The sequence below is a fragment of the Megalopta genalis genome, chromosome 10, assembly GCF_051020955.1.
Source record: "Megalopta genalis isolate 19385.01 chromosome 10, iyMegGena1_principal, whole genome shotgun sequence".
In the NCBI taxonomy this organism is placed as follows: Eukaryota; Metazoa; Arthropoda; class Insecta; order Hymenoptera; family Halictidae; genus Megalopta; species Megalopta genalis.
The window spans coordinates 3,699,770-3,769,784 of NC_135022.1; positions in this window are offsets into that span (position 1 = coordinate 3,699,770).

Below are 70,015 nucleotides of genomic sequence, written 5' to 3' on the forward strand. Positions count from 1 at the left end.
ACATGAGTGGTCCCCGGATCTTGAGGTCGCGCCGGAGGAGATGGCCGGGGTCGTCAAATGGCTCCGGGGCAAGAATACCGCCCCGGGGCCGGACGGTATCCCCGGCCGGGTCTGGTTGCTCGCCGCGAGCGTCCTGGGGGAGAGGCTGAGGAGCCTCTACTCTGGGCTCCTGAGGTCGGGGACGTTCCCCGACCTATGGAGATAAAGTCGGATGGTCCTCTTGAGGAAGGATAGGAGACCGGGGGATTCTCCCTCCGCGTACCGGCCCATTTGTCTCCTGGATGAGGCGGGCAAGATCTTCGAGAAGATCATTGTTGCCCGCCTCTCCAGACACCTGTCCCGCGACGGCCCAGATCTGGCGGACTGCCAGTTTGGCTTCCGGGAGGGGCGATCGACGGTCGACGCTATCGACCGTCTCAAGTCCCTCTCGGACAATGCCGTGGCAAGGGGCGGGGTGTGCTTGGCGGTGTCCATTGACATCGTCAATGCGTTCAACACCCTGCCCTGGTCCGCCATCAGGGAGGCCCTCGTCGATCACCAGGTGCCTCCCTATCTGAGGCGGGTGATCGGGGCCTACCTGCGGGACAGGTGGGTTGAATACCCGGGCCGGTGCGGGATGATACGGAGGGAAGTGGACCGCGGGGTCCCGCAGGGGTCCGTTTTAGGACCGCTCCTGTGGGACCTGGGTTACAACGCGGTCCTGGAAAAGGCCTCCCTGCCCGACGGTGCCACCCTCGTCTGCTACGCGGACGACACGTTGGTGGTCGCCGTCGGGAGTACCTTCGAGAGGACCATCCGACGAGCAGAGGTTGCGGTGGCAGCCGTCGTCGCGAGGATCCGCGATCTGGGGCTGAAAATAGCCCCGGAGAAGGCCGAGGCTGTCTGGTTTCACGGACGGCCTCGGTCTCGGCCACCGGCCAGATCGTGGATCCGGGTTGGAGAAGCCTGCGTCGAGGTGAAGTCCGAGTTGAAATATCTCGGACTGATCCTCGACAGCCGCTGGAGCTTCGATGCGCACCTCGACCGTCTTGTCCCCCGAGTCGAAAATGCGGCGGCCTCTTTGGGCCGCCTGCTGCCCAACCTCGGGGGACCGGGAGATTTGGTGCGCCGCCTATACCTGGGCGTGGTGCGGTCTATGGCCTTATACGGTGCCCCAATATGGGCGCCGTACGTGATGACCAACAGGCGCAACACGCTGTTGTTGCGCCGGCTGCAGAGGCGGATGGCCATCCGCCTCATAAGAGGTTACCGCACCACGTCTACCGTGGCGGCGCTTGCTCTGGCGGGAGAACTTCCCTTCGAGCTTCAGGCGGCGGTGCGCGCCTATGTTTACAGGCGCACTAGCATCGCCAGCCGTGCTCGGGGGTCCCCGCTGGAGCGAGAGACGGTCGAGGGCTTCGAGCTCCAGGCCCGGCGACTAGCGCTCGCCAGATGGCGTGCCGAGCTTTGCTCCCACGCCGGCGAGCGTGTCCCCGGGGCTCTCCTGCCGCACTTCACCTCGTGGCGGGAGAGACGGCATGGCAGGCTCTCCTACCGAGCGACGCAGGTGTTCACCGGGCATGGCTGCTTCGGTGTCTACCTGTGTCGCATCGGGCGAGAAGCGACGACGGTGTGCCACCACTGTGGCGCGGTGGAAGACTCGGCGCAGCACACGCTGGAGGAATGTCCCGCCTTTTCAGCGCTGCGCCGAGTCCTAAAACGAGAAGTCGGCCGCGACCTCGCACTCTCCAGCCTAGTTGGGGCCATGCTGGAGAGCCCGGGGAAGTGGGCGGCAGCAATCTCTTTCTGCGAGGATGTTATGTCGCGGAAGGAGGCTGCCGAGCGGGATCGGGAGCTAACCGATCCCGCCCGACGTGCCCGGGGACGGCATGCGCGCCCACGCAGAGAAACCCCGGGCAGCTGAGAGTAGGCGGGCGGCAGGTGTACCAGAACATGCTGGTTTCATTGCCCGCCGCCCGCCAACAGAGGAGGACCTCCCCTGTTGTGAGTGGGGGATGGCGAGTCGTCTGAAGGAGGCGAGGTTTAACTGTGATCCTCCTCCAATATACTCGTCGTCCCCCCGGCGGCCGCTGTGATCAGGGCGGGGGCCCTGGTCACCTATCGCGCGGTCGCCGTGTCGGGGCGGTGCGGGGTGCGACCCCTCGCGCCGCCGAATTTAATTGGATTTTAGGGGGGAGGATTTATTTTATTTCCCCCCGGGACGCGGCCGGCCATCGTTACCATCTTGATGGCCGGCCAGGCGAGGGGGAGCCGCGGTAGTGTTCTTCAAGAGTTCCCGTGGCTCCCCCGTTGAATCGCCAGCGATCGGTCCTGCGTCCTCAGGTCGCCGTGGAGGTTTTAGTGGGTCAAACCCCACACTACCCTCGTCCCGCTCCCCCGGGCGGGGCGGGGGTGTCTGGCGAGCAGATTTCCTCCACGTAAAATAAAAAAAAAAAAGGTTATGTCAAGGTTCGGGCCTTGGTCCCCCCCGAGTCCGCTACCTTGTCGTGGTGGGGGGGCTTCGTGCCCTAATGATCCTCAAGGCTGTGCCGGCGGGGAATTTATTCCCTGGCAGGTTCTACCATGCCGGAGTGGCTTGTGGTGAGGGGCCAACTAAAGTCGGACACATACCGTAAACCTGTGGTCATGTTTTACAGGAACGGGGGTCTTGCCTTAACCGGCCGGGCCGCGAGGATGACAACCTCTCTAAAAAATCCCTAGCCCCAAGCAGTGTTGCGCGGTGAAGAGGGCGTAGCTGGAGTAAGCGCCAGCTATGGTTGGTGGGTGCACCAATCGTTAGCGGACAACCCCGGGGTACCTGGCGACCCCCCGGGCGTATTAGCCTTCCCCGGGTATGGCGGCTCTACCCGGGGTGACCTCCTTTCCGACCACACTCGTGGGATTAAGTATGGAGTCTACTTTTTCACAAACAACCGGGGAGGGGGGAAACGAGCGTGTGGGGGAGGTGCGCGGGCCTATCGTGCGCCTCAAAAGATGCACAGAGCCGGTGTCGCGGAGGCATTCGGCGACACGCGGCAAAAAGAGGACCGCAGCGGGCCTTGGTGAGTGCGATGAGGGGGAGGAGTCAGATTTCTCTGTCTCCTCCCACCACTCATCGCAGAGTGTCCCGGGCTCGTCGTCAACGAGGAAGAGAGGACGGCCGCCGACGACCGGCCAATATGTTGGCCTCGCAGAGGCCAAACTTAGGCTGGCCGAGGCTTCGCAGCTGGAGGCCGAGGCAAGGGAGGTGGCGGCGATATTCGACCCGGGTGCCCCCGTGCCGAGACCATCGCGGTCGAGCGTCCCGCTCCCGGACGAGACGGATATCGCGGAAAATTTCCGCAACCGTCCGACGCGGGATGTCGCGGCCGCTATATTGGAGAGCCTGGATGAGGTGGCCAGGATCTCCGGCGTTTCGAAGGGGCTGAAGGGCAACTTGGCCCGCGCCCTGAGGGTGGCCGCTTTAAACGGCCGGGTGGGGGTGTCCGAGCTTGCGGTTAGGTCAGCAACCGACGCCACGCGTGTCCTGGAGGCCGAGAATGCCGTCCTCAGGGGGCAAATGACGGAGCTGCAGGCGGAGGTGGCCCGGCTCCGGCAGGTGGTGGAGGCGAGAACGGCTGCTGCTGCAATGCCTCCGCCGCCACGCCCGGGAGAGGGCTCAGTATCGCCGCCGATCGTCGGCGCCCGGGATTGCCATCGCTCCGGGCAAGAAAAGTCCTCGCCACCACCTGCGGCTGCGCCCGCAGACTTTCTGGCGCAAATAGGCGCCCTGATAGACGCCAAATTGGCGTCATTCAGGAGGGAGCTCGCGCCGCGAACGGACTCGGCCCTGCGATCGGTGGCCCCTGGGCCGTCCGTCCCCACACAGTCTTCGGACAGGGTGGGGCGGAGGGCGAAGAAGAAAAAGAAAGGTGGGAAGTCTGGGGCGGCTATAGCGGCCCAGACGGAGCCCGCTCGACCGCGAGAAGAATCGGCGCTACCCTCTGCCGCGCCACCACCCCAGGAGGCGTGGTCCCAGGTGGTTGGCCGGAAGGCGAAAAAGGCGGCTGCCAAGGCCACTGCGGCCGCGAATAAAAAAGGACGGGTGGTCCCGGCGGCCCCCAGGAAGACACCCCTGCCTCCTCGACCGCCACGCACAGCAGCGGTTACCATAACGGTTCCGTCTGGCGTGGACATTACTTACGCGCAGGCGATGGCCACTGCCAGGTCCAAGGTGGACCTGGCAGAAATTGGCATCGCCTCGCTGAGGCCGCGAAGGGCGGTGACTGGGGGGTTAATTTTGGAGGTCCCTGGTACCGATGGGGCCGCCAAGGCCACCGTCCTCGCCACAAAAGTGGTGGAAGCACTGGCGGGCACCGGCGTAAAGGTCGCGCGTCCGGTCAAAAAAGCTGACCTTAGGGTGCGCGGCCTGGTCGATTCGACCACGCCGGCGGAGGTCGCGGCGGCTGTTGCCCGCGTGGGCGGGTGCAGCGAGGGGGACATCAATACCGGCGAAATCCGGTCTTCCCCCTCGGGATTGGGCACCCTCTGGGTCCGATGTCCTGCCGCGGCCGCTCGCAAGGTTGCTGTCGCGGGCCGGATAACCGTCGGCTGGACCCAGGCAGCCGTGGAGGCCCTGAGTGCCCGGCCTCTGCAGTGTTACCGTTGCCTTGGTGTTGGCCACACCAGTCAGCGGTGCACTTCTGCCGAGGATAGGTCCGACTGCTGCTATAGATGCGGCAGTCGGGACCATAAGGCGGCAGCCTGTACGGCCACGCCCAATTGTCCGCTTTGTGCGGGCGCGGGCGAGCCGTCTGGTCACCGCCTCGGCAGCCGGGCTTGCCCTGCCAGTGCGGGGCGGGGCAGGGGAGGCGGCCAAAGGCCGTCTGCCAGGTATAATAAAAAGGGGAGGGAAACCACGATGGCCAAGGCAGCGAACACCGTGGCCAGCAACGAAAAGGTAGCATCGCCTGATGCTACCGCCGCGCCCGCGTGGGCGGATGGGGCCACTAAAGTCCCAGACGCCACCGCATGCGCGGCCGTGACGGCGATGGACACGGCTGTGTAATGGGGCTCCCGGGCCCGATAATACAAGTGAACCTCAACTGTTCGGCCAGAGCGCAGGATCTCCTGTTTCAATGCCTGGCCGAGCGGGGTGCCGGGTTGGCAGTCGTGGCGGAGCCGCACAACGTCCCCAAACATCCACACTGGATGGGGGACTCGAATGGCTCCGCCGCGGTTATTTGGGCTGGGAGGCCGGGGTCCCCGCCGCGCTCGGTTATCGAGCGCGGCCTGGGATACGTGGCCGTTGATTGGGGCGGCACCGCGGTTGTGGCGATATACGCACCTCCAAGGTGGTCCCTCGAAGAGTTTGAGCAGTATCTGGACGGGGTAGGGAGATGCGTCTCCCGCTGCCATCCCCGTCCGGTGCTGGTCCTGGGGGACTTCAATGCCAAGGCCACGGCTTGGGGTTCCCCCGGGACTGACTCGAGGGGCCGGGAGGTTCTGGATTGGGCGGCGGGACTGGAGCTCCGTCTCCTGAACACGGGCTCGGTCCATACGTGCGTGCGGCATAACGGGGGGTCCATCGTTGACCTTTCGTGGGCAACGCCCCAGGCCGCGCGCCGTATTACGGGGTGGAGGGTGGCGGAAGGGGTCGAGACGTTGTCTGACCACAGATACATAGTTCTCGACCTCTCCGCCGCCCCACCATCGACACTCCGTCGTCGCCCCGCCGATGAAGGTTCGCCTCGACCGCGGTGGGCGCTGAAGCGCCTCGACCAGGACGCTCTGATGGCGGCGGCCCACGTCGTGGCCTGGCCAGCAACACCGGCCGGGCCATTCGACGGGAATGGGGAGGCCCATTGGTTCCGGGGCGCAATGACGTCCATTTGCGACGTAGCCATGCCCCGGGCCAGGGTCTTCCCGAGGAAGGCGGTGTACTGGTGGTCGCGCGAAATAGCGGAATTACGCACCGAGTGCGTCCACGCGCGGCGCCAGTACGCTCGCGCCCGTCGACGACGACGTACGGACGACGTGCTGGCTGCCCAGCTGTACGGGCGATATCGGGAGAAGGTGGTCGCCCTGCAGCTGGCCATCAGGCGAGCGAAGGACCGGGCCTGGCGCGATCTCCTCGGCTCTCTGAATCGAGATCCGTGGGGGCGCCCATACAAGATGGCATTGGGACGATTACGTCCCTGGGCGCCCCCCGTGACGGGGAGCCTGGATCCGGGGCTGCTCGGGCGGGTCGTGGACGCTTTATTCCCCGTTAGCGGGGAGGCGTCCCGGCCCGTCCCTGAGCCAGAGGAACATGAGTGGTCCCCGGATCTTGAGGTCGCGCCGGAGGAGATGGCCGGGGTCGTCAAATGGCTCCGGGGCAAGAATACCGCCCCGGGGCCGGACGGTATCCCCGGCCGGGTCTGGTTGCTCGCCGCGAGCGTCCTGAGGGAGAGGCTGAGGAGCCTCTACTCTGGGCTCCTGAGGTCGGGGACGTTCCCCGACCTATGGAGAGAAAGTCGGATGGTCCTCTTGAGGAAGGATGGGAGGCCGGGGGATTCTCCCTCCGCGTACCGGCCCATTTGTCTCCTGGATGAGGCGGGCAAGATCTTCGAGAAGATCATTGTTGCCCGTCTCTCCAGGCACCTGACCCGCGACGGCCCAGATCTGGCGGACTGCCAGTTTGGCTTCCGGGAGGGGCGATCGACGGTCGACGCTATCGACCGTCTCAAGTCCCTCTCGGACAATGCCGTGGCAAGGGGCGGGGTGTGCTTGGCGGTGTCCATTGACATCGTCAATGCGTTCAACACCCTGCCCTGGTCCGCCAACACACTGCCCTGGTCCGCCCCGCTTACAGATCCCGCCCGACGTGCCCGGGGGCGGCGTGCGCGCCCACGCCGAGAAACCCCGGGCAGCTGAGAGTAGGCGGGCGGCGGGTGTACCAGAATATGCTGGTTTCATTGCCCGCCGCCCGCCAACAGAGGAGGACGTCCACTGTTGGGGATGGGGGATGACGGGTCGCCTGAGGGAGGCGAGGACTAATTGTGATCCTCCTCCGGTATACTCGTCGTCCCCCCGGCGTCCGCTGTGATCAGGGCGGGGGCCCTGGTCACCTATCGCGCGGTCGCCGTGTCGGGGCGGTGCGGAGTGCGACCCCTCGCGCCGCCGAATTTAAATGGATTTTAGGGGGGAGGATTTATCTCCCCCCGGGACGCGGCCGGCCATCGTTACCATCTTGATGGCCGGCCAGGCGAGGGGGAGCCGCGGTAGTGTTCTTCAAGAGTTCCCGTGGCTCCCCCGTTGAATCGCCAGCGATCGGTCCTGCGTCCTCAGGTCGCCGTGGAGGTTTTAGTGGGTCAAACCCCACACTACCCTCGTCCCGCTCCCCCGGGCGGGGCGGGGGTGTCTGGCGAGCAGATTTCCTCCACGTAAAATAAAAAAAAAAAAGGTTATGTCAAGGTTCGGGCCTTGGTCCCCCCCGAGTCCGCTACCTTGTCGTGGTGGGGGGGCTTCGTGCCCTAATGATCCTCAAGGCTGTGCCGGCGGGGAATTTATTCCCTGGCAGGTTCTACCATGCCGGAGTGGCTTGTGGTGAGGGGCCAACTAAAGTCGGACACATACCGTAAACCTGTGGTCATGTTTTACAGGAACGGGGGTCTTGCCTTAACCGGCCGGGCCGCGAGGATGACAACCTCTCTAAAAAATCCCTAGCCCCAAGCAGTGTTGCGCGGTGAAGAGGGCGTAGCTGGAGTAAGCGCCAGCTATGGTTGGTGGGTGCACCAATCGTTAGCGGACAACCCCGGGGTACCTGGCGACCCCCCGGGCGTATTAGCCTTCCCCGGGTATGGCGGCTCTACCCGGGGTGACCTCCTTTCCGACCACACTCGTGGGATTAAGTATGGAGTCTACTTTTTCACAAACAACCGGGGAGGGGGGAAACGAGCGTGAGGTGGGGGTGCGCGGGCCTATCGTGCGCCTCAAAAGATGCACAGAGCCGGTGTCGCGGAGGCATTCGGCGACACGCGGCAAAAAGAGGACCGCAGCGGGCCTTGGTGAGTGCGATGAGGGGGAGGAGTCAGATTTCTCTGTCTCCTCCCACCACTCATCGCAGAGTGTCCCGGGCTCGTCGTCAGCGAGGAAAAGAGGACGGCCGCCGACGACCGGCGAATATGTTGGCCTCGCAGAGGCCAAACTTAGGCTGGCCGAGGCTTCGCAGCTGGAGGCCGAGGCAAGGGAGGTGGCGGCGATATTCGACCCGGGAGCCCCCGTGCCGAGACCATCGCGGTCGAGCGTCCCGCTCCCGGACGAGACGGATATAGCGGAAAATTTCCGCAACCGTCCAACGCGGGATGTCGCGGCCGCTATATTGGAGAGCCTGGATGAAGTGGCGAGGATCTCCGGCGTGTCAAAGGGGCTGAAGGGCAATTTGGCCCGCGCCCTAAGGGTGGCCGCCTTAAACGGCAGGATGGGGGTGTCCGAGCTGGCAGTGAGGTCAGCAACCGACGCCACGCGTGTCCTGGAGGCCGAGAATGCCGTCCTCAGGGGACAAATGACGGAGCTGCAGGCGGAGGTGGCACGGCTCCGGCAGGTGGTGGAGGCGAGAACGGCTGCTGCCGCAATGCCTCCGCCACCGCGCCCGGGAGAGGGCTCAGTATCGCCGCCGATCGTCGGCGCCCGGGATTGCCATCGCTCCTGGCAAGAAAAGTCCTCGCCACCGCCTGCGGCTGCGCCCGCAGATTTTCTGGCGCAAATAGGCGCCCTGATAGACGCCAAATTGGCGTCATTCAGGAAGGAGCTCGCGCCGCGAACGGACTCGGCCCTGCGATCGGTGGCCCCTGGGCCATCCGTCCCCTCACAGTCTTCGGACAGGGTGGGGCGGAGGGCGAAGAAGAAGAAGAAAGGTGGGAAAGCTGGGGCGGCTAAAGCGGCCTAGACGGAGCCCGCTCGACCGCGAGCCGAATTGGCCCCACACTCCGCCGCGCCTCCACCCCAGGAGGCGTGGTCCCAGGTGGTTGGCCGGAAGGCCAAAAAGGCGGCTGCCAAGGCCACTGCGGCCGCGAATAAAAAAGGACGGGTGGTCCCGACGGCCCCCAGGAAGACACCCCTGCCTCCTTGACCGCCACGCACAGCAGCGGTTACCATAACGGTTCCGTCTGGCGTGGACATTACTTACGCGCAGGCGATGGCCACTGCCAGGTCCAAGGTTGACCTGGCAGAAATTGGCATCGCCTCGCTGAGGCCGCGAAGGGCGGTGACTGGGGGGTTAATTTTGGAGGTCCCTGGCACCGATGGGGCCGCCAAGGCCACCGTCCTCGCCACAAAAGTGGCGGAAGCGCTGGCAGGCACCGGCGTAAAGGTCGCGCGTCCGGTCAAAAAAGCTGACCTTAGGGTGCGCGGCCTGGTCGATTCGACCACGCCGGCGGAGGTCGCTGCGGCTGTTGCCCGCGTGGGCGGGTGCAGCGAGGGGGACATCAATACCGGCGAAATCCGGTCTTCCCCCTCGGGATTGGGCACCCTCTGGGTCCGATGTCCTGCCGCGGCCGCTCGCAAGGTTGCTGTCGCGGGCCGTATAACCGTCGGCTGGACCCAGGCAGCCGTGGAGGCCCTGAGTGCCCGGCCTCTGCAGTGTTACCGTTGCCTTGGTGTTGGCCACACCAGTCAGCGGTGCACTTCTGCCGAGGATAGGTCCGACTGCTGCTATAGATGCGGCAGTCGGGACCATAAGGTGGCAGCCTGTACGGCCACGCCCAATTGTCCGCTTTGTGCGGGCGCGGGCAAGCCGTCTGGTCACCGCCTCGGCAGCCGGGCATGTCCTGCCAGTGCGAGGCGAGGCAAGGTAGCCGGCCAAAGGCCGTCTGCCAGGCCTAATAAAAAAGGGAAGGAAACCGCGATGGCCAAGGCAGCGACCACCGTGGCCAGCAACGAAAAGGTAGCATCGCCTGATGCTACCGCCGCACCCGCGGGGGCGGATGGGGCCACTAAGGTCCCAGACGTCACCGCACCCGCGGCCGTGACGGCGATGGGCACGGCTGTGTAATGGGGCCGCCGGGCCCGATAATACAAGTTAACCTCAACTGCTCGGCCAGAGCGCAGGATCTCCTGTTTCAATGCCTGGCCGAGCGGGGTGCCGGGTTGGCAGTCGTGGCGGAGCCGCACAGGGTCCCCAAACATCTACACTGGATGGGGGACTCGATTGGCTCAGCCGCGATTATTTGGGCTGGGAGGCCGGGGTCCTCGCCGTGCTCGCTTATCGAGCGCGGCCTGGGATACGTGGCCGTTGATTGGGGCGGTACCGCGGTTGTGGCGATATACGCACCTCCAAGGTGGTCCCTCGAAGAGTTTGAGCAGTATCTGCACGGGGTAGGGAGATGCGTCTCCCGCTGCCATCCCCGTCCGGTGCTGGTCCTGGGGGACTTCAATGCCAAGGCCACGGCTTGGGGTTCCCCCGGGACTGACTCGAGGGGCCGGGAGGTGCTGGATTGGGCGGCGGGACTGGAGCTCCGTCTCCTGAATACGGGCTCGGTCCATACGTGCGTGCGGCATAACGGGGGGTCCATCGTTGACCTTTCGTGGGCAACGCCCCCGGCCGCGCGCCGTATTACGGGGTGGAGGGTGGCGGAAGGGGTCGAGACGTTGTCTGACCACAGATACATAATTCTCGACCTCTCCGCCGCCCCACCATCGACACCCCGTCGTCGCCCCGCCAATGGAGGTTCGCCTCAGCCGCGGTGGGCCCTGAAGCGCCTCGACCAGGACGCTCTGATGGCGGCAGCCCACGTCGTGGCCTGGCCAGCAACACCGGCCGGGCCAGTCGACGGGAATGGGGAGGCCCATTGGTTCCGGGGCGCAATGACGTCGATTTGCGACGTCGCCATGCCACGGGCCAGGGTCTTCCCGAGGAAGGCGGTGTACTGGTGGTCGCGCGAAATAGCGGAATTACGCACCGAGTGCGTTCGCGCGCGACGCCAGTACGCTCGCGCCCGTCGACGACGACGAACGGACGACGTGCTGGCTGCCCAGCTGTACGGGCTATATCGGGAGAAGGTGGTCGCCCTGCAGCTGGCCATCAGGCGGGCAAAAGACCAGGCCTGGCGCGATCTCCTCGGCTCTCTGAACCGACATCCGTGGGGGCGCCCATACAAGATGGCATTGGGACGATTACGTCCCTGGGCGCCCCCCGTGACGGAGAGCCTGGATCCGGGGCTGCTCGGGCGGGTCGTGGACGCTTTATTCCCCATTAGCGGGGAGGCGTCCCGGCCCGTCCCTGAGCCAGAGGAACATGAGTGGTCCCCGGATCTTGAGGTCGCGCCGGAGGAGATGGCCGGGGTCGTCAAATGGCTCCGGGGCAAGAATACAGCCCCGGGGCCGGACGGTATCCCCGGCCGGGTCTGGTTGCTCGCCGCGAGCGTCCTGGGGGAGAGGCTGAGGAGCCTCTACTCTGGGCTCCTGAGGTCGGGGACGTTCCCCGACCTATGGAGAGAAAGTCGGATGGTCCTCTTGAGGAAGGATGGGAGGCCGGGTGATTCTCCCTCCGCGTACCGGCCCATTTGTCTCCTGGATGAGGCGGGCAAGATCTTCGAGAAGATCATTGTTGCCCGCCTCTCCAGACACCTGTCCCGCGACGGCCCCGATCTGGCGGACTGCCAGTTTGGCTTCCGGGAGGGGCGATCGACGGTCGACGCTATCCACCGTCTCAAGTCCCTCTCGGACAATGCCGTGGCAAGGGGCGGGGTGTGCTTGGCGGTGTCCATTGACATCGTCAATGCGTTCAACACCCTGCCCTGTTCCGCCATTAGGGAGGCCCTCGTCGATCACCAGGTGCCTCCCTATCTGAGGCGGGTGATCGGGGCCTACCTACGGGACAGGTGGGTCGAATACCCGGGCCGGTGCGGGATGATACGGAGGGAAGTGGACCGCGGGGTCCCGCAGGGGTCCGTTTTAGGACCGCTCCTGTGGGACCTGGGTTACAACGCGGTCCTGGAAAAGGCCTCCCTGCCCGACGGTGCCACTCTCGTCTGCTACGCGGACGACACGTTGGTGGTCGCCGTCGGGAGTACCTTCGAGAGGACCATCCGACGAGCAGAGGTTGCGGTGGCAGCCGTCGTCGCGAGGATCCGCGATCTGGGGCTGAAAATAGCCCCGGAGAGGGCCGAGGCTGTCTGGTTTCACGGACGGCCTCGGTCTCGGCCACCGGCCAGATCGTGGATCCGGGTTGGAGAAGCCTGCGTCGAGGTGAAGTCCGAGTTGAAATATCTCGGACTGATCCTCGACAGCCGCTGGAGCTTCGATGCGCATCTCGACCGTCTCGTCCCCCGTGTCGAAAAGGCGGCGGCCTCTTTGGGCCGCCTGCTGCCCAACCTCGGGAGACCGGGAGATTTGGTGCGCCGCCTATACCTGGGCGTGGTGCGGTCTATGGCCTTATACGGTGCCCCAATATGGGCGCCGTACGTGATGACCAGCCGGCGCAACACGCTGTTGCTGCGCCGGCTGCAGAGGCGGATGGCCATCCGCCTCATAAGAGGTTACCGCACCGCGTCTACCGTGGCGGCGCTTGCTCTGGCGGGAGAACTTCCCTTCGAGCTTCAGGCGGCGGTGCGCGCCTATGTTTATAGGCGCACAAGCATCGCCAGCCGTGCTCGAGGGGCCCCGCCGGAGCGAGAGACGGTCGAGGGCTTCGAGCTCCAGGCCTGGAGACTAGCGCTCGCCAGATGGCGTGCCGAGCTTTGCTCCCACGCCGGCGAGCGCGTCCCCGGGGCTCTCCTGCCGCACTTCACCTCGTGGCGGGAGAGACGGCATGGCAGGCTCTCCTACCGAGCGACGCAGGTGTTCACCGGGCATGGCTGCTTCGGTGTCTACCTGTGTCGCATCGGGCGGGAAGCGACGACGGTGTGCCACCATTGTGGCGCGGAGGAAGACTCGGCGCAGCACACGCTGGAGGAATGTCCCGCCTTTTCAGCGCTGCGCCGAGTCCTAAAACGAGAAGTCGGCCGCGACCTCGCACTCTCCAGCCTAGTTGGGGCCATGCTGGAGGGCCCGAGGAAGTGGGCGGCAGTAATCTCTTTCTGCGAGGAGGTTATGTCGCGGAAGGAGGCTGCCGAGCGGGATCGGGAGCTTACAGATCCCGCCCGACGTGCCCGGGGACGGCGTGCGCGCCCACGCCGAGAAACCCCGGGCAGCTGAGAGTAGGCGGGCGGCGGGTGTACCAGAATATGCTGGTTTCATTGCCCGCCGCCCGCCAACAGAGGAGGACCTCCCCTGTTGTGAGTGGGGGATGGCGAGTCGCCTGAAGGAGGCGAGGGCTAATTGTGATCCTCCTCCAACATACTCGTCGTCCCCCTGGCGGCCGCTGTGATCAGGGCGGGGGCCCTGGTCACCTATCGCGCGGTCGCCGTGTCGGAGCGGTGCGGGGTGCGACCCCTCGCGCCGCCGAATTTAAATGGATTTTAGGGGGGAGGATTTATATCCCCCCGGGACGCGGCCGGCCATCGTTACCATCTTGATGGCCGGCCAGGCGAGGGGGAGCCGCGGTAGTGTTCTTCAAGAGTTCCCGTGGCTCCCCCGTTGAATCGCCAGCGATCGGTCCTGCGTCCTCAGGTCGCCGTGTAAGGTTATGTCAAGGTTCCCCCCCGTGTCCGCTACCTTGTCGTGGTGGGGGGGCTTCGTGCCCTAATGATCCTCAAGGCTGTGCCGGCGGGGAATTTATTCCCTGGCAGGTTCTACCATGCCGGAGTGGCTTGAGGTGAGGGGCCAACTAAAGTCGGACACATACCGTAAACCTGTGGTCATGTTTTACAGGAACGGGGGTCTTGCCTTAACCGGCCGGGCCGCGAGGATGACAACCTCTCTAAAAAATCCCTAGCCCCAAACAGTGTTGCGCGGTGATGAGGGTGTAGCTGGAGTAAGCGCCAGCTATGGTTGGTGGGTGCACCAATCTTTAGCGGACAACCCCGGGGTACCTGGCGACCCCCGGGTGTATCAGCCTTCCCCGGGTATGGCGGCTCTGCCCGGGGTGACCTTCTTTCCGACCACACTCGTGGGACCAATTATGGATTCTTTTAAACAAATAACCGGGGAGGGGGGAAACGAGCGTGAGGTGGAGGTGCGCGGTCCTATCGTGCGCCTCAAAAGATGTTCAGAGCCGGTGTCGCGGAGGCATTCGGCAACACGCGGCAAAAAGAGGACCGCAGCGGGCCTTGGTGAGTGCGATGAGGGGGAGGAGTCAGATTTCTCTGTCTCCTCAAACCACTCATCGCAGAGTGTCCCGGGCTCGTCGTCAGCGAGGAAGAGAGGACGGCCGCCGACGACCGGCGAATATGTTGGCCTCGCAGAGGCCAAACTTAGGCTGGCCGAAGCTTCGCAGCTGGAGGCCGAGGCAAGGGAGGTGGCGGCGATATTCGACCCGGGTGCCCCCGTGCCGAGACCATCGCGGTCGAGCGTCCCGCTCCCGGACGAGACGGATATCGCGGAAAATTTCCGCAACCGTCCGACGCGGGATGTCGCGGCCGCTATATTGGAGAGCCTGGATGAGGTGGCCAGGATCTCCGGTGTGTCAAAGGGGCTGAAGGGCAACTTGGCCCGCGCCCTGAGGGTGGCCGCCTTAAACGGCAGGGTAGGGGTGTCCGAGCTGGCAGTGAGATCGGCTACCGACGCCACGCGTGTCCTGGAGGCCGAAAATGCCGTCCTCAGGGGGCAAATGACGGAGCTGCAGGCGGAGGTGGCCCGGCTCCGGCAGGTGGTGGAGACGAGAACGGCTGCTGCCGCAATGCCTCCGCCGCCACGCCCGGGAAAGGGCTCAGTATCGCTACCGATCGTCGGCGCTCGGGATTGCCATCGCTCCGGGCAAGAAAAGTCCTCGCCACCACCTGCGGCTGCGCCCGCAGATTTTCTGGCGCAAATAGGCGCCCTGATAGACGCCAAATTGGCGTCATTCAGGAAGGAGCTCGCGCCGCGATCGGACTCGGCCCTACGATCGGTGGCCCCTGGGCCGTCGGTCCCCTCACAGACTTCGGACAGGGTGGGGCGGAGGGCGAAGAAGAAGAAGAAAGGTGGGAAAGCTGGGGCGGCTATAGCGGCCCAGACGAAGCCCGCTCGACCGCCAGCAGAATTGGCCCCACCCTCCGCCGCGCCTCCACCCCAGGAGGCGTGGTCTCAGGTGGTTGGCCGGAAGGCCAAAAAGGCGGCTGCCAAGGCCACTGCGGTCGCGAATAAAAGAGGACGGGTGGTCCCGGTGGCCCCCAGGAAGACACCCCTGCCTCCACGTCCGCCACGCACAGCAGCGGTTACCATAACGGTTCCGACTGGCGTGGAGATGACCTACGCGCAGGCGATGGCCACTGCCAGGACCAAGGTGGACCTGGCAGAAATTGGCATCGCCTCGCTGAGGCCGCGAAGGGCGGTGACTGGGGGGTTAATTTTGGAGGTCCCTGGCACCGATGGGGCCGCCAAGGCCACCGTCCTCGCCACAAAAGTGGCGGAAGCGCTGGCAGGCACCGGCGTAAAGGTCGCGCGTCCGGTCAAAAAAGCTGACCTTAGGGTGCGCGGCCTGGTCGATTCGACCACGCCGGCGGAGGTCGCTGCGGCTGTTGCCCGCGTGGGCGGGTGCAGCGAGGGGGACATCAATACCGGCGAAATTCGGTCTTCCCCCTCGGGATTGGGCACCCTCTGGCTCCGATGTCCTGCCGCGGCCGCTCGCAGGGTCGCTGTCGCCGGCCGCATAACCGTCGGCTGGACCCAGGCAGCCGTGGAGGCTCTGAGTGCCCGGCCTCTGCAGTGTTACCGTTGCCTTGGTGTTGGCCACACCAGTCAGCGGTGCACTGCTGCCGAGGATAGGTCCGACTGCTGTTATAGATGCGGCAGTCGGGACCATAAGGTGGCAGCCTGTACGGCCACGCCCAATTGCCTGCTTTGTGCGGGCGCGGGCAAGCCATCTGGTCACCGCCTCGGCAGCCGGGCTTGTCCTGCCAGTGCGGGGCGGGGCAGGGGAGGCGGCCAAAGGCCGTCTGCCAGATTTAATAAAAAGGGGAGGGAAACCACGATGGCCAAGGCAGCGACCACCGTGGTCAACAACGGAAAGGCAGCATCGCCTGATGCTACCGCCGCGCCCGCGGGGGCGAATGGGGCCATTAAAGTCCCAGACGCTACCGCATCCGCGGCCGTGACGGCGATGGACACGGCAGTGTAATGGGGCCCCCGGGCCCGATAATACAAGTTAACCTCAACTGCTCGGCCAGAGCGCAGGATCTCCTGTTTCAATGCATGGCCGAGCGGGGTGCCGGGTTGGCAGTCGTGGCGGAGCCGCACAGGGTCCCCAAACATCCACACTGGATGGGCGACTCGATTGGCTCCGCCGCGGTTATTTGGGCTGGGAGGCCGGCGTCCCCGCCGTGCTCGCTTATCGAGCGCGGCCTGGGATACGTGGCCGTTGATTGGGGCGGCACCGCGGTTGCGGCGATATACGCACCTCCAAGGTGGTCCCTCGAAGAGTTTGAGCAGTATCTGGACGGTGTAGGGAGATGCGTCTCCCGCTGCCATCCCCGTCCGGTGCTGGTCCTGGGGGACTTCAATGCCAAGGCCACGGCTTGGGGTTCCCCCGGGACTGACTCGAGGGGCCGGGAGGTGCTGGATTGGGCGGCGGGACTGGAGCTCCGGCTCCTGAACACGGGCTCGGTCCATACGTGCGTGCGGCATAACGGGGGGTCCATCGTTGACCTTTCGTGGGCAACGCCCCAGGCCGCGCGCCGTATCACGGGGTGGAGGGTGGCGGAAGGGGTCGAGACGTTGTCTGACCACAGATACATAGTTATCGACCTCTCCGCCGCCCCACCATCGACACCCCGTCGTCGTCCCGCCGATGAGGGTTCGCCTCAGCCGCGGTGGGCGCTGAAGCGCCTCGACCAGGACGCTCTGATGGCGGCGGCCCACGTCGTGGCCTGGCCAGCAACAACGGCCGGGCCATTCGACGGGAATGGGGAGGCCCATTGGTTCCGGTGCGCAATGACGTCGATTTGCGACGTCGCCATGCCCCGGGCCAAGGTCTTCCCGAGGAAGGCGGTGTACTGGTGGTCGCGCGCGATAGCGGAATTACGCACCGAGTGCGTCCGCGCGCGACGCCGGTACGCTCGCGCCCGTCGACGACGACGTACGGACGACGTGCTGGCTGCCCAGCTGTATGGGCGATATCGGGAGAAGGTGGTCGCCCTGCAGCTGGCCATCAGGCGAGCGAAGGACCAGGCCTGGCGCGATCTCCTCGACTCTCTGAACCGAGATCCGTGGGGGCGCCCATACAAGATGGCATTGGGACGATTACGTCCCTGGGCGCCCCCCGTGACGGAGAGCCTGGATCCAGGGCAGCTCGGGCGGGTCGTGGACGCTTTATTCCCCGTTAGCGGGGAGGCGTCCCGGCCCGTCCCTGAGCCAGAGGAACATGAGTGGTCCCCGGATCTTGAGGTCGCGCCGGAGGAGATGGCCGGGGTCGTCAAATGGCTCCGGGGCAAGAATACCGCCCCGGTGCCGGACGGTATCCCCGGCAGGGTCTGGTTGCTCGCCGCGAGCGTCCTGGGGGAGAGGCTGAGGAGCCTCTACTCTGGGCTCCTGAGGTCGGGAACGTTCCCCGACCTATGGAGAGAAAGTCGGATGGTCCTCTTGAGGAAGGATGGGAGGCCGGGGGATTCTCCCTCCGCGTACCGGCCCATTTGTCTCCTGGATGAGGCGGGCAAGATCTTCGAGAAGATCATTGTTGCCCGCCTCTCCAGACACCTGTCCCGCGACGGCCCCGATCTGGCGGACTGCCAGTTTGGCTTCCGGGAGGGGCGATCGACGGTAGACGCTATTGACCGTCTCAAGTCCCTCTCGGACAATGCCGTGGCAAGGGGCGGGGTGTGCTTGGCGGTGTCCATTGACATCGTCAATGCGTTCAACACCCTGCCCTGGTCCGCCATTAGGGAGGCCCTCGTTGATCTCCAGGTGCCTCCCTATCTGAGGCGGGTGATCGGGGCCTACCTGCGGGACAGGTGGGTTGAATACCCGGGCCGGTACGGGATGATACGGAGGGAAGTGGACCGCGGGGTCCCGCAGGGGTCCGTTTTAGGACCGCTCCTGTGGGACCTGGGTTACAACGCGGTCCTGGAAAAGGCCTCCCTGCCCGACGGTGCCACCCTCGTCTGCTACGCGGACGACACGTTGGTGGTCGCCGTCGGTAGCACCTTCGAGAGGACCATCCGACGAGCAGAGGTTGCGGTGGCAGCCGTCGTCGCGAGGATCCGCGATCTGGGGCTGAAAATAGCCCCGGAGAAGGCCGAGGCTGTCTGGTTTCACGGACGGCCCCGGTCTCGGCCACCGGCCAGATCGTGGATCCGGGTTGGAGAAGCCTGCGTAGAGGTGAAGTCCGAGTTGAAATATCTCGGACTGATCCTCGACAGCCGCTGGAGCTTCGATGCGCATCTCGACCGTCTCGTCCCCCGAGTCGAAAAGGCGGCGGCCTCTTTGGGCCGCCTGCTGCCCAACCTCGGGGGACCGGGTGATTTGGTGCGCCGCCTATACCTGGGCGTGGTGCGGTCTATGGCCTTATACGGTGCCCCAATCTGGGCGCCGTACGTGATGACCAGCCGGCGCAACACGCTGTTGTTGCGCCGGCTGCAGAGGCGGATGGCCATCCGCCTCATAAGAGGTTACCGCACCACGTCTACCGTGGCGGCGCTTGCTCTGGCGGGAGAACTTCCCTTCGAGCTTCAGGCGGCGGTGCGCGCCTATGTTTATGGGCGCACAAGCATCGCCAGCCGTGCTCGAGGGGCCCCGCCGGAGCGAGAGACGGTCGAGGGCTTCGAGCTCCAGGCCCGGAGACTAGCGCTCGCTAGATGGCGTGCCGAGCTTTGCTCCCACGCCGGCGAGCGCGTCCCCGGGGCTCTCCTGCCGCACTTCACCTCGTGGCGGGAGAGACGGCATGGCAGGCTCTCCTACCGAGCGACGCAGGTGTTCACCGGGCATGGCTGCTTCGGTGTCTACCTGTGTCGCATCGGGCGGGAAGCGACGACGGTGTGCCACCACTGTGGCGCGGAGGAAGACTCGGCGCAGCACACGCTGGAGGAATGTCCCGCCTTTTCAGCGCTGCGCCGAGTCCTAAAGCGAGAAGTCGGCCACGACCTCGCACTCTCCAGCCTAGTTGGGGCCATGCTGGAGAGCCCGGGGAAGTGGGCGGCAGCAATCTCTTTCTGCGAGGAGGTTATGTCGCGGAAGGAGGCTGCCGAGCGGGATCGGGAGCTTACAGATCCCGCCCGACGTGCCCGGGGACGGAGTGCGCGCCCACGCCGAGAAACCCCGGGCAGCTGAGAGTAGGCGGGCGGCGGGTGTACCAGAACATGCTGGTTTCATTGCCCGCCGCCCGCCAACAGAGGAGGACGTCCACTGTTGGGAGTGGGGGATGACGAGTCGCCTGAAGGAGGCGAGGTTTAACTGTGATCCTCCTCCAATATACTCGTCATCCCCCCGGCGGCCGCTGTGATCAGGGCGGGGGCCCTGGTCACCTATCGCGCGGTCGCCGTGTCGGGGCGGTGCGGGGTGCGACCCCTCGCGCCGCCGAATTTAAATGGATTTTAGGGGGGAGGATTTATTTTATTTCCCCCCGGGACGCGGCCGGCCATCGTTACCATCTTGATGGCCGGCCAGGCGAGGGGGAGCCGCGGTAGTGTTCTTCAAGAGTTCCCGTGGCTCCCCCGTTGAATCGCCAGCGATCGGTCCTGCGTCCTCAGGTCGCCGTGGAGGTTTTAGTGGGTCGATCCCCACACTACCCTCGTCCCGCTCCCCCGGGCGGGGCGGGGGTGTCTGGCGAGCAGATTTCCTCCACGTAAAATAAAAAAAAAAAAAAAAAAAAGGTTATGTCAAGGTTCCCCCCCGTCCCCCCCGTGTCCGCTACCTTGTCGTGGTGGGGGGGGCTTCGTGCCCTAATGATCCTCAAGGCTGTGCCGGCGGGGAATTTATTCCCTGGCAGGTTCTACCATGCCGGAGTGGCTTGAGGTGAGGGGCCAACTAAAGTCGGACACATACCGTAAACCTGTGGTTATGTTTTACAGGAACGGGGGTCTTGCCTTAACCGGCCGGGCCGCGAGGATGACAACCTCTCTAAAAAATCCCTAGCCCCAAGCAGTGTTGCGCGGTGATGAGGGTGTAGCTGGAGTAAGCGCCAGCTATGGTTGGTGGGTGCACCAATCTTTAGCGGACAACCCCGGGGTACCTGGCGACCCCCGGGTGTATCAGCCTTCCCCGGGTATGGCGGCTCTGCCCGGGGTGACCTTCTTTCCGACCACACTCGTGGGACCAATTATGGATTCTTCTATACAAATAACCGGGGTGGGGGGAAACGAGCGTGAGGGGGAGGTGCGCGGGCCTATCGTGCGCCTCAAAAGATGTACTGTGCCGGTGTCGCGGAGGCATTCGGCAACACGCGGCAAAAAGAGGACCGCAGCGGGCCTTGGTGAGTGCGATGAGGGGGAGGAGTCAGATTTCTCTGTCTCCTCCCACCACTCATCGCAGAGTGTCCCGGGCTCGTCGTCAGCGAGGAAGAGAGGACGGCCGCCGACGACCGGCGAATATGTTGGCCTCGCAGAGGCCAAACTTAGGCTGGCCGAGGCTTCGCAGCTGGAGGCCGAGGCAAGGGAGGTGGCGGCTATATTCGACCCGGGAGCCCCCGTGCCGAGACCATCGCGGTCGAGCGTCCCGCTCCCGGACGAGACGGATATCGCGGAAAATTTCCGCAACCGTCCGACGCGGGATGTCGCGGCCGCTATATTGGAGAGCCTGGATGAGGTGGCCAGGATCTCCGGCGTGTCAAAGGGGCTGAAGGGCAACTTGGCCCGCGCCCTGAGGGTGGCCGCCTTAAACGGCAGGGTGGGGGTGTCCGAGCTGGCAGTGAGGTCAGCTACCGACGCCACGCGTGTCCTGGAGGCCGAAAATGCCGTCCTCAGGGGGCAAATGACGGAGCTGCAGGCGGAGGTGGCCCGGCTCCGGCAGGTGGTGGAGGCGAGAACGGCTGCTGCCGCAATGCCTCCCCCGCCGCGCCCGGGAGAGGGCTCGGTATCGCCGCCGATCGTCGGCACCCGGGATTGCCATCGCTCCGGGCAAGAAGAGTCCTCGCCCCCGCCTGCGGCTGCGCCCGCAGATTTTCTGATGCAGATAAGCGCCCTGATAGACGCCAAATTGGCGTCATTCAGGAGGGAGCTCGCGCCGCGAACGGACTCGGCCCTACGATCGGTGGCCCCTGGGCCGTCGGTCCCCTCACAGACTTCGGACAGGGTGGGGCGGAGGGCGAAGAAGAAGAAGAAAGGTGGGAAAGCTGGGGCGGCTATAGCGGCCCAGACGAAGCCCGCTCGACCGCCAGCAGAATTGGCCCCACCCTCTGCCGCGCCTCCGCCCCAGGAGGCGTGGTCCCAGGTGGTTGGCCGCAAGGCTAAAAAGGCGGCTGCCAAGGCCACTGCGGCGGCGAATAATAAAAAAGGACGGGTGGTCCCGGCGGCCCCCAGGAAGACACCCCTGCCTCCTCGACCGCCACGCACAGCAGCGGTTACCATAACGGTTCCGTCTGGCGTGGACATTACTTACGCGCAGGCGATGGCCACTGCCAGGTCCAAGGTGGACCTGGCAGAAATTGGCATCGCCTCGCTGCGGCCGCGATGGGCGGTGACTGGGGGGTTAATTTTGGAGGTCCCTGGCACCGATGGTGCCGCCAAGGCCACCGTCCTCGCCACAAAAGTGGCGGAAGCGCTGGCAGGCACCGGCGTAAAGGTCGCGCGTCCGGTCAAAAAAGCTGACCTTAGGGTGCGCGGCCTGGTCGATTCGACCACGCCGGCGGAGGTCGCTGCGGCTGTTGCCCGCGTGGGCGGGTGCAGCGTGGGGGACATCAATACCGGCGAAATCCGGTCTTCCCCCTCGGGATTGGGCACCCTCTGGGTCCGATGTCCTGCCGCGGCCGCTCGCAAGGTTGCTGTCGCGGGCCGGATAACCGTCGGCTGGACCCAGGCAGCCGTGGAGGCCCTGAGTGCCCGGCCTCTGCAGTGTTACCGTTGCCTTGGTGTTGGCCACACCAGTCAGCGGTGCACTTCTGCCGAGGATAGGTCCGACTGCTGCTATAGATGCGGCAGTAGGGACCATAAGGTGGCAGCCTGTAAGGCCACGCCCAATTGTCCGCTTTGTGCGGGCGCGGGCAAGCCGTCTGGTCACCGCCTCTGCAGCCGTGCATGTCCTGCCAGTTCGGGGCGAGGCAAGGGAGGCGGCCAAAGGCCGTCTGCCAGATTTCTTAAAAACAGGAAGGAAACCACGATGGCCAAGGCAGCGACCACCGTGGCCAGCAACGAAAAGGCGGCACCGCCTCATGCTACCGCCGCGCCCGCGTGGGCGGATGGGGCCACTAAAGTCCCAGACGCCACCGCATGCGCGGCCGTGACGGCGATGGACACGGCTGTGTAATGGGGCCCCCGGGCCCGATAATACAAGTGAACCTCAACTGCTCGGCCAGAGCGCAGGATCTCCTGTTTCAAGGCCTGGCCGAGCGGGGTGCCGGGTAGGCAGTCGTGGCGGAGCCGCACAAGGTCCCCAAACATCCACACTGGATGGGGGACTCGATTGGCTCCGCCGCGATTATTTGGGCTGGGAGGCCGGGGTCCCCGCCGTGCTCGGTTATCGAGCGCGGCCTGGGATACGTGGCCGTCGATTGGGGCGGCACCGCGGTTGTGGCGATATACGCACCTCCGAGGTGGTCCCTCGAAGAGTTTGAGCAGTATCTGGACGGGGTAGGGAGATGCGTCTCCCGCTGCCATCCCCGTCCGGTGCTGGTCCTGGGGGACTTCAATGCCAAGGCCACGGCTTGGGGTTCCCCCGGGACTGACTCGAGGGGCCGGGAGGTGCTGGATTGGGCGGCGGGACTGGAGCTCCGTCTCCTGAATACGGGCTCGGTCCATACGTGCGTGCGGCATAACGGGGGGTCCACCGTTGACCTTTCGTGGGCAACGCCCCCGGCCGCGCGCCGTATTACGGGGTGGAGGGTGGCGGAAGGGGTCGAGACCTTGTCTGACCACAGATACATAGTTCTCGACCTCTCCGCCGCCCCCCCATCGACACCCCGTCGTCGCACCGCCGATGAAGGTTCGCCTCAGCCGCGGTGGGCGCTGAAGCGCCTCGACCAGGACGCTCTGATGGCGACAGCCCACGTCGTGGCCTGGCCAGCAACACCGGCCGGGCCAGTCGACGGGAATGGGGAGGCCCGTTGGTTCCGGGGCGCAATGACGTCGGTTTGCGACGTCGCCATGCCACGGGCCAGGGTCTTCCCGAGGAAGGCGGTGTACTGGTGGTCGCGCGAGATAGCGGAATTACGCACCGAGTGCGTCCGCGCGCGACGCCAGTACGCTCGCGCCCGTCGACGACGACGTACGGACGACGTGCTGGCTGCCCAACTGTACGGGCGATATCGGGAGAAGGTGGTCGCCCTGCAGCTGGCCATCAGGCGAGCGAAGGACCAGGCCTGGCGCGATCTCCTCGGCTCTCTGAACCGAGATCCGTGGGGGCGCCCATACAAGATGGCTTTGGGACGATTGCGTCCCTGGGCGCCCCCCGTGACGGAGAGCCTGGATCCGGGGCTGCTCGGGCGGGTCGTGGACGCTTTATTCCCCGTTAGCGGGGAGGCGTCCCGGCCTGTCCCTGAGCCAGAGGAACATGAGTGGTCCCCGGATCTTGAGGTCGCGCCGGAGGAGATGGCCGGGGTCGTCAAATGGCTCCGGGGCAAGAATACCGCCCCGGGGCCGGACGGTATCCCCGGCCGGGTCTGGTTGCTCGCCGCGAGCGTCCTGGGGGAGAGGCTGAGGAGCCTCTACTCTGGGCTCCTGAGGTCGGGGACGTTCCCCGACCTATGGAGAGAAAGTCGGATGGTCCTCTTGAGGAAGGATGGGAGGCCGGGGGATTCTCCCTCCGCGTACCGGCCCATTTGTCTCCTGGATGAGGCGGGCAAGATCTTCGAGAAGATCATTGTTGCCCGCCTCTCCAGACACCTGTCCCGCGACAGCCCAGATCTGGCGGACTGCCAGTTTGGCTTCCGGGAGGGGCGATCGACGGTCGACGCTATCGACCGTCTCAAGTCCCTCGCGGACAATGCTGTGGCAAGGGGCGGGGTGTGCTTGGCGGTGTCCATTGACATCGTCAATGCGTTCAACACCCTGCCCTGGTCCGCCATTAGGGGGGCCCTCGTCGATCACCAGGTGCCTCCCTATCTGAGGCGGGTGATCGGGGCCTACCTGCGGGACAGGTGGGTTGAATACCCGGGCCGGTACGGGATGATACGGAGGGAAGTGGACCGCGGGGTCCCGCAGGGGTCCGTTTTAGGACCGCTCCTGTGGGATCTGGGTTACAACGCGTTCCTGGAGAAGGCCTCCCTGCCCGACGGTGCCACCCTCGTCTGCTACGCGGACGACACGTTGGTGGTCGCCGTCGGGAGTACCTTCGAGAGGACCATCCGACGAGCAGAGGTTGCGGTGGCAGCCGTCGTCGCGAGGATCCGCGATCTGGGGCTGAAAATAGCCCCGGAGAAGGCCGAGGCTGTCTGGTTTCACGGACGGCCTCGGTCTCGGCCACCGGCCAGATCGTGGATCCGGGTTGGAGAAGCCTGCGTAGAGGTGAAGTCCGAGTTGAAATATCTCGGACTGATCCTCGACAGCCGCTGGAGCTTCGATGCGCATCTCGACCGTCTCGTCCCCCGAGTCGAAAAGGCGGCGGCCTCTTTGGGCCGCCTGCTGCCCAACCTCGGGGGACCGGGAGATTTGGTGCGCCGCCTATACCTGGGCGTGGTGCGGTCTATGGCCTTATACGGTGCCCCAATATGGGCGCCGTACGTGATGACCAGCCGGCGCAACACGCTGTTGTTGCGCCGGCTGCAGAGGCGGATGGCCATCCGCCTCATAAGAGGTTACCGCACCACGTCTACCGTGGCGGCGCTTGCTCTGGCGGGAGAACTTCCCTTCGAGCTTCAGGCGGCGGTGCGCGCCTATGTTTATAGGCGCACAAGCATCGCCAGACGTGCTCGAGGGGCCCCGCCGGAGCGAGAGACGGTCGAGGGCTTCGAGCTCCAGGCCCGGCGACTAGCGCTCGCCAGATGGCGTGCCGAGCTTTGCTCCCACGCCGGCGAGCGCGTCCCCGGGGCTCTCCTGCCGCACTTCACCTCGTGGCGGGAGAGACGGCATGGCAGGCTCTCCTACCGAGCGACGCAGGTGTTCACCGGGCATGGCTGCTTCGGTGTCTACCTGTGTCGCATCGGGCGGGAAGCGACGACGGTGTGCCACCACTGTGGCGCGGAGGAAGACTCGGCGCAGCACACGCTGGAGGAATGTCCCGCCTTTTCAGCGCTGCGCCGAGTCCTAAAACGGAAAGTCGGTCACGACCTCGCACTCTCCAGCCTAGTTGGGGTCATGCTGGAGAGCCCGGTAAAGTGGTCGGCAGCAATCTCTTTCTGCGAGGAGGTTATGTCGCGGAAGGAGGCTGCCGAGCGGGATCGGGAGCTTACAGATCCCGCCCGACGTGCCCGGGGACGGCGTGCGCGCCCACGCCGAGAAACCCCGGGCAGCTGAGAGTAGGCGGGCGGCGGGTGTACCAGAACATGCTGGTTTCATTGCCCGCCGCCCGCCAACAGAGAAGGACGTCCACTGTTGGGTGTGGGGTATGACGAGTCGCCTGAGGGAGGGGAGGTTTAACTGTGATCCTCCTCCAATATACTCGTCGTCCCCCCGGCGGCCGCTGTGATCAGGGCGGGGGCCCTGGTCACCTATCGCGCGGTCGCCGTGTCGGGGCGGTGCGGGGTGCGACCCCTCGCGCCGCCGAATTTAAATGGATTCTAGAGGGGAGGATTTATCTCCCCCCGGGACGCGGCCGACCATCGTTACCATCCTGATGGCCGGCCAGGCGAGGGGGAGCCGCGGTAGTGTTCTTCAAGAGTTCCCTTGGCTCCCCCGTTGAATCGCCAGCGATCGGTCCTGCGTCCTCAGGTCGCCGTGGAGGTTTTAGTGGGTCAAACCCCACACTACCCTCGTCCCGCTCCCCCGGGCGGGGCGTGGGTGTCTGGCGAGCAGATTTCCTCCACGTAAAATAAAAAAAAAAAAAAAGGTTATGTCAAGGTTTATCTGGGCTGGGAGGCCGGGGACACCGCCGTGCTCGGTTATCGAGCGCGGCCTGGGATACGTGGCAGTTGATTGGGGCGGGACCGCGGTTGTGGCGATATACGCACCTCCAAGGTGGTCCCTCGAAGAGTTTGAGCAGTATCTGGACGGGGTAGGGAGATGCGTCTCCCGCTGCCATCCCCGTCCGGTGCTGGTCCTGGGGGACTTCAATGCCAAGGCCACGGCTTGGGGTTCCCCCGGGACTGACTCGAGGGGACAGGAGGTGCTTGATTGGGCGGCGGGACTGGAGCTCCGTCTCCTGAACACGGGCTCGGTCCATACGTGCGTGCGGCATAATGGGGGGTCCATCGTTGACCTTTCGTGGGCAACGCCCCCGGCCGCTCGCCGTATAACGGGGTGGAGGGTGGTGGAAGGGGTCGAGACGTTGTCTGACCACAGATACATAGTTCTCGACCTCTCCGCCGCCCCACCATCGACACCCCGACGTCGCCCCGCCGATGAAGGTTCGCCTCGACCGCGGTGGGCGCTGAAGCGCCTCGACCAGGACGCTCTGATGGCGGCAGCCCACGTCGTGGCCTGGCCAGCAACACCGACCGGGCCAGTCGACGGGAATGGGGAGGCCCATTGGTTCCGGGGCGCAATGACGTCGGTTTGCGACGTCGCCATGCCACGGGCCAGGGTCTTCCCGAGGAAGGCGGTGTACTGGTGGTCGCGCGAGATAGCGGAATTACGCACCGAGTGCGTTCGCGCGCGACGCCAGTACGCTCGCGCCCGTCGACGACGACGAACGGACGACGTGCTGGCTGCCCAGCTGTACGGGCGATATCGGGAGAAGGTGGTCGCCCTGCAGCTGGCCATCAGGCGAGCGAAGGACCAGGCCTGGCGCGATCTCCTCGGCTCTCTGAACCGAGATCCGTGGGGGCGCCCATACAAGATGGCATTGGGACGATTACGTCCCTGGGCGCCCCCCGTGACGGAGAGCCTGGATCCGGGGCTGCTCGGGCGGGTCGTGGACGCTTTATTCCCCGTTAGCGGGGAGGCGTCCCGGCCCGTCCCTGAGCCAGAGGAACATGAGTGGTCCCCGGATCTTGAGGTCGTGCCGGAGGAGATGGCCGAGGTCGTCAAATGGCTCCGGGGCAAGAATACCGCCCCGGGACCGGACGGTATCCCCGGCCGGGTCTGGTTGCTCGCCGCGAGCGTCCTGGGGGAGAGGCTGAGGAGCCTCTACTCTGGGCTCCTGAGGTCGGGGACGTTCCCCGACCTATGGAGAGAAAGTCGGATGGTCCTCTTGAGGAAGGATGGGAGGCCTGGGGATTCTCCCTCCGCGTACCGGCCCATTTGTCTCCTGGATGAGGCGGGCAAGATCTTCGAGAAGATCATTGTTGCCCGCCTCTCCAGGCACCTGTCCCGCGACGGCCCAGATCTGGCGGACTGCCAGTTTGGCTTCCGGGAGGGGCGATCGACGGTGGACGCTATCGACCGTCTCAAGTCCCTCTCCGACAATGCCGTGGCAAGGGGCGGGGTGTGCTTGGCGGTGTCCATTGACATCGTCAATGCGTTCAACACCCTGCCCTGGTCCGCCATCAGGGAGGCCCTCGTAGATCACCAGGTGCCTCCCTATCTGAGGCGGGTGATCGGGGCCTACCTGCGGGACAGGTGGGTCGAATACCCGGGCCGGTACGGGATGATACGGAGGGAATTGGACCGCGGGGTCCCGCAGGGGTCCGTTTTAGGACCGCTCCTGTGGGACCTGGGTTACAACGCGGTTCTGGAAAAGGCCTCCCTGCCCGACGGTGCCACCCTCGTCTGCTACGCGGACGACACGTTGGTGGTCGCCGCCGGGAGTACCTTCGAGAGGACCATCCGACGAGCAGAGGTTGCGGTGGCAGCCGTCGTCGCGAGGATCCGCGATCTGGGGCTGAAAATAGCCCCGGAGAAGGCCGAGGCTGTCTGGTTTCACGGACGGCCTCGGTCTCGGCCACCGGCCAGATCGTGGATCCGGGTTGGAGAAGCCTGCGTCGAGGTGAAGTCCGAGTTGAAATATCTCGGACTGATCCTCGACAGCCGCTGGAGCTTCGATGCGCATCTCGACCGTCTCGTCCCCCGAGTCGAAAAGGCGGCGGCCTCTTTGGGCCGCCTGCTGCCCAACCTCGGGGGACCGGGAGATTTGGTGCGCCGCCTATACCTGGGCGTGGTGCGGTCTATGGCCTTATACGGTGCTCCAATATGGGCGCCGTACGTGATCACCAGCCGGCGCAACACGCTGTTGTTGCGCCGGCTGCAGAGGCGGATGGCCATCCGCCTCATAAGAGGTTACCGCACCGCGTCTACCGTGGCGGCGCTTGCTCTGGCGGGAGAACTTCCCTTCGAGCTTCAGGCGGCGGTGCGCGCCTATGTTTATGGGCGCACAAGCATCGCCAGCCGTGCTCGGGGGGCCCCGCCGGAGCGAGAGACGGTCGAGGGCTTCGAGCTCCAGGCCCGGAGACTAGCGCTCGCCAGATGGCGTGCCGAGCTTTGCTCCCACGCCGGCGAGCGCGTCCCCGGGGCTCTCCTGCCGCACTTCACCTCGTGGCGGGAGAGACGGCATGGCAGGCTCTCCTACCGAGCGACGCAGGTGTTCACCGGGCATGGCTGCTTCGGTGTCTACCTGTGTCGCATCGGGCGGGAAGCGACGACGGTGTGCCACCATTGTGGCGCGGAGGAAGACTCGGCGCAGCACACGCTGGAGGAATGTCCCGCCTTTTCAGCGCTGCGCCGAGTCCTAAAACGAGAAGTCGGCCGCGACCTCGCACTCTCCAGCCTAGTTGGGGCCATGCTGGAGAGCCCGGGGAAGTGGGCGGCAGCAATCTCTTTCTGCGAGGAGGTTATGTCGCGGAAGGAGGCTGCCGAGCGGGATCGGGAGCTAACCGATCCCGCCCGACGTGCCCGGGGACGGCGTGCGCGCCCACGCCGAGAAACCCCGGGCAGCTGAGAGTGGGCGGGAGGCGGGAGTAGCAGTACATGCTGGTTTCATTGCCCGCCGCCCGCCAACAGAGGAGGACCTCCCCTGTTGTGAGTGGGGGATGACGAGCCGCCCGAAGGAGGCGAGGGCTAACTGTGCTCCTCCTCCAATATACTCGTCGTCCCCCCGGCGGCCGCGGTGATCAGGGCGGGGGCCCTGGTCACCTATCGCGCGGTCGCCGTGTCGGGGCGGTGCGGGGTGCGACCCCTCGCGCCGCCGAATTTAATTGTATTTTAGGGGGGAGGATTATATCTCCCCCGGGACGCGGCCGGCCATCCTTACCATCCTGATGGCCGGCCAGGCGAGGGGGAGCCGCGGTAGTGTTCTTCAAGAGTTCCCGTGGCTCCCCCGTTGAATCGCCAGCGATCGGTCCTGCGTCCTCAGGTCGCCGTGGAGGTTTTAGTGGGTCAATCCCCACACTACCCTCATCCTGCTCCCCCGGGCGGGGCGGGGGTGTCTGGCGAGCAGATTTCCTCCACGTAAAATAAAAAAAAAAAAAAAAAAGGTTATGTCAAGGTCCCCCCCGTGTCCGCTACCTTGTCGTGGTGGGGGGGCTTCGTGCCCTAATGATCCTCAAGGCTGTGCCGGCGGGGAATTTATTCCCTGGCAGGTTCTACCATGCCGGAGTGGCTTGAGGTGAGGGGCCAACTAAAGTCGGACACATACCGTAAACCTGTGGTCATGTTTGGCGGTGGCGGTCTGTGGCCACCCAGGGCGGGAGATAACCCCCGAACTAGCCCTCGCGTAGGAGGGTTGATCGGCCGAGTCGATGGGTGTATCGGCGATGAAGGCATTAGAGACCGTCAGTGCGTCGTACATGTAGTACTTCGCATAATGGCGAGGCCCTGATTTAGCATACGGGCTGTGGCGTGTTCTTTGTACAGCACTGTATGTGCTGTATGACTTCCGACTTGGGAACTGTTGTCACTCGTGGCATCAGTTCCCCAGTTTACGTTAAACGGTTTTTCAGACCGTTTTTCGTGGGCGGAACACGCCACTAGACAACACTCCGCTGGGCTCAGGAATACATGGGATGCAATCAATCCCCTGGGCAACCCAGGCCGCAAGGGGCAAACGTGCCCTAGCCACACTTGAGCCTCCACGAAAAAGGTACCGCTGGATAGCTCGTGTTCTTAAATACGCAGCGAACTGAACGAAGTGTGGTGGAGAGGAAGAGGCAGCCTCTCCGACTGCTGTCTCCCACGTGTTTGCCGTGCGTGGCGACCCTTGTCGTCGGAAAAGAGGATCCTGGGATCTGAGGGGGCCCTCTCCTGCGGGTGAGACGTCCCCAACACGTACCTTTGGCCTCTGCTTCGGCTAGATGGGCGGCTGGACGAGAAAAGCAGCCCTGGTCCAGTCAATCGGCTTGGAACGACCACACGCTTCGGGCAAGTGGGTTCTGCTGGGCGAGGACGCGGGCTGGGTAAGGAAACCGACCCAGCCAGCAGACTATATTCGGTGCGTAGCCCTAACACAGCCTTTGGCGGGTTCCAAATTGTGCGGGTCGGTGGTGGCCGGGGAGCGCACTGGATGAAAGACCAAGACACATTATGGGTCTGAACAAAATTGAACAAACAAAAACTAAGCGTCCAAAGACGACGGGTCCAGCTCCTACTCGGAGTGAAGCCGTCGCCGCAGACGCGGGAACTGCAAATGCAGCTGTCAGTCCCCCCGCGTCTGTGAGAAAGACAAGATCCGGGAAGGTGATTAATATCGCCAATCCTCGTGTGATCTTGCAAAGATGTACGACTCCCACGCGAGCGGTCTCGGTGAAAACCGAGCCCACGGTAGAAGGTACGCCGGACACCGGTAACGTGGAAGTAATCGAACGAGTCGGAGACACGGCACTCGTGAAGGTGCAGTCGGCACCCGAGCGTGTCGAGGACCCTACTGGTGACGGTTGGCAAACCGTCACCAAAAAGTCAAAGCGAGCCAAGCCGGGCGCACCCACCGGCAAGGCCGCAGTAAACCGGGCCAGGAGACCGAAGGGGACGTTCTCCGGGCAGAAGGTACGGCCTCTCGATCTCGTAAGAGACGAAGCCTTTAGGCGAGTGTCCGAAATACGGACCTTTTGCTTTCGACCTGAGTCGAAAGTCAATAAGGAGTCCGGGTCAAAGATACTCGCCGAGGTTGAGGCACTCAACGAGCTGGTCCAGGAGCTTATTCAACGGAATAGCTTCGTCGAAGGGCAGCTCGCCGCGGTCAGGGCGGACCTAAAAGCGCGTCCTGCCGTAATGAGTGCGATGCGACCTGGGCCGTCCAAGGGAACTCTCCCGAAGACGGCCTGCAACGCCGCGCAGTCGACTTACGCCCATGTGAACAAAGTCGACTGCAAAGGAGCTTCTCCGGAAGCGGGGAGACGGCCACAATCGCAGCATGTGGTAAAAATCTTCCCGCCGAAGGAAAAAGGACAGAGCAGCGAAGTTACGAAGGTTACTGTTCTGTCCCTCATTAAACCAGCGAAGGAGGCGATCCGAGTAAAGTCGGTCCGACGCATCCACTCCGGTGGCATCGTCGTCGAGACCGACCGAAAGGAGGACCTGCAAGCCTTCGTTGGCAATAAGAAGCTCCGGAGCGCGGGTCTGTCCGTCTCCTTACCCACCAAGCGGGACCCCGAGGTTTTAGTTTACGACGTCCCGCGTCGGATGGGTAAGGACGAAATTGCCTCCAGTATTTGGAGGCAAAATCTCTGCGATGCGAACCAGAAGGATGTGCCTTCGGGAATTCGGGTCAGCCGCATGGCTGGCAAGACCCCGGAGACAGCCAACTGGGTCGTTGCCGTCAGTCCGCAGAATCTTCAGCGGCTGAAGCAGAGGGGTAGCCGAGTTTACCTTGGATGGAACTCCTGTCGTGTACGGGATTTCGTCCAGGTGCTTCGGTGCTACCGTTGCCAACGCTTCGGGCATACCTCGAAGCGTTGTAAATTCAAGGAGGACGTGTGCGGTCACTGCTCCCAAAAGGGGCATACCTTCACGCTCTGTAGCAAGAAGAGTGAACCTCCGGTCTGCTCTAATTGCAAGGACAGAGGGTGGGCTAGTGCACACAAGTCGCGGGACCCAGCTTGCGCTTCCTATCAGGCGGCGCTAGCTTTGGAGTCGTCCCGTGTCCGACTTGAGTGACGGGCAGACATGGACTTGTCCACTCCGCCATTCGAACGGCATGCTGGGCGGACCCCTCGGGGTTCGCCCCCTCGGGCCAGGCTGAAGCCCCTCTTGCGGAGATAAATTGACTTTAACACTACTCCGTCAAGAGTGCCTGGATTGGGTTGGACTCGAGGTGGCAGCGGGAGTAGCACGTTGTCTTCCCCTGTCACGATAACGAACGAGGGTAGAGCCAGACCATCGGCACGCGTCGAGAGAGCGGCTAGTATAGTCCATATAGGACCCAGGCATAGCCCATCTTAAGACTCACAACGACGACACTAACTGTGGTCATGTTTTACAGGAACGGGGGTCTTGCCTTAACCGGCCGGGCCGCGAGGATGACAACCTCTCTAAAAAATCCCTAGCCCCAAACAGTGTTGCGCGGTGATGAGGGTGTAGCTGGAGTAAGCGCCAGCTATGGTTGGTGGGTGCACCAATCTTTAGCGGACAACCCCGGGGTACCTGGCGACCCCCGGGTGTATTAGCCTTCCCCGGGTATGGCGGCTCTGCCCGGGGTGACCTTTCTTTCCGACCACACTCGTGGGACCAATTATGGATTCTTTTAAACAAATAACCGGGGAGGGGGGAAACGAGCGTGAGGTGGAGGTGCGCGGTCCTATCGTGCGCCTCAAAAGATGTACAGAGCCGGTGTCGCGGAGGCATTCGTCAACACGCGGCAAAAAGAGGACCGCAGCGGGACTTGGTGAGTGCGATGAGGGGGAGGAGTCAGATTTCTCTGTCTCCTCGCACCACTCATCGCAGAGTGTCCCGGGCTCGTCGTCAGCGAGGAAGAGAGGACGGCCGCCGACGACCGGCGAATATGTTGGCCTCGCAGAGGCCAAACTTAGGCTGGCCGAGGCCTCGCAGTTGGAGGCCGAGGCAAGGGAGGTGGCGGCGATATTCGACCCGGGTGCCCCCGTGCCGAGACCATCGCGGTCGAGCGTTCCGCTCCCGGACGAGACGGATATCGCGGAAAATTTCCGCAACCGTCCGACGCGGGATGTCGCGGCCGCTATATTGGAGAGCCTGGATGAGGTGGCCAGGATCTCCGGTGTGTCAAAGGGGCTGAAGGGCAACTTGGCCCGCGCCCTGAGGGTGGCCGCTTTAAACGGCAGGGTGGGGGTGTCCGAGCTTGCGGTTAGGTCAGCTACCGACGCCACGCGTGCCCTGGAGGCAGAGAATGCCATCCTCAGGGGGCAAATGACGGAGCTGCGGGCGGAGGTGGCCCGGCTCCGGCAGGTGGTGGAGGCGAGTACGGCTGCTGCCGCAATGCCTCCGCCGCCGCGCCCGGGAGAGGGCTCAGTATCGCCGCCGATCGTCGCCGCCCGGGACTGCCAACGCTCCGGGCAAGAAAAGTCCTCGCCCCCACCTGCGGCTGCGCCCGCAGATTTTCTGGCACAGATAAGCGCCCTGATAGACGCCAAATTGGCGTCATTCAGGAGGGAGCTCGCGCCGCGAACGGACTCGGCCCTGTGATCGGTGGCACCTGGGCCGTCCGTCCCCTCACAGTCTTCGGACAGGGTGGGGCGGAAGACGAAGAAGAAGAAGAAAGGTGGGAAAGCAGGGGCGGCTATAGCGGCCCAGACGGAGCCCGCTCGACCTCGAGCAGAATTGGCCCCACACTCCGCCGCGCCTCCACCCCAGGAGGTGCGGTCCCAGGTGGTTGGCCGGAAGGCCAAAAAGGCGGCTGCCAAGGCCACTGCGGCCGCGAATAGAAAAGGACGGGTGGTCCCGGCGGCCCCCAGGAAGACACCCCTGCCTCCTCGACCGCCACGCACAGCAGCGGTTACCATAACGGTTCCGTCTGGCGTGGATATTACTTACGCGCAGGCGATGGCCACTGCCAGGTCCAAGGTGGACCTGGCAGAAATTGGCATCGCCTCGCTGAGGCCGCGAAGGGCGGTGACTGGGGGGTTAATTTTGGAGGTCCCTGGCACCGATGGGGCCGCCAAGGCCACCGTCCTCGCCACAAAAGTGGCGGAAGCGCTGGCAGGCACCGGCGTAAAGGTCGCGCGTCCGGTCAAGAAAGCTGACCTTAGGGTGCGCGGCCTGGTCGATTCGACCACGCCGGCGGAGGTCGCTGCGGCTGTTGCCCGCGTGGGCGGGTGCAGCGAGGGGGACATCAATACCGGCGCAATCCGGGCTTCCCCCTCGGGATTGGGCACTCTCTGGGTCCGATGTCCTGCCGCGGCCGCTCGCAAGGTTGCTGTCGCGGGCCGGATAACTGTCGGCTGGACCCAGGCAGCCGTGGAGGCCCTGAGTGCCCGGCCTCTGCAGTGTTACCGTTGCCTTGGTGTTGGCCACCCCAGTCAGCGGTGCACTTCTGCCGAGGATAGGTCCGACTGCTGCTATAGATGCGGCAGTCGGGACCATAAGGTGGCAGCCTGTACGGCCACGCCCAATTGTCCGCTTTGTGCGGGCGCGGGCAAGCCGTCTGGTCACCGCCTCTGCAGCCGGGCATGTCCTGCCAGTTCGGGGCGAGGCAAGGGAGGCGGCCAAAGACCTTCTGCCAGGTTTAATAAAAAGGGGAGGGAAACCACGATGGCCAAGGCAGCGACCACCGTGGCCAGCAACGGAAAGGCAGCATCGCCTGATGCTACCGCCGCGCCCGCGAGGGCGGATGGGGCCATTAAAGTCCCAGACGCCACCGCATACGCGGCCGTGACGGCGATGGACACGGCTGTGTAATGGGGCCCCCGGGCCCGATAATACAAGTTAACCTCAACTGCTCGGCCAGAGCGCAGGATCTCCTGTTTCAATGCATGGCCGAGCGGGGTGCCGGGTTGGCAGTCGTGGCGGAGCTGCACAGGGTCCCCAAACATCCACACTGGATGGGGGACTCGATTGCCTCCGCCGCGATTATTTGGCCTGGGAGGCCGGGGTCCTCGCCGTGCTCGCTTATCGAGCGCGGCCTGGGATACGTGGCCGTTGATTGGGGCGGCACCGCGGTTGTGGCGATATACGCACCTCCAAGGTGGTCCCTCGAAGAGTTTGAGCAGTATCTGGACGGGGTAGGGAGATGCGTCTCCCGCTGCCATCCCCGTCCGGTGCTGGTCCTGGGGGACTTCAATGCCAAGGCCACGGCTTGGGGTTCCCCCGGGACTGACTCGAGGGGCCGGGAGGTGCTGGATTGGGCGGCGGGACTGGAGCTCCGTCTCCTGAACACGGGCTCGGTCCATACGTGCGTGCGGCATAACGGGGGGTCCATCGTTGACCTTTCGTGGGCAACGCCCCCGGCCGCGCTCCGTATTACGGGGTGGAGGGTGGCGGAAGGGGTCGAGACATTGTCTGACCACAGATACATAGTTCTCGACCTCTCCGCCGCCCCACCGTCGACACTCCGTCGTCGCCCCGCCGATGAAGGTTCGCCTCGACCGCGGTGGGCGCTGAAGCGCCTCGACCAGGACGCTCTGATGGCGGCGGCCCACGTCGTGGCCTGGCCAGCAACACCGACCGGGCCAGTCGACGGGAATGGGGAGGCCCATTGGTTCCGGGGCGCAATGACGTCGATTTGCGACGTCGCCATGCCCCGGGCCAGGGTCTTCCCGAGGAAGGCGGTGTACTGGTGGTCGCGCGAAATAGCGGAATTACGCACCGAGTGCGTCCGCGCGCGACGCCGGTACGCTCGCGCCCGTCGACGACGACGTACGGACAACGTGCTGGCTGCCCAGCTGTATGGGCGATATCGGGAGAAGGTGGTCGCCCTGCAGCTGGCCATCAGGCGGGCAAAGGACCAGGCCTGGCGCGATCTCCTCGGCTCTCTGAACCGAGATCCGTGGGGGCGCCCATACAAGATGGCATTGGGACGATTACGTCCCTGGGCGCCCCCCGTGACGGAGAGCCTGGATCCGGGACTGCTCGGGCGGGTCGTGGACGCTTTATTCCCCGTTAGCGGGGAGGCGTCCCGGACCGTCCCTGAGCCAGAGGAACATGAGTGGTCCCCGGATCTTGAGGTCGCGCCGGAGGAGATGGCCGGGGTCGTCAAATGGCTCCGGGGCAAGAATACCGCCCCGGGGCCGGACGGTATCCCCGGCCGGGTCTGGTTGCTCGCCGCGAGCGTCCTGGGGGAGAGGCTGAGGAGCCTCTACTCTGGGCTCCTGAGGTCGGGGACGTTCCCCGACCTATGGAGAGAAAGTCGGATGGTCCTCTTGAGGAAGGATGGGAGGCCGGGGGATTCTCCCTCCGCGTACCGGCCCATTTGTCTCCTGGATGAGGCGGGCAAGATCTTCGAGAAGATCATTGTTGCCCGCCTCTCCAGACACCTGTCCCGCGACGGCCCAGATCTGGCGGACTGCCAGTTTGGCTTCCGGGAGGGGCGATCGACGGTCGACGCAATCGACCGTCTCAAGTCCCTCTCGGACAATGCCGTGGCAAGGGGCGGGGTGTGCTTGGCGGTGTCCATTGACATCGTCAATGCGTTCAACACCCTGCCCTGGTCCGCCATTAGGGAGGCCCTCGTCGATCACCAGGTGCCTCCCTATCTAAGGCGGGTGATCGGAGCCTACCTGCGGGACAGGTGGGTTGAATACCCGGGCCGGTACGGGATGATACGGAGGGAAGTGGACCGCGGGGTCCCGCAGGGCTCCGTTTTAGGACCGCTCCTGTGGGACCTGGGTTACAACGCGGTCCTGGAAAAGGCCTCCCTGCCCGACGGTGCCACCCTCGTCTGTTACGCGGACGACACGTTGGTGGTCGCCGTCGGGAGTACCTTCGAGAGGACCATCCGACGAGCAGAGGTTGCGGTGGCAGCCGTCGTCGCGAGGATCCGCGATCTGGGGCTGAAAATAGCCCCGGAGAAGGCCGAGGCTGTCTGGTTTCACGGACGGCCTCGGTCTCGGCCACCGGCCAGATCGTGGATCCGGGTTGGAGAAGCCTGCGTCGAGGTGAAGTCCGAGTTGAAATATCTCGGACTGATCCTCGACAGCCGCTGGAGCTTCGATGCGCATCTCGACCGTCTCGTCCCCCGAGTCGAAAAGGCGGCGGCCTCTTTGGGCCGCCTGCTGCCCAACCTCGGGGGACCGGGAGATTTGGTGCGCCGCCTATACCTGGGCGTGGTGCGGTCTATGGCCTTATACGGTGCCCCAATCTGGGCGCCGTACGTGATGACCAGCCGGCGCAACACGCTGTTGTTGCGCCGGCTGCAGAGGCGGATGGTCATCCGCCTCATAAGAGGTTACCGCACCACGTCTACCGTGGCGGCGCTTGCTCTGGCGGGAGAACTTCCCTTCGAGCTTCAGGCGGCGGTGCGCGCCTATGTTTATGGGCGCACAAGCATCGCCAGCCGTGCTCGAGGGGCCCCGCCGGAGCGAGAGACGGTCGAGGGCTTCGAGCTCCAGGCCCGGAGACTAGCGCTGGCCAGATGGCGTGCCGAGCTTTGCTCCCACGCCGGCGAGCGCGTCCCCGGGGCTCTCCTGCCGCACTTCACCTCGTGGCGGGAGAGACGGCATGGCAGGCTCTCCTACCGAGCGACGCAGGTGTTCACCGAGCATGGCTGCTTCGGTGTCTACCTGTGTCGCATCGGGCGGGAAGCGACGACGGTGTGCCGCCATTGTGGCGCGGAGGAAGACTCGGCGCAGCACACGCTGGAGGAATGTCCCGCCTTTTCAGCGCTGCGCCGAGTCCTAAAACGAGAAGTCGGCCACGACCTCGCACTCTCCAGCCTAGTTGGGGCCATGCTGGAGGGCCCGGGGAAGTGGGCGGCAGCAATCTCTTTCTGCGAGGAGGTTATGTCGCGGAAGGAGGCTGCCGAGCGGGATCGGGAGCTTACAGATCCCGCCCGACGTGCCCGGGGACGGCGTGCGCGCCCACGCCGAGAAACCCCGGGCAGCTGAGAGTAGGCGGGCGGCGGGTGTACCAGTACATGCTGGTTTCATTGCCCGCCGCCCGCCAACAGAGGAGGACGTCCACTGTTGGGAGTGGGGGATGACGAGTCGCCTGAAGGAGGCGAGGGTTAACTGTGATCCTCCTCCAATATACTCGTCGTCCCCCCGGCGGCCGCAGTGATCAGGGCGGGGGCCCTGGTCACCTATCGCGCGGTCGCCGTGTCGGGGCGGTGCGGGGTGCGACCCCTCGCGCCGCCGAATTTAAATGGATTTTGGGGGGGAGGATTATATCTCCCCCCGGGACGCGGCCGGCCATCGTTACCATCCTGATGGCCGGCCAGGCGAGGGGGAGCCGCGGTAGTGTTCTTCAAGAGTTCCCGTGGCTCCCCCGTTGAATCGCCAGCGATCGGTCCTGCGTCCTCAGGTCGCCGTGGAGGTTTTAGTGGGTCAATCCCCACACTACCCTCGTCCCGCTCCCCCGGGCGGGGCTGGGGTGTCTGGCGAGCAGATTTCCTCCACGTAAAATAAAAAAAAAAAAAAAAAAAAAAAAAAGGTTATGTCAAGGTTGGTGTGTCGACCTGACATATATATATGAAACAGGCGACGATGGAAAAGGATTTAAATTTTGTCCATTTTATATATACATATTGTATAGTACCCCCCCATGTCCGCTACCTTGTCGTGGTGGGGGGGCTTCGTGCCCTAATGATCCTCAAGGCTGTGCCGGCGGGGAATTTATTCCCTGGCAGGTTCTACCATGCCGGAGTGGCTTGAGGTGAGGGGCCAACTAAAGTCGGACACATACCGTAAACCTGTGGTCATGTTTTACAGGAACGGGGGTCTTGCCTTAACCGGCCGGGCCGCGAGGATGACAACCTCTCTAAAAAATCCCTAGCCCCAAGCAGTGTTGCGCGGTGAAGAGGGCGTAGCTGGAGTAAGCGCCAGCTATGGTTGGTGGGTGCACCAATCGTTAGCGGACAACCCCGGGGTACCTGGCGACCCCCCGGGCGTATTAGCCTTCCCCGGGTATGGCGGCTCTACCCGGGGTGACCTCCTTTCCGACCACACTCGTGGGATTAAGTATGGAGTCTACTTTTTCACAAACAACCGGGGAGGGGGGAAACGAGCGTGAGGTGGAGGTGCGCGGGCCTATCGTGCGCCTCAAAAGATGCACAGAGCCGGTGTCGCGGAGGCATTCGGCGACACGCGGCAAAAAGAGGACCGCAGCGGGCCTTGGTGAGTGCGATGAGGGGGAGGAGTCAGATTTCTCTGTCTCCTCCCACCACTCATCGCAGAGTGTCCCGGGCTCGTCGTCAGCGAGGAAAAGAGGACGGCCGCCGACGACCGGCGAATATGTTGGCCTCGCAGAGGCCAAACTTAGGCTGGCCGAGGCTTCGCAGCTGGAGGCCGAGGCAAGGGAGGTGGCGGCGATATTCGACCCGGGAGCCCCCGTGCCGAGACCATCGCGGTCGAGCGTCCCGCTCCCGGACGAGACGGATATAGCGGAAAATTTTCGCAACCGTCCAACGCGGGATGTCGCGGCCGCTATATTGGAGAGCCTGGATGAAGTGGCCAGGATCTCCGGCGTGTCAAAGGGGCTGAAGGGCAATTTGGCCCGCGCCCTAAGGGTGGCCGCCTTAAACGGCAGGGTGGGGGTGTCCGAGCTTGCGGTTAGGTCAGCTACCGACGCCACGCGTGCCCTGGAGGCAGAGAATGCCGTCCTCAGGGGGCAAATGACGGAGCTGCGGGCGGAGGTGGCTCGGCTCCGGCAGGTGGTGGAGGCGAGTACGGCTGCTGCCGCAATGCCTCCGCCGCCGCGCCCGGGAGGGGGCTCAGTATCGCCGCCGATCGTCGCCGCCCGGGACTGCCAACGCTCCGGGCAAGAAAAGTCCTCGCCCCCACATGCGACTGCGCCCGCAGATTTTCTGGCGCAGATAAGCGCCCTGATAGACGCCAAATTGGCGTCATTCAGGAGGGAGCTCGCGCCGCGAACGGACTCGGCCCTGCGATCGGTGGCACCTGGGCCGTCCGTCCCCTCACAGTCTTCGGACAGGGTGGGGCGGAAGACGAAGAAGAAGAAGAAAGGTGGGAAAGCTGGGGCGGCTATAGCGGCCCAGACGGAGCCCGCTCGACCGCGAGCAGAATCGGCGCTACCCTCTGCCGCGCCTCCGCCCCAGGAGGCGTGGTCCCAGGTGGTTGGCCGCAAGGCTAAAAAGGCGGCTGCCAAGGCCACTGCGGCGGCGAATAATAAAAAAGGACGGGTGGTCCCGGCGGCCCCCAGGAAGACACCCCTGCCTCCGCGACCGCCACGCACAGCAGCGGTTACCATAACGGTTCCGTCTGGCGTGGACATTACTTACGCGCAGGCGATGGCCACTGCCAGGTCCAAGGTAGACCTGGCAGAAATTGGCATCGCCTCGCTGAGGCCGCGAAGGGCGGTGACTGGGGGGTTAATTTTGGAAGTCCCTGGCACCGATGGGGCCGCCAAGGCCACCGTCCTCGCCACAAAAGTGGCGGAAGCGCTGGCAGGCACCGGCGTAAAGGTCGCGCGTCCGGTCAAAAAAGCTGACCTTAGGGTGCGCGGCCTGGTCGATTCGACCACGCCGGCGGAGGTCGCTGCGGCTGTTGCCCGCGTGGGCGGGTGCAGCGAGGGGGACATCAATACCGGCGAAATCCGGTCTTCCCCCTCGGGATTGGGCACCCTCTGGGTCCGATGTCCTGCCGCGGCCGCTCGCAGGGTTGCTGTCGCGGGCCGGATAACCGTCGGCTGGACCCATGCAGCCGTGGAGGCCCTGAGTGCCCGGCCTCTGCAGTGTTACCGTTGCCTTGATGTTGGCCACACCAGTCAGCGGTGCACTTCTGCCGAGGATAGGTCCGACTGCTGCTATAGATGCGGCAGTCGGGACCATAAGGTGGCAGCCTGTACGGCCACGCCCACTTGTCCGCTTTGTGCGGGCGCGGGCAGGCCTTCTGGTCACCGCCTCGGCGGACGGGCGTGTCCTGTCAGTGCGAGGCGAGGCAAGGTAGGCGGCCAAAGGTCGTCTGCCAGATTCAATAAAAAAGGGAAGGAAACCACGATGGCCAAGGCAGCGACCACCGTGGCCAGCAACGAAAAGGCGGCACCGCCTGATGCTACCGCCGCACCCGCGGAGGCGAATGGGGCCACTAAAGTCCCTGACGCCACCGCATCCGCGGCCGTGACGGCGATGGACACGGCTGTGTAATGGGGCCCCCGGGCCCGATAATACAAGTTAACCTCAACTGCTCGGCCAGAGCGCAGGATCTCCTGTTTCAATGCCTGGCCGAGCGGGGTGCCGGGTTGGCAGTCGTGGCGGAGCCGCACAGGGTCCCCAAACATCCACACTGGATGGGGGACTCGATTGGCTCCGCTGCGATTATTTGGGCTGGGAGGCCGGGGTCCCCGCCGTGCTCGCTTATCGAGCGCGGCCTGGGATACGTGGCCGTCGATTGGGGCGGCACCGCGGTTGTGGCGATATACGCACCTCCAAGGTGGTCCCTCGAAGAGTTTGAGCAGTATCTGGACGGGGTAGGGAGATGCGTCTCCCGCTGCCATCCCCGTCCGGTGCTGGTCCTGGGGGACTTTAATGCCAAGGCCACGGCTTGGGGTTCCCCCGGGACTGATTCGAGGGGCCGGGAGGTGCTGGATTGGGCGGCGGGACTGGAGCTCCGTCTCCTGAACACGGGCTCGGTCCATACGTGCGTGCGGCATAACGGGGGGTCCATCGTTGACCTTTCGTGGGCAACGCCCCCGGCCGCGCGCCGTATTACGGGGTGGAGGGTGGCGGAAGGGGTCGAGACGTTGTCTGACCACAGATACATAGTTCTCGGCCTCTCCGCCGCCCCACCATCGACACCCCGACGTCGCCCCGCCGATGAGGGTTCGCCTCAGCCGCGGTGGGCGCTGAAGCGCCTCGACCAGGACGCTCTGATGGCGGCAGCACACGTCGTGGCCTGGCCAGCAACACCGGTCGGGCCAGTCGACGGGAATGGGGAGGCCCATTGGTTCCGGGGCGCAATGACGTCGGTTTGCGACGTCGCCATGCCACGGGCCAGGGTCTTCCCGAGGAAGGCGGTGTACTGGTGGTCGCGCGAGATAGCGGAATTACGCACCGAGTGCGTTCGCGCGCGACGCCAGTACGCTCGCGCCCGTCGACGACGACGAACGGACGACGTGCTGGCTGCCCAGCTGTACGGGCTATATCGGGAGAAGGTGGTCGCCCTGCAGCTGGCCATCAGGCGAGCGAAGGACCAGGCCTGGCGCGATCTCCTCTGCTCTCTGAACCGAGATCCGTGGGGGCGCCCATACAAGATGGCATTGGGACGATTACGTCCCTGGGCGCCCCCCGTGACGGAGAGCCTGGATCCGGGACTGCTCGGGCGGGTCGTGGACGCTTTATTCCCCGTTAGCGGGGAGGCGTCCCGGCCCGTCCCTGAGCCAGAGGAACATGAGTGGTCCCCGGATCTTGAGGTCGCGCCGGAGGAGATGGCCGGGGTCGTCAAATGGCTCCGGGGCAAGAATACCGCCCCGGGGCCGGACGGTATCCCCGGCCGGGTCTGGTTGCTCGCCGCGAGCGTCCTGGGGGAGAGGCTGAGGAGCCTCTACTCTAGGCTCCTGAGGTCGGGGACGTTCCCCGACCTATGGAGAGAAAGTCGGATGGTCCTCTTGAGGAAGGATGGGAGGCCGGGGGATTCTCCCTCCGCGTACCGGCCCATTTGTCTCCTGGATGAGGCGGGCAAGATCTTCGAGAAGATCATTGTTGCCCGCCTCTCCAGACACCTGTCCCGCGACGGCCCAGATCTGGCGGACTGCCAGTTTGGCTTCCGGGAGGGGCGATCGACGGTCGACGCTATCGACCGTCTCAAGTCCCTCTCGGACAATGCCGTGGCAAGGGGCGGGGTGTGCTTGGCGGTGTCCATTGACATCGTCAATGCGTTCAACACCCTGCCCTGGTCCGCCATTAGGGAGGCCCTCGTCGATCACCAGGTGCCACCCTATCTAAGGCGGGTGATCGGGGCCTACCTGCGGGACAGGTGGGTCGAATACCCGGGCCGGTACGGGATGATACGGAGGGAAGTGGACCGCGGGGTCCCGCAGGGGTCCGTTTTAGGACCGCTCCTGTGGGACCTGGGTTACAACGCGGTCCTGGAGAAGGCCTCCCTGCCCGACGGTGCCACTCTCGTCTGCTACGCGGACGACACGTTGGTGGTCGCCGTCGGGAGTACCTTCGAGAGGACCATCCGACGAGCAGAGGTTGCGGTGGCAGCCGTCGTCGCGAGGATCCGCGATCTGGGGCTGAAAATAGCCCCGGAGAAGGCCGAGGCTGTCTGGTTCCACGGACGGCCTCGGTCTCGGCCACCGGCCAGATCGTGGATCCGGGTTGGAGAAGCCTGCGTCGAGGTGAAGTCCGAGTTGAAATATCTCGGACTGATCCTCGACAGCCGCTGGAGCTTCGGTGCGCATCTCGGCCGTCTCGCCCCCCGAGTCGAAAAGGCGGCGGCCTCTTTGGGCCGCCTGCTGCCCAACCTCGGGGGACCGGGAGATTTGGTGCGCCGCCTATACCTGGGCGTGGTGCGGTCTATGGCCTTATACGGTGCCCCAATATGGGCGCCGTACGTGATGACCAGCCGGCGCAACACGCTGTTGTTGCGCCGGCTGCAGAGGCGGATGGCCATCCGCCTCATAAGAGGTTACCGCACCACGTCTACCGTGGCGGCGCTTGCTCTGGCGGGAGAACTTCCCTTCGAGCTTCAGGCGGCGGTGCGCGCCTATGTTTATAGGCGCACAAGCATCGCCAGCCGTGCTCGAGGGGCCCCGCCGGAGCGAGAGACGGTCGAGGGCTTCGAGCTCCAGGCCCGGAGACTAGCGCTCGCCAGATGGCGTGCCGAGCTTTGCTCCCACGCCGGCGAGCGCGTCCCCGGGGCTCTCCTGCCGCACTTCACCTCGTGGCGGGAGAGACGGCATGGCAGGCTCTCCTACCGAGCGACGCAGGTGTTCACCGGGCATGGCTGCTTCGGTGTCTACCTGTGTCGCATCGGGCGGGAAGCGACGACGGTGTGCCACCATTGTGGCGCGGAGGAAGACTCGGCGCAGCACACGCTGGGGGAATGTCCCGCCTTTTCAGCGCTGCGCCGAGTCCTAAAACGAGAAGTCGGCCGCGACCTCGCACTCTCCAGCCTAGTTGGGGCCATGCTGGAGGGCCCGAGGAAGTGGGCGGCAGCAATCTCTTTCTGCGAGGAGGTTATGTCGCGGAAGGAGGCTGCCGAGCGGGATCGGGAGCTTACAGATCCCGCCCGACGTGCCCGGGGACGGCGTGCGCGCCCACGCCGAGAAACCCCGGGCAGCTGAGATTAGGCGGGCGGCGGGTGTACCAGAATATGCTGGTTTCATTGCCCGCCGCCCGCCAACAGAGGAGGAGTCCACTGTTGGGAGTGGGGGATGTCGAGTCGCCTGAGGGAGGCGAGGACTAATTGTGAACCTCCTCCAATATACTCGTCGTCCCCCCGGCGGCCGCTGTGATCAGGGCGGGGGCCCTGGTCACCTATCGCGCGGTCGCCGTGTCGGGGCGGTGCGGGGTGCGACCCCTCGCGCCGCCGAATTTAGATGGATTTTAGGGGGGAGGATTATATCTCCCCCGGGACGCGGCCGGCCATCCTTACCATCCTGATGGCCGGCCAGGCGAGGGGGAGCCGCGGTAGTGTTCTTCAAGAGTTCCCGTGGCTCCCCCGTTGAATCGCCAGCGATCGGTCCTGCGTCCTCAGGTCGCCGTGGAGGTTTTAGTGGGTCAAATCCCACACTACCCTCGTCCCGCTCCCCCGGGCGGGGCGGGGGTGTCTGGCGAGCAGATTTCCTCCACGTAAAATAAAAAAAAAAAAAAAAAAAAAAAAAAAAGGTTATGTCAAGGTTTGCCTCCCTATCTGAGGCGGGTGATCGGGGCCTACCTGCGGGACAGGTGGGTTGAATACCCGGGCCGGTGCGGGATGATACGGAGGGAAGTGGACCGCGGGGTCCCGCAGGGGTCCGTTTTAGGACCGCTCCTGTGGGACCTAGGTTACAACGCGGTCCTGGAAAAGGCCTCCCTGCCCGACGGTGCCACCCTCGTCTGCTACGCGGACGACACGTTGGTGGTCGCCGTCGGGAGTACCTTCGAGAGGACCATCCGTCGAGCAGAGGTTGCGGTGGCAGCCGTCGTCGCGAGGATCCACGATCTGGGGCTGAAAATAGCCCCGGAGAAGGCCGAGGCTGTCTGGTTTCACGGACGGCCTCGGTCTCGGCCACCGGCCAGATCGTGGATCCGGGTTGGAGAAGCCTGCGTCGAGGTGAAGTCCGAGTTGAAATATCTCGGACTGATCCTCGACAGCCACTGGTGCTTCGATGCGCATCTCGACCGTCTCGTCCCCCGAGTCGAAAAGGCGGCGGCCTCTTTGGGCCGCCTGCTGCCCAACCTCGGGGGACCGGGAGATTTGGTGCGCCGCCTATACCTGGGCGTGGTGCGGTCTATGGCCTTATACGGTGCCCCAATATGGGCGCCGTACGTGATGACCAGCCGGCGCAACACGCTATTGTTGCGCCGGCTGCAGAGGCGGATGGCCATCCGCCTCATAAGAGGTTACCGCACCACGTCTACCGTGGCGGCGCTTGCTCTGGCGGGAGAACTTCCCTTCGAGCTTCAGGCGGCGGTGCGCGCCTATGTTTATGGGCGCACAAGCATCGCCAGCCGTGCTCGAGGGGCCCCGCCGGAGCGAGAGACGGTCGAGGGCTTCGAGCTCCAGGCCCGGAGACTAGCGCTCGCCAGATGGCGTGCCGAGCTTTGCTCCCACGCCGGCGAGCGCGTCCCCGGGGCTCTCCTGCCGAACTTCACCTCGTGGCGGGAGAGACGGCATGGCAGGCTCTCCTACCGAGCGACGCAGGTGTTCACCGGGCATGGCTGCTTCGGTGTCTACCTGTGTCGCATCGGGCGGGAAGCGACGACGGTGTGCCACCATTGTGGCGCGGAGGAAGACTCGGCGCAGCACACGCTGGAGGAATGTCCCGCCTTTTCAGCGCTGCGCCGAGTCCTAAAACGGGAAGTCGGTCACGACCTCGCACTCTCCAGCCTAGTTGGGGCCATGCTGGAGAGCCCGGGGAAGTGGGCGGCAGCAATCTCTTTCTGCGAGGAGGTTATGTCGCGGAAGGAGGCTGCCGAGCGGGATCGGGAGCTTACAGATCCCGCCCGACGTGCCCGGGGACGGCGTGCGCGCACACGCCGAGAAACCCCGGGCAGCTGAGAGTAGGCGGGCGGCGGGTGTACCAGAATATGCTGGTTTCATTGCCCGCCGCCCGCCAACAGAGGAGGACCTCCACTGTTGGGTGTGGGGGATGACGAGTCGCCTGAAGGAGGCGAGGGTTAACTGTAATCCTCCTCCGATATACTCGTCGTCCCCCCGGCGGCCGCTGTGACCAGGGCGGGGGCCCTGGTCACCTATCGCGCGGTCGCCGTGTCGGGGCGGTGCGGGGTGCGACCCCTCGCGCCGCCGAATTTAAATGGACTTTAGGGGGGAGGATTTATTTTATTTCCCCCCGGGACGCGGCCGGCCATCGTTACCATCTTGATGGCCGGCCAGACGAGGGGGAGCCGCGGTAGTGTTCTTCAAGAGTTCCCGTGGTTCCCCCGTTGAATCGCCAGCGATCGGTCCTGCGTCCTCAGGTCGCCGTGGAGGTTTTAGTGGGTCAATCCCCACACTACCCTCGTCTCGCTCCCCCGGGCGGGGCGTGGGTGTCTGGCGAGCAGATTTCCTCCACGTAAAATAAAAAAAAAAAAAAAAAGGTATGTCAAGGTTGGCCGAGGCTTCCCCCCCGTGTCCGCTACCTTGTCGTGGTGGGGGGGCTTCGTGCCCTAATGATCCTCAAGGCTGTGCCGGCGGGGAATTTATTCCCTAGCAGGTTCTACCATGCCGGAGTGGCTTGAGGTGAGGGGCCAACTAAAGTCGGACACATACCGTAAACCTGTGGTCATGTTTTACAGGAACGGGGGTCTTGCCTTAACCGGCCGGGCCGCGAGGATGACAACCTCTCTAAAAAATCCCTAGCCCCAAGCAGTGTTGCGCGGTGAAGAGGGCGTAGCTGGAGTAAGCGCCAGCTATGGTTGGTGGGTGCACCAATCGTTAGCGGACAACCCCGGGGTACCTGGCGACCCCCCGGGCGTATTAGCCTTCCCCGGGTATGGCGGCTCTACCCGGGGTGACCTCCTTTCCGACCACACTCGTGGGACCAATTATGGATTCTTTTTCACAAACAACCGGGGAGGGGGGAAACGAGCGTGAGGTGGAGGTGCGCGGGCCTATCGTGCGCCTCAAAAGATGCACAGAGCCGGTGTCGCGGAGGCATTCGGCGACACGCGGCAAAAAGAGGACCGCAGCGGGCCTTGGTGAGTGCGATGAGGGGGAGGAGTCAGATTTCTCTGTCTCCTCCCACCACTCATCGCAGAGTGTCCCGGGCTCGTCGTCAGCGAGGAAAAGAGGACGGCCGCCGACGACCGGCGAATATGTTGGCCTCGCAGAGGCCAAACTTAGGCTGGCCGAGGCTTCGCAGCTGGAGGCCGAGGCAAGGGAGGTGGCGGCGATATTCGACCCGGGAGCCCCCGTGCCGAGACCATCGCGGTCGAGCGTCCCGCTCCCGGACGAGACGGATATAGCGGAAAATTTCCGCAACCGTCCAACGCGGGATGTCGCGGCCGCTATATTGGAGAGCCTGGATGAAGTGGCCAGGATCTCCGGCGTGTCAAAGGGGCTGAAGGGCAATTTGGCCCGCGCCCTAAGGGTGGCCGCCTTAAACGGCAGGGTGGGGGTGTCCGAGCTTGCGGTTAGGTCAGCTACCGACGCCACGCGTGCCCTGGAGGCAGAGAATGCCGTCCTCAGGGGGCAAATGACGGAGCTGCGGGCGGAGGTGGCTCGGCTCCGGCAGGTGGTGGAGGCGAGTACGGCTGCTGCCGCAATGCCTCCGCCGCCGCGCCCGGGAGAGGGCTCAGTATCGCCGCCGATCGTCGCCGCCCGGGACTGCCAACGCTCCGGGCAAGAAAAGTCCTCGCCCCCACATGCGACTGCGCCCGCAGATTTTCTGGCGCAGATAAGCGCCCTGATAGACGCCAAATTGGCGTCATTCAGGAGGGAGCTCGCGCCGCGAACGGACTCGGCCCTGCGATCGGTGGCACCTGGACCGTCCGTCCCCTCACAGTCTTCGGACAGGGTGGGGCGGAAGACGAAGAAGAAGAAGAAAGGTGGGAAAGCTGGGGCGTCTATAGCGGCCCAGACGGAGCCCGCTCGACCGCGAGCAGAATCGGCGCTACCCTCTGCCGCGCCTTCGCCCCAGGAGGCGTGGTCCCAGGTGGTTGGCCGCAAGGCTAAAAAGGCGGCTGCCAAGGCCACTGCGGCGGCGAATAATAAAAAAGGACGGGTGGCCCCGGCGGCCCCCAGGAAGACACCCCTGCCTCCGCGACCGCCACGCACAGCAGCGGTTACCATAACGGTTCCGTCTGGCGTGGACATTACTTACGCGCAGGCGATGGCCACTGCCAGGTCCAAGGTGGACCTGGCACAAATTGGCATCGCCTCGCTGAGGCCGCGAAGGGCGGTGACTGGGGGGTTAATTTTGGAAGTCCCTGGCACCGATGGGGCCGCCAAGGCCACCGTCCTCGCCACAGAAGTGGCGGAAGCGCTGGCAGGCACCGGCGTAAAGGTCGCGCGTCCGGTCAAAAAAGCTGACCTTAGGGTGCGCGGCCTGGTCGATTCGACCACGCCGGCGGAGGTCGCTGCGGCTGTTGCCCGCGTGGGCGGGTGCAGCGAGGGGGACATCAATACCGGCGAAATCCGGTCTTCCCCCTCGGGATTGGGCACCCTCTGGGTCCGATGTCCTGCCGCGGCCGCTCGCAAGGTTGCTGTCGCGGGCCGGATAACTGTCGGCTGGATCCAGGCAACCGTGGAGGCCCTGAGTGCCCGGCCTCTGCAGTGTTACCGCTGTCTTGGTGTTGGCCACACCAGTCAGCGGTGCACTTCTGCCGAGGATAGGTCCGACTGCTGCTATAGATGCGGCAGTCGGGACCATAAGGCGGCAGCCTGTACGGCCACGCCCAATTGCCCGCTTTGTGCGGGCGCGGGCAAGCCGTCTGGTCACCGCCTCGGCAGCCGGGCATGTCCTGCCAGTGTGAGGCGAGGCAAGGTGGGCGGCCAAAGGCCGTCTGCCAGACTTAATAAAAAAGGGAAGGCAACCACGATGACCAAGGCAGCGACCACCGTGGCCAGCAACGGAAAGGCAGCATCGCCTGATGCTACCGCCTCGCCCGCGGGGGCGGATGGGGCCATTAAAGTCCCAGACGCCACCGTATCCGCGGCCGTGACGGCGATGGACACGGCTGTGTAATGGGGCCCCCGGGCCCGATAATACAAGTTAACCTCAACTGCTCGGCCAGAGCGCAGGATCTCCTGTTTCAATGCATGGCCGAGCGGGGTGCCGGGTTGGCAGTCGTGGCGGAGCCGCACAGGGTCCCCAAACATCCACACTGGGCGGGGGACTCGATTGGCACCGCCGCGATTGTTTGGGCTGGGAGGCCGGGGTCCCCGCCGTGCTCAGTTATTGAGCGCGGCCTGGGATACGTGGCCGTTGATTGGGGCGGCACCGCGGTTGTGGCGATATACGCACCTCCAAGGTGGTCCCTCGAAGAGTTTGAGCAGTATCTGGACGGGGTAGGGAGATGCGTCTCCCGCTGCCATCCCCGTCCGGTGCTGGTCCTGGGGGACTTCAATGCCAAGGCCACGGCTTGGGGTTCCCCCGGGACTGACTCGAGGGGCCAGGAGGTGCTTGATTGGGCGGCGGGACTGGAGCTCCGTCTCCTGAACACGGGCTCGGTCCATACGTGCGTGCGGCATAACGGGGGGTCCATCGTTGACCTTTCGTGGGCAACGCCCCCGGCCGCGCGCCGTATTACGGGGTGGAGGGTGGCGGAAGGGGTCGAGACGTTGTCTGACCACAGATACATAGTTCTCGACCTCTCTGCCGCCCCACCATCGACACCCCGTCGTCGCACCGCCGATGAAGGTTCGCCTCAGCCGCGGTGGGCGCTAAAGCGCCTCGACCAGGACGCTCTGATGGCCGCAGCACACGTCGTGGCCTGGCCAGCAACACCGGCCGGGACAGTCGACGGGAATGGGGAGGCCCATTGGTTCCGTGGCGCAATGACGTCCATTTGCGACGTAGCCATGCCCCGGGCCAGGGTCTTCCCGAGGAAGGCGGTGTACTGGTGGTCGCGCGCGATAGCGGAGTTACGCACCGAGTGCGTCCGCGCGCGACGCCAGTACGCTCGCGCCCGTCGACGACGACGTACGGACGACGTTCTGGCTGCCCAGCTGTACGGGCGATATCGGGAGAAGGTGGTCGCCCTGCAGCTGGCCATCAGGCGAGCGAAGGACCAGGCCTGGCGCGATCTCCTCGGCTCTCTAAACCGAGATCCGTGGGGGCGCCCATACAAGATGGCATTGGGACGATTGCGTCCCTGGGCGCCCCCCGTGACGGAGAGCCTGGATCCGGGGCTGCTCGGGCGGGTCGTGGACGCTTTATTCCCCGTTAGCGGGGAGACGTCCCGGCCTGTCCCTGAGCCAGAGGAACATGAGTGGTCCCCGGATCTTGAGGTCGCGCCGGAGGAGATGGCCGGGGTCGTCAAATGGCTCCGGGGCAAGAATACCGCCCCGGGGCCGGCCGGTATCCCCGGCCGGGTCTGGTTGCTCGCCGCGAACGTCCTGGGCGAGAGGCTGAGGAGCCTCTACTCTGGGCTTCTGAGGTTGGGAACGTTCCCCGACCTATGGAGAGAAAGTCGGATGGTCCTCTTGAGGAAGGATGGGAGGCCGGGGGATTCTCCCTCCGCGTACCGGCCCATTTGTCTCCTGGATGAGGCGGGCAAGATCTTCGAGAAGATCATTGTTGCCCGCCTCTCCAGACACCTGTCCCGCGACGGCCCCGATCTGGCGGACTGCCAGTTTGGCTTCCGGGAGGGGCGATCGACGGTCGACGCTATCGACCGTCTCAAGTCCCTCTCGGACAATGCCGTGGCAAGGGGCGGGGTGTGCTTGGCGGTGTCCATTGACATCGTCAATGCGTTCAACACCCTGCCCTGGTCCGCCATTAGGGAGGCCCTCGTCGATCACCAGGTGCCTCCCTATCTTAGGCGGGTGATCGGAGCCTACCTGCGGGACAGGTGGGTTGAATACCCGGGCCGGTACGGGATGATACGGAGGGAAGTGGACCGCGGGGTCCCGCAGGGGTCCGTTTTAGGACCGCTCCTGTGGGACCTTGGTTACAACGCGGTCCTGGAAAAGGCCTCCCTGCCCGACGGTGCCACTCTCGTCTGCTACGCGGACGACACGTTGGTGGTCGCCGTCGGGAGTACCTTCGAGAGGACCATCCGACGAGCAGAGGTTGCGGTGGCAGCCGTCGTCGCGAGGATCCGCGATCTGGGGCTGCAAATAGCCCCGGAGAAGGCCCAGGCTGTCTGGTTTCACGGACGGCCTCGGTCTCGGCCACCGGCCAGATCGTGGATCCGGGTTGGAGAAGCCTGCGTCGAGGTGAAGTCCGAGTTGAAATATCTCGGACTGATCCTCGACAGCCGCTGGAGCTTCGATGTGCATCTCGACCGTCTCGTCCCCCGAGTCGAAAAGGCGGCGGCCTCTTTGGGCCGCCTGATGCCCAACCTCGGGGGACCGGGAGATTTGGTGCGCCGCCTATACCTGGGCGTGGTGCGGTCTATGGCCTTATACGGTGCCCCAATATGGGCGCCGTACGTGATGACCAGCCGGCGCAACACGCTGTTGTTGCGCCGGCTGCAGAGGCGGATGGCCATCCGCCTCATAAGAGGTTACCGCACCGCGTCTACCGTGGCGGCGCTTGCTCTGGCGGGAGAACTTCCCTTCGAGCTTCAGGCGGCGGTGCGCGCCTATGTTTATAGGCGCACTAGTATCGCCAGCCGTGCTCGAGGGGCCCCGCCGGAGCGAGAGACGGTCGAGGGCTTCGAGCTCCAGGCCCGGCGACTAGCGCTCGCCAGATGGCGTGCCGAGCTTTGCTCCCACGCCGGCGAGCGCGTCCCCGGGGCTCTCCTGCCGCACTTCACCTCGTGGCGGGAGAGACGGCATGGCAGGCTCTCCTACCGAGCGACGCAGGTGTTCACCGGGCATGGCTGCTTCGGTGTCTACCTGTGTCGCATCGGGCGGGAAGCGACGACGGTGTGCCACCATTGTGGCGCGGAGGAAGACTCGGCGCAGCACACGCTGGAGGAATGTCCCGCCTTTTCAGCGCTGCGCCGAGTCCTAAAACGAGAAGTCGGCCACGACCTCGCACTCTCCAGCCTAGTTGGGGCCATGCTGGAGGGCTCGGGGAAGTGGGCGGCAGCAATCTCTTTCTGCGAGGAGGTTATGTCGCGGAAGGAGGCTGCCGAGCGGGATCGGGAGCTTACAGATCCCGCCCGACGTGCCCGGGGACGGCGTGCGCGCCCACGCCGAGAAACCCCGGGCAGCTGAGAGTAGGCGGGCGGCGGGTGTACCAGAATATGCTGGTTTCATTGCCCGCCGCCCGCCAACAGAGGAGGACGTCCACTGTTGGGAGTGGGGGATGACGAGTCGCCTGATGGAGGCGAGGGTTAACTGTGATCCTCCTCCAATATACTCGTCGTCCCCCCGGCGGCCGCTGTGATCAGGGCGGGGGCCCTGGTCACCTATCGCGCGGTCGCCGTGTCGGGGCGGTGCGGGGTGCGACCCCTCGCGCCGCCGAATTTAAATGGATTTTAGGGGGGAGGATTTATTTTATTTCCCCCCGGGACGCGGCCGGCCATCGTTACCATCCTGATGGCCGGCCAGGCGAGGGGGAGCCGCGGTAGTGTTCTTCAAGAGTTCCCGTGGCTCCCCCGTTGAATCGCCAGAGATCGGTCCTGCGTCCTCAGGTCGCCGTGGACGTTTTAGTGGGTCAATCCCCACACTACCCTCGTCTCGCTCCCCCGGGCGGGGCGGGGGTGTCTGGCGAGCAGATTTCCTCCACGTAAAATAAAAAAAAAAAAAGGTTATGTCAAGGTCCCCGAGTCGAAAAGGCGGCGGCCTCTTTGGGCCGCCTGCTGCCCAACCTCGGGGGACCGGGAGATTTGGTGCGCCGCCTATACCTGGGCGTTGTGCGGTCTATGGCCTTATACGGTGCCCCAATCTGGGCGCCGTACGTGATGACCAGCCGGCGCAACACGCTGTTGTTCCGACCACACTCGTGGGATTAAGTATGGAGTCTACTTTTTCACAAACAACCGGGGAGGGGGGAAACGAGCGTGTGGGGGAGGTGCGCGGGCCTATCGTGCGCCTCAAAAGATGCACAGAGCCGGTGTCGCGGAGGCATTCGGCGACACGCGGCAAAAAGAGGACCGCAGCGGGCCTTGGTGAGTGCGATGAGGGGGAGGAGTCAGATTTCTCTGTCTCCTCCCACCACTCATCGCAGAGTGTCCCGGGCTCGTCGTCAGCGAGGAAGAGAGGACGGCCGCCGACGACCGGCGAATATGTTGGCCTCGCAGAGGCCAAACTTAGGTTGGCCGAAGCTTCGCAGCTGGAGGCCGAGGCAAGGGAGGTGGCGGCGATATTCGACCCGGGAGCCCCCGTGCCGAAACCATCGCGGTCGAGCGTCCCGCTCCCGGACGAGACGGATATCGCGGAAAATTTCCGCAACCGTCCGACGCGGGATGTCGCGGCCGCTATATTGGAGAGCCTGGATGAGGTGGCCAGGATCTCCGGCGTTTCGAAGGGGCTGAAGGGCAACTTGGCCCGCGCCCTGAGGGTGGCCGCCTTAAACGGCAGGGTAGGGGTGTCGGAGCTGGCAGTGAGGTCAGCAACCGACGCCACGCGTGTCCTGGAGGCCGAAAATGCCGTCCTCAGGGGACAAATGACGGAGCTGTGGGCGGAGGTGGCACGGCTCCGGCAGGTGGTGGAGGCGAGAATGGCTGCTGCCGCAATGCCTCCGCCACCGCGCCCGGGAGAGGGCTCAGTATCGCCGCCGATCGTCGGCGCCCGGGATTGCCATCGCTCCTGGCAAGAAAAGTCCTCGCCACCGCCTGCGGCTGCGCCCGCAGATTTTCTGGCGCAAATAGGCGCCCTGATAGACGCCAAATTGGCGTCATTCAGGAAGGAGCACGCGCCGCGAACGGACTCGGCCCTGCGATCGGTGGCCCCTGCGCCGTCCGTCCCCTCACAGTCTTCGGTCAGGGTGGGGCGGAGGGCGAAGAAGAAGAAGAAAGGTGGGAAAGCTGGGGCGACTATAGCGGCCCAGACGGGGCCCGCTCGACCTCGAGCAGAATCGGCGCTACCCTCTGCCGCGCCTCCGCCCCAGGAGGCGTGGTCCCAGGTGGTTGGCCGGAAGGCCAAAAAGGCGGCTGCCAAGGCCACTGCGGCCGCGAATAGAAAAGGACGGGTGGTCCCGGCGGCCCCCAGGAAGACACCCCTGCCTCCTCGACCGCCACGCACAGCAGCGGTTACCATAACGGTTCCTTCTGGCGTGGACATTACTTACGCGCAGGCGATGGCCACTGCCAGGTCCAAGGTGGACCTGGCAGAAATTGGCATCGCCTCGCTGAGGCCGCGAAGGGCGGTGACTGGGGCGTTAATTTTGGAGGTCCCTGGTACCGATGGGGCCGCCAAGGCCACCGTCCTCGCCACAAAAGTGGCGGAAGCACTGGCAGGCACCGGCGTAAAGGTCGCGCGTCCGGTCAAAAAAGCTGACCTTAGGGTGCGCGGCCTGGTCGATTCGACCACGCCGGCGGAGGTCGCTGCGGCTGTTGCCCGCGTGGGCGGGTGCAGCGAGGGGGACATCAATACCGGCGAAATCCGGTCTTCCCCCTCGGGATTGGGCACCCTCTGGGTCCGATGTCCTGCCGCGGCCGCTCGCAAGGTTGCTGTCGCGGGCCGGATAACCGTCGGCTGGACCCAGGCAGCCGTGGAGGCCCTGAGTGCCCGGCCTCTGCAGTGTTACCGTTGCCTTGGTGTTGGCCACACCAGTCAGCGGTGCACTTCTGCCGAGGATAGGTCCGACTGCTGCTATAGATGCGGCAGTCGGGACCATAAGGCGGCAGCCTGTACGGCCACGCCCAATTGTCCGCTTTGTGCGGGCGCGGGCAAGCCGTCTGGTCACCGCCTCGGCAGCCGGGCTTGCCCTGCCAGTGCGGGGCGGGGCAGGGGAGGCGGCCAACGGCCGTCTGCCAGGTATAATAAAAAGAGGAGGGAAACCACGATGGCCAAGGCAGCGACCACCGTGGCCAGCAACGAAAAGGTAGCATCGCCTGATGCTACCGCCGCGCCCGCGTGGGCGGATGGGGCCACTAAAGTCCCAGACGCCACCGCATGCGCGGCCGTGACGGCGATGGACACGGCTGTGTAATGGGGCCCCCGGGCCCGATAATACAAGTGAACCTCAACTGCTCGGCCAGAGCGCAGGATCTCCTGTTTCAATGCCTGGCCGAGCGGGGTGCCGGGTTGGCAGTCGTGGCGGAGCCGCACAAGGTCCCCAAACATCCACACTGGATGGGGGACTCGATTGGCTCCGCCGCGATTATTTGGGCTGGGAGGCCGGGGTCCCCGCCGTGCTCGGTTATCGAGCGCGGCCTGGGATACGTGGCCGTCGATTGGGGCGGCACCGCGGTTGTGGCGATATACGCACCTCCGAGGTGGTCCCTCGAAGAGTTTGAGCAGTATCTGGACGGGGTAGGGAGATGCGTCTCCCGCTGCCATCCCCGTCCGGTGCTGGTCCTGGGGGACTTCAATGCCAAGGCCACGGCTTGGGGTTCCCCCGGGACTGACTCGAGGGGCCGGGAGGTGCTGGATTGGGCGGCGGGACTGGAGCTCCGTCTCCTGAATACGGGCTCGGTCCATACGTGCGTGCGGCATAACGGGGGGTCCATCGTTGACCTTTCGTGGGCAACGCCCCCGGCCGCGCGCCGTATTACGGGGTGGAGGGTGGCGGAAGGGGTCGAGACGTTGTCTGACCACAGATACATAGTTCTCGACCTCTCTGCCGCCCCACCATCGACACCCCGTCGTCGCACCGCCGATGAAGGTTCGCCTCGACCGCGGTGGGCGCTGAAGCGCCTCGACCAGGACGCTCTGATGGCGGCAGCCCACGTCGTGGCCTGGCCAGCAACACCGGCCGGGCCAGTCGACGGGAATGGGGAGGCCCGTTGGTTCCGGGGCGCAATGACGTCGATTTGCGACGTCGCCATGCCCCGGGCCAGGGTCTTCCCGAGGAAGGCGGTGTACTGGTGGTCGCGCGAGATAGCGGAATTACGCACCGAGTGCGTTCGCGCGCGACGCCAGTACGCTCGCGCCCGTCGACGACGACGAACGGACGACGTGCTGGCTGCCCAGCTGTACGGGCTATATCGGGAGAAGGTGGTCGCCCTGCAGCTGGCCATCAGGCGGGCACAGGACCAGGCCTGGCGCGATCTCCTCGGCTCTCTGAACCGAGATCCGTGGGGGCGCCCATACAAGATGGCATTGGGACGATTGCGTCCCTGGGCGCCCCCCGTGACGGAGATCCTGGATCCGGGGCTGCTCGGGCGGGTCGTGGACGCTTTATTCCCAGTTAGCGTTGAGGCGTCACTTCCTGTCCCTCAGCCAGAGGAACATGAGTGGTCCCCGGATCTTGAGGTCGTGCCGGAGGAGATGGCCGGGGTCGTCAAATGGCTCCGGGGCAAGAATACCGCCCCGGGGCCGGACGGTATCCCCGGCCGGGTCTGGTTGCTCGCCGCGAACGTCCTGGGCGAGAGGCTGAGGAGCCTCTACTCTGGGCTCCTGAGGTCGGGGACGTTCCCCGACCTATGGAGAGAAAGTCGGATGGTCCTCTTGAGGAAGGATGGGAGGCCGGGTGATTCTCCCTCCGCGTACCGGCCCAGTTGTCTCCTGGATGAGGCGGGCAAGATCTTCGAGAAGATCATTGTTGCCCGCCTCTCCAGACACCTGTCCCGCGACGGCCCCGATCTGGCGGACTGCCAGTTTGGCTTCCGGGAGGGGCGATCAACGGTCGACGCCATCGACCGTCTCAAGTCCCTCTCGGACAATGCCGTGGCAAGGGGCGGGGTGTGCTTGGCGGTGTCCATTGACATCGTCAATGCGTTCAACACCCTGCCCTGGTCCGCCATTAGGGAGGCCCTCGTCGATCACCAGGTGCCTCCCTATCTGAGGCGGGTGATCGGGGCCTACCTGCGGGACAGGTGGGTTGAATACCCGGGCCGGTGCGGGATGATACGGAGGGGAGTGGACCGCGGGGTCCCGCAGGGGTCCGTTTTAGGACCGCTCCTGTGGGACCTGGGTTACAACGCGGTTCTGGAGAAGGCCTCCCTGCCCGTCGGTGCCACCCTCGTCTGCTACGCGGACGACACGCTGGTGGTCGCCGTCGGGAGTACCTTCGAGAGGACCATCCGACGAGCAGAGGTTGCGGTGGCAGCCGTCGTCGCGAGGATCCGCGATCTGGGGCTGAAAATGGCCCCGGAGAAGGCCGAGGCTCTCTGGTTTCACGGACGGCCTCGGTCTCGGCCACCGGCCAGATCGTGGATCCGGGTTGGAGAAGCCTGCGTCGAGGTGAAGTCCGAGTTGAAATATCTCGGACTGATCCTCGACAGCCGCTGGAGCTTCGATGCGCATCTCGACCGTCTCATCCCCCGAGTCGAAAAGGCGGCGGCCTCTTTGGGCCGCCTGCTGCCCAACCTCGGGAGACCGGGAGATTTGGTGCGCCGCCTATACCTGGGCGTGGTGCGGTCTATGGCCTTATACGGTGCCCCAATATGGGCGCCGTACGTGATGACCAGCCGGCGCAGCACGCTGTTGTTGCGCCGGCTGCAGAGGCGGATGGCCATCCGCCTCATAAGAGGTTACCGCACCACGTCTACCGTGGCGGCGCTTGCTCTGGCGGGAGAACTTCCCTTCGAGCTTCAGGCGGCGGTTCGCGCCTATGTTTATAGGCGCACTAGCATCGCCAGCCGTGCTCGAGGGGCCCCGCCGGAGCGAGAGACGGTCGAGGGCTTCGAGCTCCAGGCCCGGAGACTAGCGCTCGCCAGATGGCGTGCCGAGCTTTGCTCCCACGCCGGCGAGCGCGTTCCCGGGGCTCTCCTGCCGCACTTCACCTCGTGGCGGGAGAGACGGCATGGCAGGCTCTCCTACCGAGCGACGCAGGTGTTCACCGGGCATGGCTGCTTCGGTGTCTACCTGTGTCGCATCGGGCGGGAAGCGACGACGGTGTGCCACCATTGTGGCGCGGAGGAAGACTCGGCGCAGCACACGCTGGGGGAATGTCCCGCCTTTTCAGCGCTGCGCCGAGTCCTAAAACGAGAAGTCGGCCGCGACCTCGCACTCTCCAGCCTAGTTGGGGCCATGCTGGAGGGCCCGAGGAAGTGGGCGGCAGCAATCTCTTTCTGCGAGGAGGTTATGTCGCGGAAGGAGGCTGCCGAGCGGGATCGGGAGCTTACAGATCCCGCCCGACGTGCCCGGGGACGGCGTGCGCGCCCACGCCGAGAAACCCCGGGCAGCTGAGATTAGGCGGGCGGCGGGTGTACCAGAATATGCTGGTTTCATTGCCCGCCGCCCGCCAACAGAGGAGGAGTCCACTGTTGGGAGTGGGGGATGTCGAGTCGCCTGAGGGAGGCGAGGACTAATTGTGAACCTCCTCCAATATACTCGTCGTCCCCCCGGCGGCCGCTGTGATCAGGGCGGGGGCCCTGGTCACCTATCGCGCGGTCGCCGTGTCGGGGCGGTGCGGGGTGCGACCCCTCGCGCCGCCGAATTTAGATGGATTTTAGGGGGGAGGATTATATCTCCCCCGGGACGCGGCCGGCCATCCTTACCATCCTGATGGCCGGCCAGGCGAGGGGGAGCCGCGGTAGTGTTCTTCAAGAGTTCCCGTGGCTCCCCCGTTGAATCGCCAGCGATCGGTCCTGCGTCCTCAGGTCGCCGTGGAGGTTTTAGTGGGTCAAACCCCACACTACCCTCGTCCCGCTCCCCCGGGCGGGGCGGGGGTGTCTGGCGAGCAGATTTCCTCCACGTAAAATAAAAAAAAAAAAAAAAGGTTATGTCAAGGTTATGTCAAGGTTATGTCAAGGTTATGTCAAGGTCCCCCCCGAGTCCGCTACCTTGTCGTGGTGGGGGGGCTTCGTGCCCTAATGATCCTCAAGGCTGTGCCGGCGGGGAATTTATTCCCTGGCAGGTTCTACCATGCCGGAGTGGCTTGAGGTGAGGGGCCAACTAAAGTCGGACACATACCGTAAACCTGTGGTCATGTTTTACAGGCACGGGGGTCTTGCCTTAACCGGCCGGGCCGCGAGGATGACAACCTCTCTAAAAAATCCCTAGCCCCAAGCAGTGTTGCGCGGTGATGAGGGTGTAGCTGGAGTAAGCGTCAGCTATGGTTGGTGGGTGCACCAATCTTTAGCGGACAACCCCGGGGTACCTGGCGACCCCCGGGTGTATTAGCCTTCCCCGGGTATGGCGGCTCTGCCCGGGGTGACCTTCTTTCCGACCACACTCGTGGGACCAATTATGGATTCTTTTAAACAAATAACCGGGGAGGGGGGAAACGAGCGTGAGGTGGAGGTGCGCGGGCCTATCGTGCGCCTCAAAAGATGTGCAGAGCCGGTGTCGCGGAGGCATTCTGCAACACGCGGTAAAAAGAGGACCGCTGCGGGCCTTGGTGAGTGCGATGACGGGGAGGAGTCAGATTTCTCTGTCTCCTCCCACCACTCATCGCAGAGTGTCCCGGGCTCTTCGTCGGCGAGGAAGAGAGGACGGCCGCCGACGACCGGCGAATATGTTGGCCTCGCAGAGGCCAAACTTAGGCTGGCCGAGGCTTCGCAGCTGGAGGCCGAGGCAAGGGAGGTGGCGGCGATATTCGACCCGGGTGCCCCCGTGCCGAGACCATCGCGATCGAGCGTCCCGCTTCCGGACGAGACGGATATCGCGGAAAATTTCCGCAACCGTCCGACGCGGGATGTCGCGGCCGCTATATTGGAGAGCCTGGATGAGGTGGCCAGGATCTCCGGCGTTTCGAAGGGGCTGAAGGGCAACTTGGCCCGCGCCCTGAGGGTGGCCGCCTTAAACGGCAGGGTAGGGGTGTCCGAGCTGGCAGTGAGATCGGCTACCGACGCCACGCGTGTCCTGGAGGCCGAAAATGCCGTCCTCAGGGGGCAAATGACGGAGCTGCAGGCGGAGGTGGCCCGGCTCCGGCAGGTGGTGGAGGCGAGAACGGCTGCTGCCGCAATGCCTCCGCCGCCGCGCCCGGCAGAGGGCTCAGTATCGCCGCCGATCGTCGGCGCCCGGGATTGCCATCGCTCTGGGCAAGAAAAGTCCTCGCCACCACCTGCGGCTGCGCCCGCAGATTTTCTGGCGCAAATAGGCGCCCTGATAGACGCCAAATTGGCGTCATTCAGGAAGGAGCTCGCGCCGCGAACGGACTCGGCCCTACGATCCGTGGCCCCTGGGCCGTCCGTCCCCTCACAGTCTTCGGACAGGGTGGGGCGGAGGGCGAAGAAGAAGAAGAAAGGTGGGAAGGCTGGGGCGGCTATAGCGGCCCAGACGGAGCCCGCTCGACCTCGAGAAGAATTGGCCCCACCCTCCGCCGCGCCTCCACCCCAGGAGGCGTGGTCCCAGGTGGTTGGCCGGAAGGCCAAAAAGGCGGCTGCCAAGGCCACTGCGGCGGCGAATAAAAAAGGACGGGTGATCCCGGCGACCCCCAGGAAGACACCCCTGCCTCCTCGACCGCCACGCACAGCAGCGGTTACCATAACGGTTCCGTTTGGCGTGGACATTACTTACGCGCAGGCGATGGCCACTGCCAGGTCCAAGGTGGACCTGGCAGAAATTGGCATCGCCTCGCTGAGGCCGCGAAGGGCGGTGACTGGGGGGTTAATTTTGGAGGTCCCTGGCACCGATGGGACCGCCAAGGCCACCGTCCTCGCCACAAAAGTGGCAGAAGCGCTGGCAGGCACCGGCGTAAAGGTCGCGCGTCCGGTCAAAAAAGCTGACCTTAGGGTGCGCGGCCTGGTCGATTCGACAACGCCGGCGGAGGTCGCTGCGGCTGTTGCCCGCGTGGGCGGGTGCAGCGAGGGGGACATCAATACCGGCGAAATCCGGTCTTCCCCCTCGGGATTGGGCACCCTCTGGGTCCGATGTCCTGCCGCAGCCGCTCGCAAGGTTGCTGTCGCGGGCCGGATAACTGTCGGCTGGACCCAGGCAGCCGTGGAGGCCCTGAGTGCCCGGCCTCTGCAGTGTTACCGTTGCCTTGGTGTTGGCCACACCAGTCAGCGGTGCACTTCTGCCGAGGATAGGTCCGACTGCTGCTATAGATGCGGCAGTAGGGACCATAAGGTGGCAGCCTGTACGGCCACGCCCAATTGTCCGCTTTGTGCGGGCGCGGGCAGGCCTTCTGGTCACCGCCTCGGCGGCCGGGCGTGTCCTGTCAGTGCGAGGCGAGGCAAGGTAGGCGGCCAAAGGTCGTCTGCCAGATTCAATAAAAAAGGGAAGGAAACCACGATGGCCAAGGCAGCGACCACCGTGGCCAGCAACGAAAAGGCGGCACCGCCTGATGCTACCGCCGCACCCGCGGGGGCGAATGGGGCCACTAAAGTCCCTGACGCCACCGCATCCGCGGCCGTGACGGCGATGGACACGGCTGTGTAATGGGGCCCCCGGGCCCGATAATACAAGTTAACCTCAACTGCTCGGCCAGAGCGCAGGATCTCCTGTTTCAATGCCTGGCCGAGCGGGGTGCCGGGTTGGCAGTCGTGGCGGAGCCGCACAGGGTCCCCAAACATCCACACTGGATGGGGGACTCGATTGGCTCCGCCGCGATTATTTGGGCTGGGAGGTCGGGGTCCCCGCCGTGCTCGGTTATCGAGCGCGGCCTGGGATACGTGGCCGTTGATTGGGGCGGAACCGCGGTTGTGGCGATATACGCACCTCCAAGGTGGTCCCTCGAAGAGTTTGAGCAGTATCTGGACGGGGTAGGGAGATGCGTCTCCCGCTGCCATCCCCGTCCGGTGCTGGTCCTGGGGGACTTCAATGCCAAGGCCACGGCTTGGGGTTCCCCCGGGACTGACTCGAGGGGCCGGGAGGTGCTGGATTGGGCGGCGGGACTGGAGCTCCGTCTCCTGAATACGGGCTCGGTCCATACGTGCGTGCGGCATAACGGGGGGTCCATCGTTGACCTTTCGTGGGCAACGCCCCCGGCCGCGCGCCGTATTACGGGGTGGAGGGTGGCGGAAGGGGTCGAGACGTTGTCTGACCACAGATACATAATTCTCGACCTCTCCGCCGCCCCACCATCGACACCCCGTCGTCGCCCCGCTGATGAAGGATCGCCTCAACCGCGGTGGGCGCTGAAGCGCCTCGACCAGGACGCTCTGATGGCGGCAGCCCACGTCGTGGCCTGGCCAGCAACACCGGCCGGGCCAGTCGACGGGAATGGGGAGGCCCGTTGGTTCCGGGGCGCAATGACGTCGGTTTGCGACGTCGCCATGCCCCGGGCCAGGGTCTTCCCGAGGAAGGCTGTGTACTGGTGGTCGCGTGCGATAGCTGAATTACGCACCGAGTGCGTCCGCGCGCGACGCCAGTACGCTCGCGCCCGTCGACGACGACGTACGGACGACGTGCTGGCTGCCCAGCTGTACGGGCGATATCGGGAGAAGGTGGTCGCCCTGCAGCTGGCCATCAGGCGAGCGAAGGACCAGGCCTGGCGCGATCTCCTCGGCTCTCTAAACCGAGATCCGTGGGGGCGCCCATACAAGATGGCATTGGGACGATTGCGTCCCTGGGCGCCCCCCGTGACGGAGAGCCTGGATCCGGGGCTGCTCGGGCGGGTCGTGGACGCTTTATTCCCCGTTAGCGAGGGGCCGTCCCGGCCCGTCCCTGAGCCAGAGGAACATGAGTGGTCCCCGGATCTTGAGGTCGCGCCGGAGGAGATGGCCGGGGTCGTCAAATGGCTCCGGGGCAAGAATACCGCCCCGGGGCCGGACGGTATCCCCGGCCGGGTCTGGTTGCTCGCCACGAGCGTCCTGGGGGAGAGGCTGAGGAGCCTCTACTCTGGGCTCCTGAGGTCGGGGACGTTCCCCGACCTATGGAGAGAAAGTCGGATGGTCCTCTTGAGGAAGGATGGGAGGCCGGGGGATTCTCCCTCCGCGTACCGGCCTATTTGTCTCCTGGATGAGGCGGGCAAGATCTTCGAGAAGATCATTGTTGCCCGCCTCTCCAGGCACCTGTCCCGCGACGGCCCAGATCTGGCGGACTGCCAGTTTGGCTTCCGGGAGGGGCGATCGACGGTCGACGCTATCGTCCGTCTCAAGTCCCTCTCGGACAATGCCGTGGCAAGGGGCGGGGTGTGCTTGGCGGTGTCCATTGACATCGTCAATGCGTTCAACACCCTGCCCTGGTCCGCCATTAGGGGGGCCCTCGTCGATCACCAGGTGCCTCCCTATCTGAGGCGGGTGATCGGGGCCTACCTGCGGGACAGGTGGGTCGAATACCCGGGCCGGTACGGGATGATACGGAGGGAAGTGGACCGCGGGGTCCCGCAGGGGTCTGTTTTAGGACCGCTCCTGTGGGACCTGGGTTACAACGCGGTCCTGGAAAAGGCCTCCCTGCCCGACGGTGCCACCCTCGTCTGCTACGCGGACGACACGTTGGTGGTCGCCGTCGGAAGTACCTTCGAGAGGACCATCCGACGAGCAGAGGTTGCGGTGGCAGCCGTCGTCGCGAGGATCCGCGATCTGGGGCTGAAAATAGCCCCGGAGAAGGCCGAGGCTGTCTGGTTCCACGGACGGCCTCGGTCTCGGCCACCGGCCAGATTGTGGATCCGGGTTGGAGAAGCCTGCGTCGAGGTGAAGTCCCAGTTGAAATATCTCGGACTGATCCTCGACAGCCGCTGGAGCTTCGATGCGCATCTCGACCGTCTCGTCCCCCGAGTCGAAAAGGCGGCGGCCTCTTTGGGCCGCCTGCTGCCCAACCTCGGGGGACCGGGAGATTTGGTGCGCCGCCTATACCTGGGCGTGGTGCGGTCTATGGCCTTATACGGTGCCCCAATCTGGGCGCCGTACGTGATGACCAGCCGGCGCAACACGCTGTTGTTGCGCCGGCTGCAGAGGCGGATGGCCATCCGCCTCATAAGAGGTTACCGCACCACGTCTACCGTGGCGGCGCTTGCTCTGGCGGGAGAACTTCCCTTCGAGCTTCAGGCGGCGGTGCGCGCCTATGTTTATGGGCGCACAAGCATCGCCAGCCGTGCTCGAGGGGCCCTGCCGGAGCGAGAGACGGTCGAGGGCTTCGAGCTCCAGGCCCGGCGACTAGCGCTCGCCAGATGGCGTGCCGAGCTTTGCTCCCACGCCGGCGAGCGCGTCCCCGGGGCTCTCCTGCCGCACTTCACCTCGTGGCGGGAGAGACGGCATGGCAGGCTCTCCTACCGAGCGACGCAGGTGTTCACCGGGCATGGCTGCTTCGGTGTCTACCTGTGTCGCATCGGGCGGGAAGCGACGACGGTGTGCCACCACTGTGGCGCGGAGGAAGACTCGGCGCAGCACACGCTGGAGGAATGTCCCGCCTTTTCAGCGCTGCGCCGAGTCCTAAAACGGGAAGTCGGCCACGACCTCGCACTCTCCAGCCTAGTTGGGGCCATGCTGGAGGGCCCGGGGAAGTGGGCGGTAGCAATCTCTTTCTGCGAGGAGGTTATGTCGCGGAAGGAGGCTGCCGAGCGGGATCGGGAGCTTACAGATCCCGCCCGACGTGCCCGGGGACGGCGTGCGCGCCCGCGCCGAGAAACCCCGGGCAGCTGAGAGTAGGCGGGCGGCGGGTGTACCAGAACATGCTGGTTTCATTGCCCGCCGCCCGCCAACAGAGGAGGACCTCCACTGTTGGGAGTGGGGGATGACGAGTCGTCTGAGGGAGGCGAGTGTTAACTGTGATCCTCCTCCGATATACTCGTCGTCCCCCCGGCGGCCGCTGTGATCAGGGCGGGGGCCCTGGTCACCTATCGCGCGGTCGCCGTGTCGGGGCGGTTCGGGGTGCGACCCCTCGCGCCGCCGAATTTAAATGGATTTTAGGGGGGAGGATTTATTTTATTTCCCCCCGGGACGCGGCCGGCCATCGTTACCATCTTGATGGCCGGCCAGGCGAGGGGGAGCCGCGGTAGTGTTCTTCAAGAGTTCCCGTGCCTCCCCCGTTGAATCGCCAGCGATCGGTCCTGCGTCCTCAGGTCGCCGTGGAGGTTTTAGTGGGTCAAACCCCACACTACCCTCGTCCCGCTCCCCCGGGCGGGGCGGGGGTGTCTGGCGAGCAGATTTCCTCCACGTAAAATAAAAAAAAAAAAAAAAAAAAGGTTATGTCAAGGTTATGTCAAGGTTATGTCAAGGTTATGTCAAGGTTAATTACGCACCGAGTGCGTCCGCGCGCGACGCCAGTACGCTCGCGCCCGTCGACGACGACGTACGGACGACGTGCTGGCTGCCCAGCTGTACGGGCGATATCGGGAGAAGGTGGTCGCCCTGCAGCTGGCCATCAGGCGAGCGAAGGACCAGGCCTGGCGCGATCTCCTCGGCTCTCTAAACCGAGATCCGTGGGGGCGCCCATACAAGATGGCATTGGGACGATTGCGTCCCTGGGCGCCCCCCGTGACGGAGAGCCTGGATCCGGGGCTGCTCGGGCGGGTCGTGGACGCTTTATTCCCCGTTAGCGAGGGGCCGTCCCGGCCCGTCCCTGAGCCAGAGGAACATGAGTGGTCCCCGGATCTTGAGGTCGCCCCGGAGGAGATGGCCGGGGTCGTCAAATGGCTCCGGGGCAAGAATACCGCCCCGGGGCCGGACGGTATCCCCGGCCGGGTCTGGTTGCTCGCCACGAGCGTCCTGGGGGAGAGGCTGAGGAGCCTCTACTCTGGGCTCCTGAGGTCGGGGACGTTCCCCGACCTATGGAGAGAAAGTCGGATGGTCCTCTTGAGGAAGGATGGGAGGCCGGGGGATTCTCCCTCCGCGTACCGGCCCATTTGTCTCCTGGATGAGGCGGGCAAGATCTTCGAGAAGATCATTGTTGCCCGCCTCTCCAGGCACCTGTCCCGCGACGGCCCAGATCTGGCGGACTGCCAGTTTGGCTTCCGGGAGGGGCGATCGACGGTCGACGCTATCGTCCGTCTCAAGTCCCTCTCGGACAATGCCGTGGCAAGGGGCGGGGTGTGCTTGGCGGTGTCCATTGACATCGTCAATGCGTTCAACACCCTGCCCTGGTCCGCCATTAGGGGGGCCCTCGTCGATCACCAGGTGCCTCCCTATCTGAGGCGGGTGATCGGGGCCTACCTGCGGGACAGGTGGGTCGAATACCCGGGCCGGTACGGGATGATACGGAGGGAAGTGGACCGCGGGGTCCCGCAGGGGTCTGTTTTAGGACCGCTCCTGTGGGACCTGGGTTACAACGCGGTCCTGGAAAAGGCCTCCCTGCCCGACGGTGCCACCCTCGTCTGCTACGCGGACGACACGTTGGTGGTCGCCGTCGGAAGTACCTTCGAGAGGACCATCCGACGAGCAGAGGTTGCGGTGGCAGCCGTCGTCGCGAGGATCCGCGATCTGGGGCTGAAAATAGCCCCGGAGAAGGCCGAGGCTGTCTGGTTCCACGGACGGCCTCGGTCTCGGCCACCGGCCAGATCGTGGATCCGGGTTGGAGAAGCCTGCGTCGAGGTGAAGTCCCAGTTGAAATATCTCGGACTGATCCTCGACAGCCGCTGGAGCTTCGATGCGCATCTCGACCGTCTCGTCCCCCGAGTCGAAAAGGCGGCGGCCTCTTTGGGCCGCCTGCTGCCCAACCTCGGGGGACCGGGAGATTTGGTGCGCCGCCTATACCTGGGCGTGGTGCGGTCTATGGCCTTATACGGTGCCCCAATCTGGGCGCCGTACGTGATGACCAGCCGGCGCAACACGCTGTTGTTGCGCCGGCTGCAGAGGCGGATGGCCATCCGCCTCATAAGAGGTTACCGCACCACGTCTACCGTGGCGGCGCTTGCTCTGGCGGGAGAACTTCCCTTCGAGCTTCAGGCGGCGGTGCGCGCCTATGTTTATGGGCGCACAAGCATCGCCAGCCGTGCTCGAGGGGCCCTGCCGGAGCGAGAGACGGTCGAGGGCTTCGAGCTCCAGGCCCGGCGACTAGCGCTCGCCAGATGGCGTGCCGAGCTTCGCTCCCACGCCGGCGAGCGCGTCCCCGGGGCTCTCCTGCCGCACTTCACCTCGTGGCGGGAGAGACGGCATGGCAGGCTCTCCTACCGAGCGACGCAGGTGTTCACCGGGCATGGCTGCTTCGGTGTCTACCTGTGTCGCATCGGGCGGGAAGCGACGACGGTGTGCCACCATTGTGGCGCGGAGGAAGACTCGGCGCAGCACACGCTGGAGGAATGTCCCGCCTTTTCAGCGCTGCGCCGAGTCCTAAAACGGGAAGTCGGTCACGACCTTGCACTCTCCAGCCTGGTTGGGGCCATGCTGGAGAGCCCGGGGAAGTGGGCGGCAGCAATCTCTTTCTGCGAGGAGGTTATGTCGCGGAAGGAGGCTGCCGAGCGGGATCGGGAGCTAACCGATCCCGCCCGACGTGCCCGGGGACGGCGTGCGCGCCCACGCCGAGAAACCCCGGGCAGCTGAGAGTGGGCGGGCGGCGGGTGTACCAGTACATGCTGGTTTCATTGCCCGCCGCCCGCCAACAGAGGAGGACCTCCACTGTTGGGAGTGGGGGATGACGAGTCGCCTGAGGGAGGCGAGGGTTAACTTTGATCCTCCTCCAATATACTCGTCGTCCCCCCGGCGGCCGCTGTGATCAGGGCGGGGGCCCTGGTCACCTATCGCGCGGTCGCCGTGTCGGGGCGGTGCGGGGTGCGACCCCTCGCTCCGCCGAATTTAAATGGATTTTAGGGGGGAGGATTTATTTTATTTCCCCCCGGGACGCGGCCGGCCATCGTTACCATCCTGATGGCCGGCCAGGCGAGGGGGAGCCGCGGTAGTGTTCTTCAAGAGTTCCCGTGGCTCCCCCGTTGAATCGCCAGCGATCGGTCCTGCGTCCTCAGGTCGCCGTGGAGGTTTTAGTGGGTCAAACCCCACACTACCCTCGTCCCGCACCCCCGGGCGGGGCGGGGGTGTCTGGCGAGCAGATTTCCTCCACGTAAAATAAAAAAAAAAAAAAAAAGGTTATGTCAAGGTTCCCCCCCGAGTCCGCTACCTTGTCGTGGTGGGGGGGCTTCGTGCCCTAATGATCCTCAAGGCTGTGCCGGCGGGGAATTTATTCCCTGGCAGGTTCTACCATGCCGGAGTGGCTTGAGGTGAGGGGCCAACTAAAGTCGGACACATACCGTAAACCTGTGGTCATGTTTTACAGGAACGGGGGTCTTGCCTTAACCGGCCGGGCCGCGAGGATGACAACCTCTCTAAAAAATCCCTAGCCCCAAGCAGTGTTGCGCGGTGATGAGGGTGTAGCTGGAGTAAGCGCCAGCTATGGTTGGTGGGTGCACCAATCTTTAGCGGACAACCCCGGGGTACCTGGCGACCCCCGGGTGTATTAGCCTTCCCCGGGTATGGCGGCTCTGGCCGGGGTGACCTTCTTTCCGACCACACTCGTGGGACCAATTATGGATTCTTTTAAACAAATAACCGGGGAGGGGGGAAACGAGCGAGAGGTGGAGGTGCGCGGGCCTATTGTGCGCCTCAAAAGATGTGCAGAGCCGGTGTCGCGGAGGCATTCTGCAACACGCGGCAAAAAGAGGACCGCAGCGGGCCTTGGTGAGTGCGATGAGGGGGAGGAGTCAGATTTCTCTGTCTCCTCAAACCACTCATCGCAGAGTGTCCCGGGCTCGTCGTCAGCGAGGAAAAGAGGACGGCCGCCGACGACCGGCGAATATGTTGGCCTCGCAGAGGCCAAACTTAGGCTGGCCGAGGCTTCGCAGCTGGAGGCCGAGGCAAGGGAGGTGGCGGCGATATTCGACCCGGGAGCCCCCGTGCCGAGACCATCGCGGTCGAGCGTCCCGCTCCCGGACGAAACGGATATAGCGGAAAATTTCCGCAACCGTCCAACGCGGGATGTCGCGGCCGCTATATTGGAGAGCCTGGATGAAGTGGCCAGGATCACCGGCGTTTCGAAGGGGCTGAGGGGCAACTTGGCCCGCGCCCTGAGGGTGGCCGCTTTAAACGGCAGGGTGGGGGTGTCCGAGCTTGCGGTTAGGTCGGCTACCGACGCCACGCGTGCCCTGGAGGCCGAGAATGCCGTCCTCAGGGGGCAAATGACGGAGCTGCGGGCGGAGGTGGCCCGGCTCCAGCAGGTGGTGGAGGCGAGAACGGCTGCAGCCGCAATGCCTCCGCCGCCGCGCCCGGGAGAGGGCTCAGTATCGCCGCCGATCGTCGGCTCCCGGGATTGCCATCGCTCCGGGCAAGAAAAGTCCTCGCCCCCAGCTGCGGCTGCGCCCGCAGATTTTCTGGTGCAGATAAGCGCCCTGATAGACGCCAAATTGGCGTCATTCAGGAGGGAGCTCGCGCCGCAAACGGACTGGGCCCTGCGATCGGTGGCACCTGGGCCGTCCGTCCCCTCACAGTCTTCGGACAGGGTGGGGCGCAGGGCGAAGAAGAAGAAGAAAGGTGGGAAAGCTGGGGCGGCTATAGCGGCCCAGACGGGGCCCGCTCGACCTCGAGCAGAATTGGCCCCACACTCCGCCGCGCCTCCACCCCAGGAGTCGTGGTCCCAGGTGGTTGGCCGGAAGGCCAAAAAGGCGGCTGCCAAGGCCACTGCGGCCGCGAATAGAAAAGGACGGGTGGTCCCGGCGACCCCCAGGAAGACACCCCTGCCTCCTCGACCGCCACGCACAGCAGCGGTTACCATAACGGTTCCGTCTGGCGTGGACATTACTTACGCGCAGGC